Source organism: Microcaecilia unicolor, unplaced genomic scaffold, assembly GCF_901765095.1.
Source record: "Microcaecilia unicolor unplaced genomic scaffold, aMicUni1.1, whole genome shotgun sequence".
Taxonomy (NCBI): Eukaryota; Metazoa; Chordata; class Amphibia; order Gymnophiona; family Siphonopidae; genus Microcaecilia; species Microcaecilia unicolor.
The window spans coordinates 148255-220343 of NW_021963004.1; the positions used below are offsets into that span (position 1 = coordinate 148255).

General features: G+C 45.6%; 1 protein-coding gene across 1 annotated transcript; it reads left to right on the forward strand.

The window, feature by feature from the left end:
• Positions 1-3508: 3508 nt before the first annotated feature.
• Positions 3509-48607, forward strand: LOC115458710 (cytochrome c oxidase subunit 7A-related protein, mitochondrial-like). The gene is made up of 3 exons (XM_030188536.1): positions 3509-3655; positions 46921-47055; positions 48336-48607. Exons 1-3 carry the CDS (start codon positions 3584-3586, stop codon positions 48477-48479), a joined length of 351 nt encoding a protein of 116 aa, XP_030044396.1. The 5' UTR covers positions 3509-3583; the 3' UTR covers positions 48480-48607.
• Positions 48608-72089: the final 23482 nt, after the last annotated feature.

Below are 72089 nucleotides of genomic sequence, written 5' to 3' on the forward strand. Positions count from 1 at the left end.
AAACTGTGTTTCTGACTTTACTTGTTTTGGAGTGCTCTAGGTCCTGATGATCTGTACATCTGCTGTCTGGAATTTTGGAAAATAAAAATTAAATTTTGGATGTACGCTGTAGAAGTTGTTTACTTTTGCAATGTGATGGATGTCTGTTCTGGTGTGTGCATATGATAATCTTTGAATAACTGTCTATATTTATGGCTATGATTTCTGAACACGTGGTATAATTAAAGGACAAACTTTTAAATGCCCAGTTGGGTATATATGCTAATCTCAACTTTGTTAAATGTTTCAGACATATCCACCCATTTGTTGCCATGATATAACTGAATTCTATTATTCTGTCTCACTGTATTTTCAAATGTAAGCCACATTGAATCCGACTTTGCTTGGGATAATGTGTGATATAAATGTTTTTAAAAAATCCTTTATCCTCCACCTTTTAAGACACTACCTACCTGCTGGATAGTGATGGCGCAAGGGAAGCAAGTTTGGTCCAGTGAAGACTAACTCAAAATAACCTGTTCCTTAGCTGGGCCCTAGTATTACTATATTAAAAATGTGACCATACCATGCCTCTATGTTTATGTTCCACTAATAAGTTAAACAATTAACTGGATTTCTTGAAAGGATTATATAAACGTAGGATGAATGACTATGGACACAAACAAACACTTATTTATTCATAGCACTGAAACTGTACTAGTGTCTGCAATGAATTCATTCAAGAAAACAATTGCAACTGGCAAGAACATACTCGTACTACAATTCGACGTGTCTAGTGCCTTCGACATGGTGGATCATGGAATATTACTACACCTATTAGAATACTTCGGAATCGGAGGCCCAGTTCTCAAATGGTTCGAAGGATTCCTCACCACCAGATCCTACCAAGTAACACCGAACACCGATAGATCACCACCTTGGATACCGGAATGTGGAGTCTACTACTACTACTACTACTTAACATTTCTAGAGCGCTACTAGGGTTACGCAGCGCTGTACAATTTAACAAAGAGAGACAGTCCCTGCTCAAAGAGCTTACAATCTAATAGATAAGTGAACGGTCGGTCCGAAAGGGGCAGTCAAATTGGGGCAGTCTGGATTCACTGAACGGTAAGGGTTAGGTGCCGAACGCAGCATTGAAGAGGTGGGCTTTAAGCAAAGACTTGAAGACGGGCAGGGAGGGGGCTTGGCGTAAGGGTTCAGGAAGGTTGTTCCAAGCATAGGGTGTCCCTCAAGGATCCCCCCTTTCATCAAATATTTTCAACCTAATGATGATACCACTAGCCAAACTCCTAGCCAATCAAAACCTTAACCCCTACATATATGCTGACGATGTCACGATCCACATCCCGTTCAAAAGTGATTTAAACGAAATAACCAACGAGATCAACCAGAGCCTCCAAATCATGCACTCCTGGGCAGATTCATTCCAGTTAAAACTTAACGCTGAAAAAACTCAATGTCTAGTTCTCACTTCCCAATATAATACAAACAACTACCCCACCATAACCACACCATACTGCACACTTCCCATTTCAGAAAACCTGAAAATTCTTGGAGTCACTATTGATCGAAACCTCACACTTGATACTCACGTGAAGAATACAACGAAAAAAATGTTCTACTCGATGTGGAAACTCAAAAGAATAAAACCTTTTTTCCCAAGAAACATCTTCCGCACCCTAGTACAATCACTAGTGATAAGTCACTTGGACTACTGCAACGCCCTGTACGCAGGTTGTAAAGAACAGACCATTAAAAAACTCCAAACAGCCCGACTCATTTTTGGAAAAACTAAATACGAAAGTGCGAAGCCCCTAAGAGAGAAACTGCACTGGCTCCCAGTCAAGGAACGAATTGAGTTCAAGATCTGCACGACCGTACACAAAATCATTCACGCAGATGCCCCACTCTATATGTTAAACTTAGTGGACCTACCGCCCAGAAACGCCAAAAGATCAGCCCGCAAGTTGCTCCATTTGAACTTCCCCAGCTGTAAAGGAATTAAATACAAACAGGCATATGCTACTACCTTTGTGTACAAAAGCACACAGATATGGAACGCACTACCCATGGCCCTAAAAACCATGGACAACTTAACCAGCTTTCGCAAATCTTTGAAGACACATCTGTTCAACAAGACCTACAAAAGACATCCTTAACAAAACAAATCACTCCTTATACCACCCAAGTGCTTCAAAAAGCACTTCTCACTCGACCTTACCTAACACCTTTCCATCTAAATCCTCATCTACCTTCAGCTTATTATCGACTGTATTTAAGATCATGTAATGACTATATCATTATAACACTCTGTAAGCCACATTGAGCCTGCAAAAAGGTGGGATAATGTGGGGTACAAATGCAATAAATAATAATATCACAATTCCTCATGTACATCCACAAAACTAGTGTTTCTTTTATTATTGACCAGATAGAGATAAGAGTTTTCAGTTTTGGCACAGTATAAGTCATCACAAGAACAACATATAAGAAAACCAATGGACTGCATTAGGGGCTTGTAGCCTATTTATGTTTAAATAAAAGAAATCTGCATGAAACAAAATATTTATTTTTATTTTGACTTATAAAACCACTTGCCCCTGAAACATGTTCAAAACAGAATAATCCATTTTGTGTATCTAAAAGGTAAACTTCTACAAAACAGATGAAGATGTGATCCCATGTGCCCCAATGAAAGGACAGTTTAATTCTACTTCCATTTAATTTCAATAAATTCTACCATCTTTATAACACCAGGCTTCGCAAGGCAGATTATAATAACAGTCGAGATCAACCCATCAGGAAACAGGATATCCTCACTGAAATATACCCATCTGTATTGTATAGAAGAACAGTGAAGAAAAATGAGCCCAAACTGCAGACTTTATAATTGCTGTTTCTACCAGCTACAATAATTGTTGATGCAGCTTTAATGATATTCCATTGTTATTTATTTTCTTCTCCACCTTTTCAGGCACCGCCTATGGCCTATCCAACAGAAACAGCGTTAGCCTTGCTACAGATGGACCAACAATAAAGAACGGCAACGTAGATGCAGCTTGCAGCAGCTCACAGGCTTGTTTGCTTTGTTTTGAGTGATTGACAATGACGGCTGCGCGGGGGACTGGAAACCGAGATTAACCAAATTGGCTTCCTTGTTTACAGTGGACTACATAGACCCGCTTCCTTCCACTCCTGTCTATTAATGGCCCTGCAGCACGCTGAACTCCCCAGATCGCCCGTACTCTCTCGCGTTAAGCTATGTGCAACCCATCACGCTGCCCTTTCACAAATATGCCACATTTAATACTTTGAATTAGTTCTTTCAGCATGTCAAAACTACTCTTTGCAGTGTTTGTCGCGCTGAACTCCCCCCCCCCTTCCAGTATCGTTTCCAAAACAATAAAAAACCTGCACTTGCAATTTACCGCTTCAGGCAGTACAGAGGACAGCCCTCGCTACGTCATCTCGTTGCGCCTACCAGGCAGCGAGAGCCCAGGAGGAGGAGGTCTTTCCTTTTCTGCGTCCTCTGGGTGCCACTGCCAGGTGTTCGCTCCCGAGGTGCTCTTGAACTCTGGAAATGTACTATAAGTTCAGCGGCTTCGCGCAGAAACTGGTTGGGACTGTACCCGGTGCGGCTTACACCCCGCAGGTGAGGAGGTGGCTAGGGGGCGGTGGGAATGGCCACGAGGCTGTGACCTTCGCTGCTGGCTTTTCCCCTCTGCTTGGAGACCTGCAGCGTGTCCTCTGTAACCTCATATTGTGTTCTCATTGCAAGTAGTATACCATATATTTGCTCTAATTGTTAGATCTTAGTTCTGCGTTTAAAACAATTCATGTTATTTAGTTTTTAACTAATAGCCTCATAAGCCCAGGGTGCCATTTAGGTTTAGGACAGGGGTAGGCAACTCCTGTCCTCGAGAGCTGCAGGCAGGTCAGGTTTTCAGGATATCCACAATGAATAGGCAGGAGATAGATTTGCATACCATGGAGGCAGTGCTTGCAGATCTATCTCCTGCATAGTCATTGTGGATATCCTCAAAACCTGACCTGCCTGCAGCTCTCGAGGACCGGAGTTGCCTACCAGGGTTGCCAGCTGGGAAAAATTTTCCCAGCCCAAAACCAGCCGTAAACCCGCCCCAAAACCGCCCGCCCGCCCCAAAACCAGCCGTAAACCTGCCCCAACACCGCCCGCAGCCAACCCCCGCGTCACCGAACCCCGCCCCCTGTGTCACTAAACCCGCCTCCCGCGTCACTAACCCCGCCCCCGATGTCACCCCTGACGTCACCCCCGCCCCTGAAAGGCTTCTATTGGACCAAATTGGACCAATAGAAGCCCCGGCAGCGGGAAAACCGGCCAATCGGCGGCCGCAAACACCCACCCAATCCCGCACTGCGGCCGCTCGAAAACCCACCCAAATCCCCGCAAACCCACGCGATTCGAAAATTCCCCGCAGCCGTTCCCGAAAAGCCGCCCAATTCTGCGGCTTAACCGCAACCCTGCCGACAGTGTTGCCTACCCCTGATTTAGGACACCAACTGTGTGGCTATTATCATTGGCTCCACCCCCAGCCAAAACTACAGAGAAAAACTCAGGCTAAACACTCTAACTGAGAGAAAAGTCTGTAGTCAAAAAAGGCATATAGGGTGTATTTTACAATTAATTTTGAATCAAATACTAGAACTATGTCTGACTACAACCGCTGAAACTGTAAAGCTAGTTAGAAGATAAGAGGTCAAAAAGGTACCAAATATCAAAAAACGGACTTGAAAAAGTACTTCGCTAAATGGTACCCTGGGCTTATGAGGCTATTTGTTAAAAAACTAAATAACATTAATTAGTAACATATAGTAACATAGTAGATGACGGCACAAAAAGACCTGCACGGTCCATCCAGTCTGCCCAACAAGATAAGCTAACATGTGCTGCTTTTTGTGTATACCATACCTTGATTTGTACCTGTCCTTTTCAGGGCACAGACCGTATAGGTCTGCCCAGCACTATCCCCGCCTCCCAACCACCAGTCCCGCCTCCCACCACCGGCTCTGGCACAGACCGTATAAGTCTGCCCAGCACCATCTCCACCTCCCGCCACCGGTTCTGCCACCCAATCTTGGCTAAGCTCCTTAGGATCCATTCCTTCTGAACAGGATTCCTTTATGTTTATCCCACGCATGTTTGAATTCCGTTACCATTTTCGTTTCCACCACCTCCCGCGGGAGGGCATTCCAAGCATCCACTACTCTCTCCGTGAAAAAATACTTCCTGACATTTTTCTTGAGTCTGCCCCCCTTCAATCTCATTTTATGTCCTCTTGTTCTACCGCCTTCGCATCTCCGGAAAAGGTTCGTTTGCTGATTAATACCTTTCAAATATTTGAACGTCTGTATCATATCACCCCTGTTTCTCCTTTCCTCCAGAGTATACATGTTCAGGTCCGCAAGGCTCTCCTCATACGTCTTGTAACACAAATCCCATACCATTCTTGTAGCTTTTCTTTGCACCGCTTCAATTCTTTTTACATCCTTAACAAGATACGGCCTCCAAAACTGAACACAATACTCCAGGTGGGGCCTCACCAACGACTTATACAGGGGCATCAACACCCCCTTTCTTCTGCTGGTCACACCTCTCTCTATACAGCCTAACAACCTTCTAGCTACGGCCACCGCCTTGTCACACTGTTTTGTCGCCTTCAAATCCACAGATACTATCACCCCAAGATCCCTTTCCCCATCCGTACCTATCAGACTCTCCCCGCCTAACACATACGTCTCCCGTGGATTTCTACTCCCTAAGTGCATCACTTTGCATTTCTTCGCATTGAATTTTAATTGCCAAACCTTTGACCATTATTCTAGCTTCCGTAGGTCCTTTTTCATGTTTTCCACTCCCTCCGGGGTGTCCACTCTGTTACAGATCTTAGTATCATCCGCAAATAGGCAAACTTTACCTTCTAACCCTTCGGCAATGTCACTCACAAATATATTGAACAGAATCGGCCCCAGCACCGATCCTTGAGGCACTCCATTACTCACCTTTCCCTCCTCCGAGCGAGTTCCATTCACCACCACCCTCTGGCGTCTGTCCGTCAACCAGTTCCTAATCCAGTTCACCACTTCGGGTCCTATCTTCAGCCCATCCAGTTTATTTAACAGCCTTCTGTGGGGAACCGTGTCAAAAGCTTTGCTGAAATCTAAGTAGATTACGTCCATAGCTCGTCCCTGATTCAATTCTCTTGTTACCCAATCAAAGAACTCAATGAGATTCGTTTGGCACGATTTCCCTTTGGAAAACCATGTTGTCTTGGATCTTGCAACTTATTGACTTCCAGGAAATTCACTATCCTTTCCTTCAGCATCACTTCCATTACTTTTCCAATAATCGAAGTGAGGCTTACCGGCCTGTAGTTTCCAGCTTCTTCCCTATCACCACTTTTGTGAAGAGGGACCACATCTGCCGTTCTCCAATCCCTCGGAACATCTCCCGTCTGCAAGGATATATTAAACAAATCTTTAAGAGGACCCGCCAGAACCTCTCTTGAGCTCCCTCAATATCCTAGGGTGGATCCCATCCGGTCCCATGGCTTTGTCCACCTTTAGCTTTTCAAGTTGTTCATACACAGTCTCTTCCATGAACGGCGCTCTATCCACTTCAATCTCATTTGTACTTTTTCCAGTCCATCGCAATCCTTCTCCAGGATTTTCTTCTGTGAAAACAGAACAGAAGTATCTATTTAGCAAATTTGCTTTTTCTTCATCATTAACATTAATTGTTTTAAATGCAGAACTAAGATCTAACAATTAGAGCAAATATATGGTTTAGTTTCTGATTGGAATTGCTCTATGCAGTTATATTTTTGAAGTAGTATACCATGCTATACTTTGTATTGTTGTTCGAATATTTTTACTGCTCTAATTGCCTCTTACTCATGTTTGATCTATTCTTACTGTACACCGCCTTGAGTGAATTCCTTCAGAAAGGCGGTAAATAAATCCTAATAAATAAAATAACCTCGAGCTGTAGGTTGAAATCAGTAGAGAAAACGTCACTGGTCTTGTTGCTGGAGCCCATCCGTACGTACTTTTGGTATCTTCCCCTGTACTTGTTCTGTGCTGTAGCAAAGTTGAATTCTCGGAGATGGGGCAAAGCATGACTTCCCTTGTTCAGCTGTGGCTTGAGCGGAAGGAGAGAGGGTGCGATCTGAGGCTTAGCCCTGGATTATGTATAGAATGATAGATCTGAATTATATTTGTTCCATCTTTAGGCTTAATGGCATATTCAGACCCACCAAAACCCTTATTCACACCCTTGTTACTTCTCGCTTGGACTATTGCAATTTACTTCTCACTGGTCTTCCACTCAATCATCTTTCTCCTCTCCAATCTGTCCAGAATTCTGCAGCTTGACTTATTTTCCGTCAGAATCGTTATGCCCACACTAGCCCACTTCTCAAGTCACTTCACTGGCTCCCTGTCCGCTTCCGTATACAGTTAAACTTCCATATCATCAAGCTGATCAATCCATAGACTGGTGGGTTGTGTCCATCTACCAGCAGGTGGAGATAGAGAGCAAACTTTTGCCTCCCTATATGTGGTCATGTGCTGCCGGAAACTCCTCAGTATGTTCTCTATCTCAGCAGGTGGTGGTCACACACAGCAGCAGCTCTGGCTAGGCCTCCAAGCCTAATTTTTAGGTTTTGTTGAGTGCCTGGGGTTGAGGGCTCTTTTGAGCAAGTGCAAACCTGGTGGTGCCAGGTCCCTCCTTTTCTCCCCCCTCCCGCTGGCTCCGTTAAAAGAAAAAAAAAAATAAATTTTTGAACGTCCTTAAAGGCGTTTATTTCGACGTTTATTTAAACATTCATTGCAGCTACTCACTGGGACACCAGGTCGTTACAGCTCGGAGCGGAAAGCAGGTAATTTTTACCTTTTTATAGCGGGCAGGGGGTTCCCCGATTGATCTCCACGTGGCATATGGCGTCGGAGGGCGAGGGCGCAAAGAGTCGCTCCCCGGATCGCTTAGGCGCTTCAAGAGGGGATGCGGGGGTCTTAAAGTCTGATTCGCCCTTGTTGGGTGACAGTTTCGTGACCGATGAGTGTCCCGGTCCTTCCTCCGGCGTGGCGGTTTTTCCCGCCATAAACGCCCATCCCCCGCTGCTCGCCTCCGCCATCTTGGCCGGCCACGCGGCTCGGACGGCTTCTTCGTGGGCCGCCCTTGAGGGAGACATTAATGCCATGGACGCCCTTAATTTGGGCGACGGCACCAAAGCGGCTAAAGTTAAGCGCCGTTTTTCCCGCACGGCTCCTTCGCGGAGTGTCGCGCCGGACGCCATTTTGGATGCGCAGCATGTCTCTCCCCCGCTCTTGCGAGCGCCGGTTGAGGGTGCGTCTAGGGCTGTAGCCCAGACTGCGGAAGTGCACAGTCTGGGGGGTTTCTCCCCCGAGTTTGTTTTGCTGCTGCATCAGGCTTTTCTTATGCAAAACGCTGCCCCTGCTCCCTCTTTTGGTAAAGAGGTTGAGGTCCCCGGAGGTAAACGCTCTCGGGTTGATTCCCAGGCCTTGGAGGACCTTGTCTCCTCCGATGTAGATGAGGGCAGCGTATCTGAGTTCTCCCAACGGTCCTTTGCGGATTCCTTGGAGGAGACGGATCCCCGCTCGGTTGGAGCGGATGACCCCTCTGCAGCGTGGCTTTTTAGCTCAGAGGATTTGCCCAACCTGTTAGTGCAGGCCATGGGCATTTTGAAGATTTCCTCTCCGGAGGACGTCTCTCCCTCAGCCCCTGTTGGCTCTGCCATTATGCTGGGGACGAAACGCCCGCCTAGAACCTTCCACGTGCATGATGCCATGCACACCTTAATTTCGGCTCAATGGGATGTCCCGGAAGCGAGCCTCAAAGTGGCTAGGGCTTTGTCCCGCCTCTATCCTTTGCCTGAAAGTGAACGTGAGGCCTATCTGTGGCCTACCGTGGATTCTTTAATCACTGCGGTGACTAAGAAAACGGCTTTGCCGGTGGAAGGTGGCACGGCCCTAAAGGACGCCCAAGACAGAAGATTGGAGGCGGCCTTAAGGTCGTCCTTTGAGGCGACTGCTTTAAGTTTGCAGGCCTCGGCTTGCGGTTCCTATGTGGCCAGGGCGTGCCTGACTATGGTGCAGCGGGCTTCCCCCTCGGATCATTCCTTGAGGGCTGATTGGCCGGCCCTGGAATCGGGCTTAGCCTATTTGGCAGACTTGCTGTATGATGTCTTGAGAGCCTCAGCTAAAGGCATGGCTCAGACAGTCTCTGCGCGGCGGTGGCTTTGGCTGAAACATTGGTCTGCTGACCACGCCTCTAAATCCCGCCTGGCTAGATTGCCTTTTAAAGGCAAGCTGCTCTTTGGGGTCGAGCTGGACAAAATCGTGACCGATCTCGGCACGTCTAAGGGCAAGAAGTTACCAGAGGTCAGGGCTCGGGCTAGTACTCGCCCTGGTACCTCCAGAGGACGGTTTCAAGAAGCCCGTCGGTACCGCCCGGGCAGGTCGGGCTCCTCTGCCCCCTCTTCCTTCAAGAGGAATTTCTCCCCCAAGCAGCATTACTTTCGCAGAGACCGCCGTCCCGGAGGTGCTCCCTCCAGTCCTCCCCCAGGGTCTCGTACCCAATGACGGGGCCTTGGTCCACGCCCCAGTGCAGATGGGAGGACGGCTGTTTTCGTTTATGGGCGAGTGGACCACAATAACTTCAGACGCTTGGGCGCTGGAAGTCATCAGAGACGGCTACAAGCTAGAGTTCTGCCGACCCTTAAAAGACGGGTTTCTACTCTCTCCCTGCAAGTCTCCGGTCAAAGCTGTGGTAGTGCAGCAGACCTTGAACATTCTGATCCGCCTGGGGGCGGTCGTTCCGGTGCCAGAAAATCAGCTTGGCAAGGGATGTTACTCCTTTTTCTTTGTGATACCAAAGAAAGGAGGTTCTGTACGGCCTAGCCTCGACCTCAAAGGGGTCAATTGGGCCTTGAAAGTTCGGCACTTTCGAATGGAGACCCTCCGCTTTGTTATAGCGGCAGTGAAGGCAGGAGAGTTCCTGGCATCCTTGGCCATCAAGGAAGCGTACTTGCATATTCCCATCTGGCCTCCTCATCAACGCTTTCTGCGTTTTGCAGTAATGGGCCGACACTTCCAGTTCAGAGCCCTCCCGTTCGGGTTGGCTACTGCTCCGCGGACCTTCTCCAAAGTAATGGTGGTCTTCGCGGCCTTCCTGAGGAAGGAAGGAGTTCAAGTCCATCCTTATCTGGACGACTGGTTGATCCAAGCCCCCTCTTATGCAGAGTGCGGCAAAGCTGTGAACCGGGTGGTTGCTCTTTTGAGCTCCCTGGGATGGATCATCAACTGGGAGTAAAGCCAGCTGCGCCCGACTCAGTCCCTGGAGTATCTGGGAGTTCGATTCGACACCCAAGTGGGCAGAGTGTTCCTGCCAGACAATCGGATTGTCAAGTTTCAGGCTCAGGTGGACTAGTTCCTAGTAGCCTCTCCTATTCGGGCTTGGGACTACGTGCAGCTGTTGGGCTCTATGACGGCCACGATGGAAGTAGTGCCCTGGGCCAGGGCTCATATGAGACCACTACAACAATCTCTACTGCTGCGCTGGACTCCGATGTCGGAGGATTAGGCTGTGCGCCTTCCCTTGGACCCAGCAGTGCGCAAGGCGCTGAGCTGGTGGACGCAGACAGACAAGTTGTCTGCAGGAATGCCTCTGGTGACCCCGGAGTGGATTGTCGTCACGACAGACGCCTCTTTGATGGGCTGGGGAGCCCACTGCTTGGGAAGGACAGCGCAGGGGCTCTGGTCTCCTGCAGAGGCAAGTGGTCTATCAACCTCCTGGAACTCAGAGCCATTCGGTTGGTGTTGTTGGAGTTCATCCCGGTACTGGTGTTGAAGCCTGTACGGGTCCTGTCGGACATTGCCACGGCTGTGGCCTATGTCAACCGCCAGGGAGGTACCAAGAGCGCCCCTCTAGCCAAGGAGGCTATGAATCTCTGCCAGTGGGCGGAAGCGAACCTGGAGCAGCTTTCAGCGGCCCACATTGCCGGAGTCATGAATGTCAAGGCGGACTTTCTCAGTCGCCATACCTTGGAGCCCGGAGAGTGGCAGCTATCTGCTCAGGCGTTCTTGGACATCATGAAGCGCTGGGGCCAGCCGAGCCTAGATCTGATGGTGTCATCGGCCAATTGCCAAGTGCCGCGCTTTTTCAGCAGAGGACGGGACCCTCGATCTCTGGGAGTAGATGCTCTTCTCCAACAGTGGCCGACACAAGAGCTTCTCTATGTGTTCCCGCCCTGGCCCATATTGGGCAGGGTGCTAGACCGGGTGGCAAAGCATCCCGGCAGGGTAATCCTGGTGGGTCCGGATTGGCCCAGACGTCCCTGGTATGCGGACTTGATCAGGCTCTCAGTCGACGATCCTCTGCGGCTGCCAGTGGAGCAGGGCCTGTTACATCAGGGTCCCGTGGTGATGGAGGATCCCTCCCCCTTTGGTCTTACGGCCTGGCTATTGAGCGGCAGCGTCTGAGAAAGAAGGGCTTCTCAGACAAGGTCATCGCCACTATGCTGAGAGCGAGGAAGCGCTCTACTTCTACTGCTTACGCCAGGGTTTGGCGTATATTTGCAGCGTGGTGTGAAGCAGGCTCACTTTCTCCCTTCACTGCTCCAATTTCTTCAGTGTTGGCGTTCCTGCAAGAAGGTCTGGAGAAAGGCCTGTCGCTCAGTTCCCTTAAAGTCCAGGTAGCGGCTCTGGCTTGCTTCAGGGGCCGCCTGAAGGGTGCTTCCCTGGCTTCGCAGCCAGATGTGGTGCGCTTTCTCAAGGGAGTTAATCACCTGCGCCCTCCTCTGCACTCAGTGGTGCCTGCGTGGAATCTCAACCTGGTGCTAAGAGCATTGCAGAAGCCGCCTTTTGATCCCTTGTCGAGGGCATCTCTGAAAGACCTGACGTTGAAAGCAGTCGTTTTGGTGGCTATCACTTCAGCCAGAAGAGTTTCCGAGCTCCAGGCACTCTCATGTCGAGAGTTTTTTCTGCAGTTCACTGAGGCAGGAGTGACTATTCGCACAGTGCCTTCCTTCCTGCCCAAGATGGTTTTTCGCTTCCATGTGATTCAGCAGCTCTGTCTCCCTTCCTTTCGTAGGGAGGTCTACCCAGAGGAATACTCTGCTCTCAATTTTCTGGATGTGAGACGAGTCATCATCAGATACTTGGAAGTGACCAAGGATTTCCGGAAATCGGATCATCTGTTTGTCCTGTTTACAGGTCCTCGTAAGGGTCTGCAGGCTTCTAAGCCTACAGTGGCAAGATGGGCAAGGAAGCCATTGCAGCGGCTTAGGTGGCCGCGGGGAAGACCCATACCTTTGCCAGGCATTACCGCTTGACTGTGGCTGCTCGGGCGGAGGCCCGGTTTGGAGCTTCAGTGTTGCGGTCAGGGATTTCTATGTCCCGCCCTGGGTGAGTACTGCTTCGGTACATCCCACCAGTCTATGGATTGATCAGCTTGATGATATGGAAGGTAAAATTATGTATCATACCTGATAATTTTCTTTCCATTAATCATAGCTGATCAATCCATAGCCCCTCCCAGATATCTGTACTGTTTATATTCTGGTTGAATTTTAGGTTCAAGTTTAGCCTTCAGTTACTTCATGAGGACTTCGTGTTCAAGTTCTCCTTTCACTTGGATTCTTCAAGAGTTGAGACGAGTTTGTGTTACAGTGAGCTGCTGCATTCCTCTCCCCTCCGTTTTACGGGGCTGGATTGAGATTTAAATTCTGCCGGCACTCCCTCCCGCTTCGTGCGGCTGTAGGGCAGCTTTGTACCCCTCCCGCTTCGGCGGTGTTAGGGTCAGTCAGCTCCTCCCGCGGTTGCGGTTGCAGGATAAGCCAGATCCCCCCGCATCGGCGGGTGTGGTGTCCCTCCCCCGCTCCGCGGGGATGAGCTGGACGGATTCCCCTCCCCCACTTGTGTGGGGATGAGCTGGGTTAATTCCCCTCCCCCGTTTCGGCGGTGGTGAGCTGGGCAGAGTGTCCCTTCGTGGGTGTAATTCTCTAAGTGCTGAGTCCTGCGGATGGAGCTTTGATATCGACATACTGAGGAGTTTCCGGCAGCACATGACCACATATAGGGAGGCAAAAGTTTGCTCTCTATCTCCACCTGCTGGTAGATGGACACAACCCACCAGTCTATGGATTGATCAGCTATGATTAATGGAAAGAAAATTATCAGGTATGATACATAATTTTACCTTCTCTTACTGACCTTTAAATGCATCCACTCTATGACCCCTCATTACCTCTCCTCTTTCATTTCTCCCTACATTCCTCCCCGTGAACTCCGCTCTCTGAGCAAGTCTCTCTTGTCGTCCCCCTTCTCCTCCACCGCTAACTCCAGACTTCGCTCCTTTTATCTTGCTGCACCTTATGCCTGGAACCGCCTTCCCAAGCCCATACGTCTAGCTCCATCTCTACCTGTTTTTAAATCTATGCCGAAGGCTCACCTTGTCACTGCTGCCTTTGGCTCCTAGCCACTACCCATTTGTCCTCCTCCCTGTTCCTCTTTACCCTGTAATTCCCTTGCCCTTAATGTCTTGTCTGTCTGTTTTACCTAGATTATAAGTTCTTTGAGCAGGGACTGTCTCTGTGTCAATTGTTCAGCGCTGCGTTCGTCTGGTAGCACTATATAAATGCTAGTAGTAGTAGGTAGTCATTATTTTTTATTTATTTTGTTGAACTTGTATCCCATATTTTCCCACCTTTTTGCAGGCTCAATGTGGCTTACATAGTATCATAAGTGGTGTTAGCCGATTCCGATATGAACAGTTACAGATAGTATTATGGTAGAATGAATTACATGTGTGGTAAATACAATTGGGGCTTAATGAGGGAGAGAGAGAGTTAGGATATGTCCATTACGGTCTTTGGTTACGTTTTCAGGGTGTATGGTCTTTACTGGTACCTCTTGAAGGACGCGATAATTTTATTTATCTCTTTCTGTAATATATAACACTTCAAAATATTGTTTTTAGCGGAAGGATTTTCACTTACCTAGAAACATGACAGCAGGTAAAGGTCAAAGGGCCCATCCAGTCTGCTCATCCTTCATAACCACTCTCTTCCTTTTCCTAAGGGATCCTACGTGCCTGTACTACTACTACTACTACTTATCACTTCTAGCGCTACAAGGTATACGCAATGCTGTACACCATACATGAAAAGACAGTCCCTGCTCAAAGAGCTCACAATCTAAATAGGACAGGCAGAACAACTAAGAGGTAAGGGAATTAAAGAGGTGGGGATAAAAGGGTACAGGGCAAGTGAGTAGTGATTAGGAGTCAAAAGCAGCGTTAAAGAGGTGGGCTTTTAGCCTGGATTTGAAAACGGCCAAAGACGAGGCTAGACGTACAAGCTCGGGAAGTCTATTCCAGGCGTGAGGTGCAGCGAGATAAAAGGAACGGAGTCTGGAATTAGCAGTAGAGGAGAAGGGGACAGAGAAGAGAGATTTATCCGCAGAACGGAGTACCCGAGGGGGGGCGTAGGGAGAGACGAGTGGAGAGGTACTGGGGAGCGGTAGAGTGAATGCACTTATAAGTCAGTAAGAGAAGTTTGAATTGAATGCGGAAACGGATAGGGAGCCAGTGAAGTGACTTGAGGAGAGGGCTAATGTGAGCATAGCGACTCTGGCGGAAAATGAGTTGCGCAGCAGAGTTTTGGACTGATTGAAGAGGAGAGAGATGGCTAAGTGGGAGGCCAGAGAGAAGCAGGTTGCAATAATCTAGGCGAGAGGTGATAGAGTGTGGATAAGGGTTCTGGTAGAGTGCTCAGAAAGGAAGGGACGGATTTTGCTGATGTTATAGAGAAAGGAACAACAGGTTTTGGCAATCTGCTGAATGTGAGCAGAGAAGGAGAGGGAGGAGTCGAAGGTGACCCCAAGGTTACGAACTGATGAGACAGGGAGAATGAGAGTGCCATCCACTGAAATAGAGAAAGGGGGGAGAGGAGAGGTGGGTTTAGGGGGAAAGATGAGAAGCTCGGTTTTGGCCATGTTAAGTTTCAGATGACGTTGAGCCATCCTGTCCCACACTTTCTTAAATTCTGACACTGTCCTCCTTGTAAGCTAAACTTAAATTCTCCTTACAAAGCTAATGTGACTTTGTTTTTAATTGAGTGCACTCTAAAAACATATCAATTTGGCTTTTTGTTCTGTATAGTGCATACATATGCCCCCTAATTCTGTAAACTTGCATGTGCAAGTTATAGAATAGTAATTCCTAATGGCTCACTATTAATAGATACTAATCTGACAACAGTTAACCTGAAATTCTTTAATATTATAATAGAAATCAAACAAAATAAAACATGGAAAAGAAAATAAGATGATACCTTTTTTATTGGACATAACTTAATACATTTCTTGATTAGCTTTTGAAGGTTGCCCTTCTTCATCAGATCGGAAATAAGCAAATGTGGTAGCAGATAGTGTATATAAGTGAAACATCCAAGCATTACTTTGACAGGATGGGAGGGTTGGGGGTGGGCAGGAGGTATGCATGGGGACATCAAAGGATTTCATTGATATTCTAACAGGATGGGTGTGGGTAGGTGAGAGGAGGGTGATAAACAGAGAAATACAATTTTATGGTTTATAATGGGTTAGAAAACCCAGATCCTTGTTAAGTCCTGTCTGTTGGGTGTCAAAATATTCAATCATTCTGACTTCAAAGGTCTTACGTTCCTGTATTGTTTTAAAGTTACCTTTCAGGATTCTAACTATGAAACCACTGGTGCAGTGTCCTGGTCTTGTGAAATGCTGGCCCACCGGAGTGGGAACCTGACTGAATATTTTGACACCTAGTCCTAGTATTTTTGGAAAGAGTAAACAAGCAATTCATGTCTACCCGTTCCACTCCACTCATTATTTTATAGATCTCTATTATATCTCCCCAAAGCCATCTTTTCTCCACGCTGAAGAGCCCTAGCCTTTCCTTATAGGGAAGGCGTCCCATCCCCTTTATCATTTTCATTGCCCTTCTCTGTACCTTTTCTAATTACACTATATCTTTTTTTGAGATGCGCTGACCAGAATTTTGAGGTGCGGTCACACCGTGGAGCAATACAGAGGCATTTTAACATTGTTTTCCATTCCTTTCCTTTCCTAATAATACCTAACATTCTGTTTGCTTTCTTAGCTGCCGCTGCACACTGAAAAGAGGGTTTAAACTAGAGAGCTGCACGGGAACGGGGTTTGTGGGAATCCCGCAGGGACGGAAGCAGTTCTGCGGGGTTCCCGTGGGGACGGAAGCAGTTCTGCAGGGTTCCCGCGGGGACGGAAGCAGGTCCTGCGGGGTTCCCGCGGGGACGGAAGCAGGTACTGCGGGGTTCCCGTGGAAGTGTAAGCTGCACTGCATCAGCCTCTCATCTACCGAGTACCCTGAGTGCTGTCTCCTCCTCCTCCTTGCTTTAACAGCACAAATGTGGAAAGTCTTCCGTTAAGGAGGTGGTAGAGACACAAATGATGATGGAATTCAAAAAGACTTGGGATGAACACAGAGGATCTCTAATTAAAAAAATGGAAGTTATAAAAAAATCCTAACCTTAAATGGCTGCATGTGTGTGGATTTGTCAAGTGATGCTTAGATGGCGACTCTGGCTGTGATTAACTGGGGCCGATACCAGGCAGACTTGTATGGTCTGTGTCTAATATATGGCAGTCTGATTTAGGATGGGCTAGAAAGGGCTTAAATAGCAACTTCAGTGGCTGGAACATAAGGACAGTGCTGGTCAGATTTTTACGGTCTGTGTCCCTCAAGTGAGAAGACGAATAGACTGGAGTGGGCTTCATCGAGAACTCCAGCAGTTGGAACATAAGTATAGGGCCAGATAGACTTCTATGGTCTGTGTTCCAGAAAAACGAAAGGAAGTATATAATATCACACTCGTTGATTTAATCATGAATTGATAATGAGTGTGACTATTGGGCAGACTGGATGGACCGTTCAGGTCTTTATTTGCTGTCACTTACTATGTTACAATTAATCGTCTTTGCTCCCGGGCTGATGCGCAGACCTTAGGTCTGACACCTGACCTACTGGCTCATGCATGTGGTGACCTCTCAGCACACAGTGCCAGAAATCAGAGACAAATCTTACATGTGCACACCAGAGTGTTCTAAGTTTCAGCTTCCATTCCTTCCTTGCTTACAGTAATGTGGCTCAAATCCGGAGAGAGACTGAGGGAGCTGACCAGAATTTCTTTTATGTGCCATTACATTCTTGTGGGGATGGGTTAAATTCTTGTGGGGATGGGTTGTGATGGGTTAAATTTTTGCAGGGATGGGTGAGATTCTAGCAGGGATGGGTGGGGATGGGTAAGATTTCTGTCCCTGTGCAACTCTCTAGTTAAACGTATCTTTAGCGATGACACCTAGATCCCTTTCCTGGTCAGTGACTCCTAGTGTGGAACCTTGCATTACATAGCTATAGTTCGGATTCCTCTTCCCCACATACATCACTTTGCACTTGATTACATTAAACATCATCTACCATTTGGATACCCAGAGGCATATTTTCAAAGCACTTAGCCTTCCAAAGTTCCATAGAAACCTATGGAAATTTGGAAGGCTAAGTGCTTTGAAAATATGCCTCCCAGTCTCATAAGGTCCTCTTGTAATTATTCACAATCCTCTTGCGATTTTACAACTTTGAATAACTTTGTGTCATCAGCAAATTTAATTACCTCACTAGTTATTCACATCTGTAGATCATTTATAAATATGTTAAAAAGCAGCAGCCCCAGCGGAACCCACTATCAACCCTTCTCCATTGAGAATACTGACCATTTAACCTTACTCTCTTCTCTGTTTTCTATCTTTTAACTAGTTTTTAATCCACAATAGAACACTACCTCCTATGACTCCAATTTCCTCTGGAGTCTTTCATAAGGTACTTTGTCAAATGTCTTTTGAAAATCCAGATACACAATATCGACTGGCTCACCTTTATCCACATGTTTGTTCACCCCTTCAAAGAAATGTAATAGATTGGTGAGGCAAGATTTCCCTTTGCTAAATCCATGTTGGCTTTGTCTCATTAATCCATGCTTTTGAATATGCTCTGTAATGTTGTTCTTTATAATTGTCTCTACCATTTTGGCTGGCATCGATGTTCTACTCGCCAATCTATTAATTTCCAGGTTCACCTCTGCTGCCTTAAAAAAAAAAAATTGGCGTTACATTAGCTGCCCTCCAATCTTCCGGTTCCGTGCTCGATTTTAAAGATAAACTACATATTACTAACAGTAGTTCTGCAAGTTCATTTTTCAATTTTATCAGTACCCTGGGATGAATGCTATCCAGAGTAGGCGATTTGCAACTCTTCAGTTTATCAAATTGCACCATTACATCTTCCATGTTTATAGACATTTCATTTCGTCATTAGCAAAACAGCAAGCAAGCACACAAAATAAATACCACTAGGATTATGCCAAAGACATAACTAAGAATTACACGAAATAGAAATCTGCATATATCTTCTGATACAGTACTGAGAATTATACTTCAGAAGAAAATACCAAAAGCCAAATATATCTCTGCTAATAAACCATGCTCATGACCTAACAATGAACCCGGTTCTCACCATAACAAGACACTTGCTTCTTAGTCGTATCTCTGGCAGAGGCAGGATTTCTTCCTTCAGCTCCAGTTGTTTACCTGGCGAACTTACTAGTGCATCTTGTCAATATGGAGAGATGACAGTTATAGCTCAGGCAGTCCAGGTCGCTGGTCCATAGCTTAAGGTGAACAGCTGTAATTGGCTGTCTCATTGCTAGATGATTACCAGTAACCTGGATGGAAAGGTGCAGGATCTCCCCTAGGCAACTAAAACTGCCTGTTCCCCACAGTGCACAAGTTTGTCCCATTACTGAGGTCAGACTACCTGGCCTTAGGCTTCTTTCCCATTTTTTTTATAGAGAGTGACTATTCACTCTTGTTTAGTCCTGCAGAATAACTTTGCTGTCCAAAGTCTTATTGAATAGATCCACTGGTGAACCAGCCAAAAACTTTTTTGAGCTCTGTTAGTACCCTGTGATACATTTTTCCCAGCCCTGTAGGAGGAAGTTCTATAGATCCACGCCAGTTCTATAAAGGTCACTTAGTGCTAAGCAATCTCCTTAGAATAGTTCATACTGAGAATTCCCGTGCGCAACTTGGGCTAGAGAACTTAGGCCTGCTGAAACCTTGTGTAAATGCTGGCGTACAACGAATGACAGTACACTGTGCTGAAGTTTGGGGGATGTCTCTGAACCATCTACGCCCCTCCCCTGGCCACGCCCCTTTTGGGGTTGTGTTTGAGACAATTTAAGCATGCACTGGTATGGAATAATACATTGTGCCAATTGAAGTGGAGGAGTGGCCTAGTGGTTAGGGTGGTGGACTTTGGTCCTGGGGAACTGAGGAACTGTGTTCGATTCCCACTTCAGGCACAGGCAGCTCCTTGTGACTCTGGGCAAGTCACTTAACCCTCCATTGCCCCATGTAAGCCGCATTGAGCCTGCCATGAGTGGGAAAGCGCAGGGTACAAATGTAACAAAAATAAAATAGATACTATTGGAGATTCTACATGGAATGTTGCTACTATTGGAGATTCTACATGGAATGTTGCTAATGTTGCTATTCCACTAGCAACATTCCATGTAGAAGGCTGCGCAGGCTATACGTGCAGGACGTCAGACTCGCAGAAGCCTGCGCGGCCACATTGGTGATCTGCAAGGGCCGACTTCTACATGGAATGTTGCTAGTGGAATAGCAACATTCCATGTAGAATCTCAAATAGTAGCAACAGTGGAGGAGTGGCCTAGTGGTTAGGGTGGTGGACTTTGGTCCTGAGGAACTGAGTTCAATTCCCACTTCAGGCACAGGCAGCTCCTTGTGACTCTGAGCAAGTCACTTAACCCTCCATTGCCCCATGTAAGCCGCATTGAGCCTGCCATGAGTGGGAAAGCGCAGGGTACAAATGTAACAAAAAAAAAAAAAAAACATCAATAATTAACAGCTCATTAATTAGTTTGCATGTGGATCTGGGATCCGCACCCAAATTTGGAAGACCTTTTATATAATCCGGGCTATAGTGTGTTCTTCTTTGTTTTTACTAGTTTAGTAAGGAGTCTTCCTTTTGTTAAACAATGTGTCATCTACCCTTCACTACCAGCTCAGTCCTTTTGAAATAGCTTCTTTAGGATTTATGTGTTTTTTTCCTTGTTGTCTTCCACATCTTCTTCCGTTTCTCCTATTTCTGTATCTGAAAAGGTTTATGTTGCTTTTACTACCATAAACCTACCATTGCTTTTGACTCGTAACCACTTGTAACCACCTACCCTCCTCTCTTCCTTCCCGTTCACATTAATTGATTTGATTTGCTTACTTTATTTATTTTTTGTCTATTAGATTGTAAGCTCTTTGTGTAGGGACTGTCTTTCTTCTATGTTTGTGCAGCGCTGCGTACGCCTTGTAGCGCTATAGAAATGCTAAATAGTAGTAGTAGTCTCTTGTAACCAGAGCTAATATTGTGATGTCATAATGCCTCAGTCCACCAATAAGAGCCAACCTCATCAGTGAGGTCACAATGGCTTGATTGTCCTATACTTGGCTCACTTTTATTACATAGCTCTTTGAGCAGGGACTGTCTTTCTTCTATGTTTGTGCAGCGCTGCGTACGCCTTGTAGCGCAATAGAAATGCTAAATAGTAGTAGTAGTAGCTATTGACGTCACCTGCTTGGTCGTCTTCTTCCCTGCTTTTTTCAGCTTTTCCAGTTATTTCTTGTCTTTCCCTTTTTAAAATACTTTGTAGTTTTTGAATGCTAATCATTTTCCCTTTCCCAGTTGACTCCAGTTGAAAATCATTCGCCTTTCTGTATTTCTGTGTGTGTGTATATATGTCTGTTTGTCTATTTTTAAACTTTTCATAAAATGGGTGGCTCTTCAATAGTTCCTTTTAGTTTACTCCGTTGCTCTGTTCTTCTGCTTCAAGAACATTGTGTGTGCTTATTTCTCAGTCTCTGTGCTTTTTCTACTTGTGCACTGTAGGGAAAGATAGCAATTTTAGTTGCCTAGGGGAAATCTTGCACCTTTTCCATCTAGGTTATTGGTAATTATCTAGCACCGAGACAGCAGAGAGAGTTTTATGTTCATAAAAATTTATTATAAAAATTACGACTATGATAAATGCAAGAATGAGGCAGTTATGTTTTAATAGTTGCTATCTTATTTTCCTAGCAAACAATTATTTCTGTATCAAGGCTAATATAAATTCCTTTTGAAAAAAGTTACACTGTTAAATCACCAGGTCATTCTTGCACTTCACGGTACTAAAGTAATATCCCAGATAGCCCCAAAATGCCAAAAGAGAATTAAGCTGCAGCCTTATAACCTGGGGAGGCAGAGAAAGATGCCAAACTTTAGTGCAGGCCCTCAGGTAACCTAAGAGCAAAATTGACTTCTCTACGGAAACAATTGCAGGCTCTGTGGGTGGATAAAATGTCATGAGATACAACTCACAAACCGATTGATTTTTGAAGAAGCGAATAAAGCCAGTAAACTTCTGGCATATCAACTCAAAGCTGAAAAATTACAGGCACATGTGTGCACACTAAAAGATTGACCAGGAGGGGATTGTTAGGGACTCTTCCAAATTACATCAATATTTTCTTCAGTTTTACCAACTGCTATATACGTCGGAAGTAACAGATCCGAACAGAACCTCCCAGTACTTGGAGATTGCCTGCCTTCCTAAATTGAGCCCTGAACAAGCCACCCACCTTGATCAAAGCATACAATTACAGGAAGTAAAGGAGGTGATTGCCTCTCAAGGCTGGCAAAGTGCCAGGGTTAGATGGGCTCTCGGCTAAATTCTATAAAACAATATTTGGAGGATACCTACTTCCCATCATGGTCAATATTTTTAACTCTATGTTGCAGGGAGAAAAGCTGACCCCCATCTATGTTGAAGGCAGAAGTTAAACAGTACTACCATCCCATTTCTCTATTGAATCTGGATTTCAAGATTTTGGCCAAAGTCCTTGCAAAGCAGTTGAATAGTATGATAGATCTATTGTGGGATAGGATCAGGCAAGGTTCATTCCAGGTAGATAATGTGTGGCACCCTTGACTTAATATGGAATGTTAAAAGCTATAAGACACCCAACGGCTATCCTAACCATAGATGTGGAAAAAGTATTTGACAGGGTGGAGTGAGGATTTATGTTTTAGGTTTAAATCACTTTGATTTGGGCTCCAACTTTAGACATTGGATCTCAGCTCTTTACTCATCCCCTATAGCTAGGATTACAGTGAATGGAGGTTATTCCAATGCATTTGGCCTACATAGGGGCACTTGTCAAGAATGTCCACTGTCCCCACTCCTCTTTGCCCTCGTAGTTGAACCTCTGGCAGCTACAATCCACTTAATGCAAATTTGGGGCATTTGACTAGAAGGTGAAGAATTTAAAATATTGTTTGCAGATGATATTTCATTAACAGAGGGTGACCCTCGTTCCTCACTACCATATATCCTCCAAGAGTTGCAAATGTATGGCTCCCTCTCAGGGTTCAAAATGAATGCCTCAAAGTCAAAACTACTGAGTGTAACTTCAGATCAGACTGTGGTTTTAGACCTTAAGTCCACCCTACCTTTTGTATGGTTGAAATCCCACATCCAATACATAGGAGTAAAACAACATGGGATGTTTCTTCCCTGGAGAAACCACTAGACCACCAGGGAGGAAGCATCCCATGTTGTCCCTGCCCCCTTTAGAAGGTAGGCCCAGGGAGGTGGAGCTAGTGGCGAGGTGATGTTTTCGGTTCTGACCGGAACCCAAATTTCGAATTGGTTTTGTGCCGAATCCAAAACCAAATTCGGTTATGCCCCTATATAAAATTCTGGTGAGACCTCATTTAAAATATTGTGTATAATTCTAGATACTGCACCTTCAAAAAGATACAAACAAAATGGAGACGGTCCAGAGGGTGGCTGCTAAAATGATCAGTGGTCTTTGTCGTAAAGCATATGGGGACAGACTTGAAGATCTCAATATGTATATTTTGAAAGAAAGGCAGGAGAGGGAAGATATGATAGAGACATTTAAATACCTATGTGGCATAAATACAGAAAGGCAAGTCTCTTTCAATTGAAGGGAAGCTGTAGAATGAAGGGACATAGGATGAAGGTGAAAGGGAATAGACTGAAAAGTAACTTGAGGAAATACGCCATGGAATTCACTTCCGGTGGAAGTGGTGGAGACAAACAGTATTTGAATTCAAGAGAGCTTGGGACAAGTACATAGGATATTTAAGGGAATGATAGGGAGAGTAGATGGCATGGATGGGCAGATTGGATATGGTCTTTATTTGCCTACATTTTTCAGTGCTTCTATGTAATGTCATCCATAACAGATCCACTGTGCTAGAGTTCTCCTTGAGCACAAGAGAAGCCGTTGGCTTCTCCTGAGCATGTGTCATTCTTCTGCACAAGTAGAGATTCCTCCTCCCTCCCTCTGTACTCTATATCAGTTGCAGCTCTCCTTGGAGCAGTGTTTTTGTGTTCAAACCCTCCCGCCTTCCTCTCCCCCCCCCCAAAAAAAAAACAAAAAAAAAACAAGATGCTCAACTTTAGGATTCCTGGTGGCACAACCCTTAGTCTACATCCCATATCTGGTTCTGCTGTTGTGGCTCCAACCTCATGCTCTTTACTAGCTGTAGCATGGCAGCTATAGCCTCTGCAACAGAAATCTTGGGGGATGCTTCAGAAGGTCACAGTGCATTCAGCTCCTCTCCTGCCCTACTGACTGCAGTCTCTCCTTTGCAGGCAGGAGGAGCAGCAGCCCAAGGCTCTGTTATTGAACTTCTACTCTACCCCCAGGCTGTCCAGATATATGGTAGTTTCCAAGAGGCAGTCATTGCACCACTCACAATCGATTGCAATTACCACGACTCTGCCCACGCAATTGCAAAAGCACAAAATAATCAGCTGCTCCAGCATACCCCTTTTAGCACCAAACACGGATTTCAAGAGCCGCAGTGGCCGTTGGCTGAGAGATGCAATTTCTTCAGCTGGCCTCTGTATGGGACAGTCTCTCCCGCTGCGGGTGGCGGTGCTTTCTTCCAGAGCACAGTTGACTTCCTTTCCCGAGTCCCATCTGGCTTCCGTGGCTGCCCTTTGCAGTTCAGCCACTTGGTCGTCTGTCCTGCCATGGATGGCTTTTGCAGATCGCCCAGTTGATCTGCTGTCCTTCCCTTACCAGACTTTGCAGTCTTGGCATGGCAGTGCTAAGCATTCCAGATTTGACGTGGCAGCACATGTAACCGCAGCCGGTGGATCATTGCTCCAGACTGCTGAGGTTGTAGTACCCAGCCCCACTTGAGGACTGCTTTGGTACATCCCGAGGCCCGCCCTTTGTTCTGGGTTGAGTATTTTCTTCTAGTTGCCTCAGTTTCATTATATTCCTTCATTTGATTTTTGGCTTTAAAAAAAAAAGGGCAAAACATAAAGGAAATCTTCTGTTACCCTCCCGCAGGAGCGGTTGAGGAGCTTACACAGGCTTTATGCAGGCAGGAGAGGACTTCCTCTGCTTTGGTATCTACAATACTGAAGTTAAGGTGACTGCACATGACCACATCTAGTAAACCTCTGAAGTTCTCTCCATCTCCACCTGTTGGTAGAGGGACATGACCCACAAATCTCTGGATTGATCTGTTGGGACTAATGGAAAGAAAATGATCAGATAAGGACTAATTTTACTTCCTTTGCTCAATACTTCAGAAGGTTATGTACAATGCATTCAGCATCTCAGTCTCAGGGACTCCCTTTATGCATACTCTTCATGATGATCTCTCCAGTTCTGCAAAAGAATGGGGTGGCACCCAACTCATCCTGACTGTGTCTCGATGGCCTAGATCAGGGGTAGGCAACTCCGGTCCTCGAGAGCTGCAGGCAGGTCAGGTTTTCAGGATATCCACAATGAATATGCAGGAGATAGATTTGCAAGCACTGCCTCCATGGTATGCAAATCTATCTCCTGCATGTTCATTGTGGATATCCTGAAAACCTGACCTGCCTGCGGCTCTCAAGGACCGGAGTTGCCTACCCCTGGCCTAGATAGATCTGGTTGCCCTCTCCTTTGTTCTCTACTGCTTGACCATCCAGTCCTCCTGGGCCACATGCCAACCCTGCTGTCACAGAATCAGATACTTCCTTCACCCTGACCTCAACAGACTCTTTACCACCTGGAGGGTGAGTGGCCAAATGTACTATCCTAAACTGCCTCCCATTTTCTCAAGAAATATGCACATCATAGCAGCCAGGAAATCCACCACCAGAAGATGCCACCACTTGAAATGATGCTGCTTGTCAACTGGGCAAACTTGGCTAACACAGACCCTTACACGAGACCTTGCCTCAGGTCTGTGACTTATCTCCTGCATCTCTCTCATTCTGGACTCAAGACTACCTCTATTCATGCCCATCTTGCTGCTATCACAGTCCATCATGACCCAGTAAACAAACCCATATGTTTGTTTTGTGCTTTCATGAGGGATGTTGCTAATCTCAAATACCCCCCCCCCCCCACTTCAACTACCAACGACCAGCACTAGCTTGAGACCTCAACCTTGTCCTTGCTCAACTCATGACACTAACCTTCAAGTCTCTTGGCCTAGTCACCCTCAAACATCTAACTTGGAATACTGTCATCTTGATTGCATTCACTTCTGCCCGGCATGTTAGCGAACTCCAGGCATTAGTCACTTACCCACCGCAAACAGAGTTCTCCTTACCCACTCCAGATTCCTTAACAAGTAGTGTCCAGACTTTCATCTCAACTAATCTATCATCCTCCTCTCCTTTTCCTGGCACTGTATGCATCAAAGGTAGAGCAGACACTCCACATCTTGGACTGCAGAAAGACCTTCCTCTTCTGCCTGAGAACAGAAGATAAATGCCGTACCTCTCAATTTTTTTGTCACCCTTAACCTGGACAATCCGGGCTTGCCAGCTTCCAAAACCACTATCACCAGAAGGAATGAAAAATATATTTATTTATTTTTTCAGTCCCTCTGGAGACTTCTCTTTCTTGCACCATTAGAGACTTCCCCCAGACTGGAGTGAGCGAATTCTTCAGAGAGGGAGATATGTTTTAATGTGTTTTCCGTTGAGATTAGCTTTGGCTATATCATGAAAACCAAAATACGAAAGTGCAAAACCCTTACATGAGAAACTGCACTGGCTCCCACTCAAAGAACGTATCACCTTCAAAGTATGCACCTTAGTCCACAAAATCATTCACGGTGAAGCCCCTGCATACATGACTGATTTAATAGACCTGCCACCCAGAAACGCTAAAAGAACATCCCGAACTTTCCTCAACCTCCACTTCCCTAACTGCAAAGGGATAAAATACAAAGTACTGCATGCATCAACCTTCTCCTATATGAGCACGCAACTCTAGAATACACTACCACGTAACCTGAAAACGATCTATGAATTAACCGACTTCCGCAAACGATTGAAGACTTATCTCTTCGAGAAAATCTACTGCAAGGATCAAAACACATGAAGCCCATACACACCAACAGAAATGAATCAATACAGTCTCCTTGAATTCTCTCACCCCGCATTTCCACCACAATTAATACACCACCCACAAAAAAAATTGTTATACCCTAAGGTTATCTGCTATTGTTCTATCGCCCCATCTTTTCCCCATTGTATCATTCCATTGTTCTACGCCCCAAAGATGTTCTGACTTGACTCTGTCTCTCATAACTCTTCACAATGTAACCATAATTGTACTGTAACATATTGTACTTCCATCACTCACAATGTATTGTAAGCCACACTGAGCCCGCAAATAGGTGGGAAAATGTGGGATACAAATGCAATAAATAAAATAAATAAATGCAGACTATAAATTTAAATAAACTGTATATATATTTTAAAAAGGGACTGCTGCTTTAATCAGCGCCTTCCTTTTACAGAAGCAGAGGTTTATTTCATACTGAAATGAAATAATAAAATTCTGAATCATTGTGCACCTGCTTTAGTAATTTGTCAGAGTGTAAGAGACACAGTATACCATTTTCGAACAGATGGGATTTTATGTGCTATAAAAGTTTGAAGCCCTCTCCCTCCCCTGTCCCAAGCTCAAACTGTCCTTTTCCAGCACATGAATCCCCTGTGTGCAGGAGATTCATATTAGCCATAACTTGAAGCAGAATTTTAATAAAAATAATCTCTTTATGTCCCTTCACTCTTAAACTTTTTATGCAGTATAATTCTTATGTTCAGATGATATGCTAAGGTTACCATGTAGTTTATTTTTAAGATTGCTTCCTTTTTTAACAACTTGATTTCCTCCTTTATTCTCCAACTAGATGAGATGGTTTTTCTCTATGCTTATTTAGTGGGCCTGCCTAAGAATGTGCAAGCTGAAACTAAGGCTGTTAAGGTACCAAACTATAGATGGATTTGGACCACTTTTTCTCCGAGGACAAGCAGGACATCACAGTTGGGTGACGTCACTCTGGTGGATCCTCTTCTACTTCTATCCCTCTGCCTGTCGGCGTACCTCAGGGTTCTGTTCTTGGTCCCCTCCTCTTTTCTATCTACACTTCTTCCCTTGGTTCATTAATCTCATCCCATGGCTTTTCCTACCATCTCTATGCTGATGACTCCCAAATCTACCTTTCTACCCCTGATATCTCACCTTGCATCCAAACCAAAGTTTCAGCATGCTTGTCTGACATTGCTGTCTGGATGTCTCAACGCCACCTGAAATTAAACATGACCAAAACCGAGCTTCTCATTTTCCCCCCAAACCCACCTCCCCACTCCCCCCGTTTTCTATTTCTGTTGATGGCTCTCTCATTCTCCCTGTCTCCTCAGCTCGAAACCTTGGGGTCATCTTTGACTCTTCTCTCTCCTTCTCTGCTCATATCCAGCAGATCACCAAGACCTGTTGTTTCTTTCTTTACAACATCCGTAAAATCCGCCCCTTTCTTTCCGAGCACTCTACCAAAACCCCTATCCACACCCTTGTCACCTCTCGTTTAGACTACTGCAATCTGCTTCTTGCTGGCCTCCCACTTAGTCACCTCTCCCCTCTCCAGTCGGTTCAAAACTCTGCTGCCCGTCTCATCTTCCGCCAGGGTCGCTTTACTCATACTACCCCTCTCCTCAAGACCCTTCACTGGCTCCCTATCCGTTTTCGCATCCTGTTCAAACTTCTTCTACTAACCTATAAATGTATTCACTCTGCTGCTCCCCAGTATCTCTCCACACTCGTCCTTCCCTACACCCCTTCCCGTGCACTCCGCTCCATGGATAAATCCTTCTTATCTGTTCCCTTCTCCACTACTGCCAACTCCAGACTTCGCGCCTTCTGTCTCACTGCACCCTACGCCTGGAATAAACTTCCTGAGCCCCTACGTCTTGCCCCATCCTTGGCCACCTTTAAATCTAGACTGAAAGCCCACCTCTTTAACATTGCTTTTGACTCGTAACCATTTGTAACCACTCGCCTCCACCTACCCTCCTCTCTTCCTTCCCATTCTCATTAATTGATTTGATTTGCTTACTTTATTTATTTTTTGTCTATTAGATTGTAAGCTCTTTGAGCAGGGACTGTCTTTCTTCTATGTTTGTGCAGCGCTGCGTATGCCTTGTAGCGCTATAGAAATGCTAAATAGTAGTAGTAGTAGTAACACTGGCGCGGATACTGCTCAGTGTTCTAAAACTTCTAGAAGCCTTTGGTGGCACCAACCGTGCATGTGCGTTCCTTCCTGCTCACTTCAGTCGCACTGGACCAGCAGCCTTCGTATTTCCACAGAGCTGAGAGGATGGTTTTCAGTGCAAATTTTTTCCCCCCTTTTGCAACCTCCATCAAAAGCATGTTCAGCATACATTCTGTGATGTAGAGGTTAAATTGTGGCAGGGGCTTTCCCCTTCCTCTCAGCCCCCTTTCCAGTCCCTCTGTAAAAGGGTGAAGAGGTGGGGGAAGGGGAGCTGGAGAGTTATGAAAAAAGGGTACGGGGTGGGAGAGGGACTAGCATCATGGGGAAAAACGTAGATGTTTGTTAAGGGACGGACTGGGAGAGGGGACACAAGCCTGGGGTGAGACATATGGAAAGAAATGGATTGTGTTTGGGATGTGGAACTTGAAGTTAGGGGTGAGAGATTGTTAAGGTGGGGTGAAAGAATCAAATGAGGTAGGGTGGTCAAAGTAGAATGAAAAAAAGCTTGAAAAGGGTGAGAAAAGGAGGGTTAAAATAGAGAAAAAGAAATGACAGAAGGGCAAGAGACTAGGAGAGGAGAAGCACACATGTTTGCTGCAAAGAACACACAAAATAAGACCCAGATAAGGAGCCCTGCACTTTCCAAAAAGCGCGGGGCATTAACGCAACTATGATCAGAGTTAATAGCATGTAGATTTGAGCATGGTGTTGGGAGGATTGTGCATGAGCATGACCTATTAATAGGAAATATTAAAAGCTGCACTATATTTTTGGAATTAAGGCCATAAAAACTTTTGTAACCATACAAGCTATTTTAAAATGAAGACGTGACTCCACTTTAAGCCAGTGTAGTTTGTTCAAAAGTGGAGTTGCTTCATGAAACTTTCCTGGTATTGAAATTCTGTGGCTACAACTTGTGTATAACACTGCTATCAAGATTATTGCTGGTGCTGGTAAATATAACCATGACACCCCTCGTCTAAAAGAGGCACACTGTTTACCTGCCAGCTACAACATTCAATTTGAGATTCTTACTAGAGACTTGCACGGGAACGGGGTTTGCAGGAATCCAGCGGAACCCGCGGGATTCCCGCAGGGATGGAAGCAGTTCTGCAGGGATCCCGTGGGGATGGAAGCAGTTCCTGTGGGGTTCCCGTGGAAGTGTATGCTGCACTTGCGCCAGCCTCTCACCTACCGAGTACCAAGTTCTTTGAGTGCTGTCTCCTCCTCCTCCTCCTTGCTTTAACAGCACAGATGGCTGCATGTTTGTGGATGTGTCGTGTGACGCTTACATGGTGACTCTGGCTGTGATGAACTAGGGCCAATACCGGGAGACCTGTACGGTCTGTGTCTCATATATGGCAATCTGGTTTTGGATGGGCTGGAAAGGGTTTAGACAGCAACTTTAGTGGCTGGAACATGAGGACAGTGCTGGACAGACTTTCACGGTCTGTGTCCAGCAAATGTGAAGATAAATAGGCTGGTGTGGGCTTCAAGGTCAACTCCAGCAGTTGGAACATAAGGATAGGGCCAGGCGGACTTCTATGGTCTATGTCCCAGAAACGCCACAGAAAGACCATAATCACGTATATAATATCACAGTCATGTTGATTTAATCATGAATTGATAATGATTGTGACTATTGGGCAGACTGGATGGACTGTTCCGGTTTTTATCTGCTATCATTTACTATGTTACTATTAATCCTCTCTGCTCCCGGACTGATGCGCAGACCTCAGCTCTGACATAGGCATGAGCATCAGATGTCACCTGACCTAGTGGCGCGTGCATGTGGTGATCTCTTAGCACACAGTGCAGTGAATCAGAGAAGTCTTGCATGTGCGCACCAGAGTGTTCCAACTTCCGTTCCTTCCTTGCCTGCAGTGCTGCGGCTCAAACCCAGAGACTGAGAGAGCTGACAGGAATTTTTTTTAATGTACCATTAAATTCTTATGGGTGAGGACAGGTTAAATTCTTGCAGGGACGGGCGGGGAAGAGTAAGATTCCCCACGGGGACGGGCGGGGATGGGTTGGATTCCAGTGGGGACGGGTTGGATTTCTGTCCCCGTGCAACTCTCTAATTCTTACCCTGCTCCTTGGAACTTTTTGTAACGGTCTCCCACACTGATGCTCCGATTTGCTAATTTCATCTCATCCTGCTACACATCTTTGTTTCCAGAATGAGAACAGGGTGGTTAGTCCCTCTGCCCTCCTAAATATGAGACCTGATTGCACTGATCACTCAGTTTTTTATTTCTGGCAGCATCTCTTTGGAACTGTTTGCTGGTTTACTTGAGAGCAGCCACTATTTAAGGTTTAAGAAAGGTATAAAGACTTTTTTTTTTCTCCCTGGCTTTTGAGAACAGAATTTAGTTCACCTCCCTTGTTTGAATGATGAGTGGTTGATTGGACAGATGGCTCAGGTGCTCATGTCGCAACCTTTTTTTATATTCTTTTGCTAGGCTTTTCGTTTGCCACCTTCCCCTTCCCTCATTTTGTTTTCGTTTTTTTTTAAATTCTCTCTCTAGTGAGCTGTTGTAAAGTACTTTGAGCCCTCATAGGTATATCAAATAAAAACATAAGGATAGCCATACTGGGTCAGATGAATGGTCATCTAGCCCAGTATCCTGCTTCCAAGAGTGGCCAATCCAGGTCACAAGTACCTGGCAGAATCCCAAAGAGCAACTTTCCATGCTACCAATCCCAGGACAAGACAGTGGCTTCCCCCATCTCAATAACAGATTATGGACTTTTCCTCCAGGAACTTGTCCAAACCTTTTTTTTTTTAAGCCCAGATACGCTAACCGCAGCTATCACATCCTCCGGCAGTGAGTTCCAGACCTTAACTATTGGTTGAGTGAAAAAATATTTCCTCCTATTTCAGGATACAGGAGTGGAGGAGTAGCCTAGTGGTTAGTGCAGTGGACTTTGATCCTGGGGAACTGAGTTCGATTCCCACTGCAGCTCCTTGTGACTCTGGGCAAGTCACTTAATCATCCATTGCCCCTGGTACAAAAAAAGTACCTGCATATATGTAAACCACTTTGAATGTAGTTGCAAAAACCTCAGAAAGGCGGTATATCAAGTCCCATTTCTCTTTCAAAGGTAATAAAATATCAGTTCTAACAGATTTCGGTGCGTTGACTTGCTCCATCCCAACTCCAAATGACCAGGATGAATTGCCTTTCTGTTTAAATGTTGTCATGTGAAATGCAGCTGAACTGGTTGGTCTGTGTGTATCGATTTGGTCACAGCTTGGCACCTTTATTCAGGCACTCTGAGGAGAGCCTGGGCACCCGGATTCCATTATAGAATACTTGGGTAACCGGGTATTCCATAGCATCCCCAGATCAATCCAGAGACTTGTGGGTTATGCCCCTCCTCTAGCAGGTTAGATAGAGAGAACTCAGAAATTTGCTACAATAGAGCATGTGCAGCCAGCCTCACTTCAGTATTCTCTCTGTCTAGCAGGTAGAAGGGAGCATAAAGTGCAGCTCTGTGGCCTGAGGCTCCTATCCCGTTCCCTCGGGTGTGTTGAGCTTTCTCTGGGGTTGGTGCTGGAGCACATTCTGGGATACACCTGGTGGTGCCAGGTCCCTACCCTTCTCCCCCTGTCAGCCTACTTAAATTCTGTTGAGGATTTTGGCTGTATTCCTCTTCTGTCTCTTGAAAAAAAAAAAAAAAAGAACCAGATGGAACGATTCTCCAGTCCAGCCTCATTTTGGCTAGCTTAGTGCTTGGAACAATTCTCCGTTCAGCTTAATTGGAACGTGAGCAGGGCTGGGACTGCGGAGAAGGTAAGGCTTTTGGGGCTACTTCCGTTCCTTTGGAGTCCGTTAAGCGCGGCTCGCGCTGCGGGGCACGGTGGCACGTTGCTTCCCAGCGAGTTTTGTTCCGCGACGGTAGTGAGTCATAGTGCGGATCAGGGGATCGCGTGTTGGGCACCACGGCGCCAAAAGGGATCGTTTCTCGCTTGGCGGGAAAGTCTGTGACTGGAACGGTTGATCCGCCGGCACCATTTTCTCGCTAGCACCGCGGTCTCAGGATGCGGCGGCGGGATCTGCTGGGGCTCCCTCCGACAGAGAAGACTCATTTTCTCTCCCGGAAAAGGCTATTATGGGGGGCATTTTCCCGGGAGTTTGTACTCTTTTGCTCAAAGCGTTTTTATTGCGCTCTGAGGGAGCGGGGCAGGAGGCGGCCATTTTCGAGGCTCTGCTGCCTCGGGCTCTGAGTTCGTACAGAAGCCGCCTAAGACGGCCCGGTTGGGTTTAAGGGGCCGGTAGAGTGGAGGAGTAGCATAATGGTTAGTGCCGCAGGCTTTGAACCTGGCTGTCTGGGTTCGTTTCCCTCTGCTGCTCCTTCTGTCCGTGGGCAAGTCTCTTAGCCCTCCATAATAACCCTGGGACAACATGTGGATTCGGGTATTTTTTTTTTTTTGTTACATTTGTACCCCGCGCTTTCCTACTCATGGCAGGCTCAATGCGGCTTACATGGGGCAATGGAGGGTTAAGTGACTTGCCCAGAGTCACAAGGAGTTGCCTGTGCCTGAAGTGGGAATCAAACTCAGTTCCTCAGTTCCCCAGGACCAAAGTCCACCACCCTAACCACTAGGCCACTACCAAACATTTAAGTGCCCGCAGTTATACAGCTATAGAGCTTGTGTAAGTGCAGGAACGTGCAGAACATCCAGTACTGTGTAAGTAATACAAGTTAGTGATTGATGCAATAGACACAGTCGTTTTTGTTTAACAGATCTAAATAATAGAAATTGATGTACTCAAATTATGAAGGAGATATTAATATTTAATGAGAAGGGCATATTCAAAAAGCATGGATTAATGAGACAAAGCCAACATGGATTTAGTGAAGGGAAATCTTGCCTCACCAATCTATTACATTTATTTGAAGGGGTGAACGAACATGTGAATATAGGTGAGCCGGTTGATATTGTGTATCTGGATTTTCAGAAGGCGTTTGGCAAAGTACCTCATGAAAGACTCTAGAGGAAATTGGAGAGTCATGGGATAGGAGATAGTGTTCTATTGTGGATTAAAAACTGGTTTAAGGGTAGAAAACAGATAGTAGGTCAGTATTCTCATACATAAGTACATAGTACATAAGTAGTGCCATACTGGGAAAGACCAAAGGTCCATCTAGCCCAGCATCCTGTCACCGACAGTGGCCAATCCAGGTCAAGGGCACCTGGCACGCTCCCTAAACGTAAAAACATTCCAGACAAGTTATACCTAAAAATGCGGAATTTTTCCAAGTCCATTTAATAGCGGTCTATGGACTTGTCCTTTAGGAATCTATCTAACCCCTTTTTAAACTCCGTCAAGCTAACCGCCCGTACCACGTTCTCCGGCAACGAATTCCAGAGTCTAATTACACGTTGGGTGAAGAAAAATTTCCTCCGATTCGTTTTAAATTTACCACACTGTAGCTTCAACTCATGCCCTCTAGTCCTAGTATTTTTGGATAGCGTGAACAGTCGCTTCACATCCACCCGATCCATTCCACTCATTATTTTATACACTTCTATCATATCTCCCCTCAGCCGTCTCTTCTCCAAGCTGAAAAGCCCTAGCCTTCTCAGCCTCTCTTCATAGGAAAGTCGTCCCATCCCCACTATCATTTTCGTCGCCCTTCGCTGTACCTTTTCCAATTCTACTATATCTTTTTTGAGATACGGAGACCAGTACTGAACACAATACTCCAGGTGCGGTCGCACCATGGAGCGATACAACGGCATTATAACATCCGCACACCTGGACTCCATACCCTTCCTAATAACACCCAACATTCTATTCGCTTTCCTAGCCGCAGCAGCACACTGAGCAGAAGGTTTCAGCGTATCATCGACGACGACACCCAGATCCCTTTCTTGATCCGTAACTCCTAACGTGGAACCTTGCAAGACGTAGCTATAATTCGGGTTCCTCTTACCCACATGCATCACTTTGCACTTGTCAACATTGAACTTCATCTGCCACTTGCACGCCCATTCTCCCAGTCTCGCAAGGTCCTCCTGTAATCGTTCACATTCCTCCTGCGACTTGACGACCCTGAATAATTTTGTGTCATCGGCGAATTTAATTACCTCACTAGTTATTCCCATCTCTAGGTCATTTATAAATACATTAAAAAGCAACGGACCCAGCACAGACCCCTGCGGGACCCCACTAACTACCCTCCTCCACTGAGAATACTGGCCACGCAATCCTACTCTCTGCTTCCTATCTTTCAACCAGTTCTTAATCCATAATAGTACCCTACCTCCGATTCCATGACTCTGCAATTTCTTCAGGAGTCTTTCGTGCGGCACTTTGTCAAACGCCTTCTGAAAATCCAGATATACAATATCAACCGGCTCACCATTGTCCACATGTTTGCTTACCCCCTCAAAAAAATGCATTAGATTGGTGAGGCAAGACTTCCCTTCACTAAATCCGTGCTGACTTTGTCTCATCAGTCCATGTTTTTGTATATGCTCTGCAATTTTATTCTTAATAATAGCCTCCACCATCTTGCCCGGCACCGACGTCAGACTCACCGGTCTATAATTTCCCGGATCTCCTCTGGAACCCTTCTTAAAAATCGGAGTAACATTGGCTACCCTCCAGTCTTCCGGTATTACACTCGATTTTAGGGACAGATTGCATATTTCTAACAGTAGCTCCGCAAGTTCATTTTTTAGTTCTATTAATACTCTGGGATGAATACCATCAGGTCCCGGTGATTTACTACTCTTCAGCTTGCTGAACTGACCCATTACATCCTCCAAGGTTACAGAGAATTTGTTTAGTTTCTCTGACTCCCCCGCTTCAAATATTCTTTCCGGCACCGGTGTCCCCCCCAAATCCTCCTCGGTGAAGACCGAAGCAAAGAATTCATTTAATTTCTCCGCTACGGCTTTGTCCTCCTTGATCGCCCCTTTAACACCATTTTCGTCCAGCGGCCCAACCGACTCTTTGGCCGGTTTCCTGCTTTTAATGTATCTAAAAAAATTTTACTATGTATTTTTGCTTCCAACGCTAATTTCTTCTCAAAGTCCTTTTTTGCCCTCCTTATCTCCGCTTTGCATTTGGCTTGGCATTCCTTATGATCTATCCTGTTACTTTCAGTTGGTTCTCTTCTCCACTTTCTGAAGGATTGTTTTTTGGCTCTAATGATTTCCTTTATCTTACTGTTTAGCCACGCCGGCTGACGTTTAGTCTTTTTTCCCTTTTTTCTAATACGTGGAATATATTTGTCCTGAACCTCCAGGATGGTGTTTTTAAACAGCATCCACGCCTGATGCAAGTTTTTTACTCTGCGAGCTGCTCCTTTCAGTCTTTTTTTCACCATTTTTCTCATTTTGTCGTAATCACCTTTTCTATAGTTAAACGCTAGCGTACTTGATTTCCTAGTTTCACTTCCTTCAATGCCAATATCAAAACCGATCATATTATGATCACTGTTATCAAGCGGCCCTCGTATCGTTACCCCCTGCACTAGATCATGAGCACCACTAAGGACTAAGTCTAGTATTTTTCCTTCTCTTGTCGGCTCCTGAACTAGCTGTTCCATGAAGCTGTCCTTGATTTCATCAAGAAATCTTATGTCCCTTGCGTGTACAGATGTTACATTAACCCAGTCTATATGCGGGTAATTGAAATCCCCAATGGAGAAGGGTAGATAGTGGGGTTCCCCAGGGGTCTGTACTGGGACCTCTGCTTTTTAACATATTTATAAATGATTTAGAGATGGGACTAACTAGTGAGGTAATTAAATTTGCCGCTGACACAAAGTTATTCAAAGTCATTAAATCGCGGGAGGATTGTGAAAAATTACAAGAGGACCTTATGAGATTGGGAGACTGGGTATCCAAATGGCAGATGATGTTTAATGTGAGCAAGTGCAAAGCGATGCATGTGGGAAAGAGGAACCTGAACCATAGCTACATGATGCAAGGTTCTAAATTAGGAGTCACCAACCAAGAAAGGGATCTCGACATCATTGTTGGTGATACGTTGAAATGCTCTGCTCAGTGTGCTATGGCAGCCTAGAGAGCAAATAGAATGTTAGGTATTATTAGGAAAGGAATGGAAAAAAAAAGTGAGGATGTTATTTATTTATTTTAGCGCATTTATATCCCACATATTCCCACAAGCGCAGGCACAATGTGGTTTACAACAGTGCATGAAACAGTACAATAGGAAATGTAAAACATAGGATGACAGAATAGACAGAGAAAACATTGAAGGGGTAAAATGTTCAGCAGGAGCCAGTGGATCAGAGTCCCCCCCGCCAACCAACAGCAGGAGAGTCAAATGCCTTTAAATCGGTCCATGGTGCGACCGCACCTCGAATATTGTGTTCAGTTCTGGTCGCTGCATCTCAAAAAGATATAGTGGAATTAGGAAAGGTACAGAGAAGGGCAACGAAAATGATAAAGGGGATGGAATGACTTCCCTATGAGGAAAGGCTGAAGCATCTAGGGCTCTTCAGCTTGGAAAAGAGAAGGCTGAGGGGAGATATGTTAGGGGTCTATAAAATAATGAGTGGAGTGGAACGGGTAGATATGAATCGTTTGTTTACTCTTTCCAAAGATACTAGGACTACGGGGACCCAATGAAGCTACAAAGTAGTACATTTAAAACTAATTTGAGAAAATTTGTCTTTACTCAACGTGTAATTAAACTCTGGAATTCGTTGCCAGAGAATGTGGTAAAGGGTCTGGACGGCTTCCTGAAGGGAAAGTCCATAGACCATTATTATATTGACTTGGGAAAATCCACTGCTTATTTTTGGGATAAGTATCATAAAACGTATTGAACTTTTTCAGGCTCTTGCCAGGTATTTGTGACCTGGATTGGCCACTGTTTGGAAACAGGATACTGGGATTGATGGACCTTTGGTCTGTCCCAGTGTGGTAATACTTATGCACTTATTATTAGTGCAGTTGTGCTAGCTAGTATGTACATGTTTTTATTTTTATGTATTAGAGTTTTTTATGTAATTTTATTTCTCCGAGGACAAGCAGGCTGCTTGTTCTCACGACTGGGTGACGTCCGCGGCAGCCCCCACCAACCGGAAAAGCTTCGCGGGACGGTCGGCACGCAGGGCACGCCCACCGCGCATGCGCGGCCGTCTTCCCGCCCGTGCGCGACCGCTCCCGCCAGTTCCTTTTTTTCCGCGTCTGGAGAGAGTCGTGCCTTTGCCGCTCTCTCTGTTTCAGCCGCCGGAAAGCCGATCGCGTTTACGCGGATCGTTTTTTCTATTTAGTTTTTGTACACCGCGTCCTCCGGTTTTTCTTTCTTGAAAAAAAAAAAAAAACAACGTGTGGAGCACGCGCTCCCTTTTCCCCTCGTTTCTAGCGGGGACGCCGCGTTGCGGCCTAGTGGCCGCACGGTCGTTTTCCTTTTTCGAGGTGTGATTTCCGCCACCATCGATGACTTTAACTTCGCCGACGCGATTTTTCCGTCGATGTCCTCGAAGGTCCCGAGTGGATTTAAAAAGTGTGGTCGGTGCGGCCGGCCAATCTCGCAGACCGACACCCACGCTTGGTGCCTCCAGTGCCTCGGGCCGGAGCACAATCTCAAGTCATGTCCCCTGTGTCTCGGTCTCCGGAAACGGACTCAGGTTGCGAGGCAAGTTCTGCGGGACCGTCTTTTTGGAACTTGTGCCGGCCCCTCGACGTCGACCTCGACGGCATCGGTATCGACGCCCGGTCCTTCGGTACCGGTATCGATGCCCGAGACATCGGCACCGATGGCATCGACCCCAGGAGAACAGGTCCCGTCGGCCCGCCGGTCCTCCGGTGAGGGTAGAGGTGAGAGGCCGCGTGGGCAGTCGGCCCCGGTCACTCCCTCAGCCCGTGGCCCACGGGACCGAACCCTGTCTGACCCGGTTCCTCGTGACCGAGGGGGATCGTCCTCCTCCTCCTCCATACCTCCCGGCGCCGGTGACGTGCATCGCAAGAAGAATAAGAAGCGTCGTCACCGGTCGCCCTCGATGCATCCGGACATCGGAGAGGAGGCGACGCCGAAGCGTCCACGTCGAGAGGAGAGGTCCCCGTCGGTTGTGGAGGTACCGACGCGACAGGGTCCCGGCACTTCAGTGCCGTCTCCTGGCCCCCACCAGATTCTGGCACCGACACCCCTACCGGCCCCACCGCCTTTCCCGGCAGCGGGCCTGGACGAGTGCCTCAGAGCCATCCTTCCAGGGATCCTGGAAGGGCTGATGCGCCAGGCTGTGCCGGCGCCGGGGGTGCTTGCGCCCTCGGCGCCGATGACTGTGGCGCCAGCGAGCTCTAGCCCGGCGCCGGGGCCGTCGACACCGCCGCCGCTTGCGGCGCCGGTCTCGACCGCCACGCAGGTGGAGTCCCCGTCGACGTCGATGGAGGGAGCTTCGTCCCCGCCGGCGCGGGAGTCCACCACTCGACGACACCGAGGCCTCGGTGCCTCGACGTCGAGCCGGGCCCGGTTCAGGACTCAGCTACATGAGCTTATGTCCGATACCGAGGATGAGGCCTCGTGGGGGGAAGAGGAGGACCCTAGATATTTCTCCTCAGAGGAGTCTACGGGCCTTCCCTCGGATCCCACGCCTTCACCGGAGAGGAAGCTCTCACCTCCTGAGAGTCTCTCCTTTGCCTCCTTTGTGCGGGATATGTCTATCAGCATTCCCTTCCCCGTGGTCTCTGTGGAAGAGCCGAGGGCCGAGATGCTCGAGGTCCTCGACTATCCATCACCACCTAGAGAGTCCTCCACGGTACCGCTGCACAATGTCCTCAAGGAGACACTGCTTCGGAACTGGATGCGACCGTTAACTAATCCCACCATTCCCAAGAAAGCAGAGTCCCAGTACAGGATCCACTCTGACCCAGAGTTAATGCGGCCACAATTGCCCCATGACTCGGCGGTCGTGGATTCTGCTCTCAAGAGGGCACGGAGTTCGAGGGATACCGCCTCGGCGCCCCCGGGGCGGGAGTCTCGCACTCTGGACTCGTTTGGGAGGAAGGCCTACCAATCCTCCATGCTCGTGACCCGCATCCAGTCATACCAGCTCTATATGAGCATCCACATGCGGAACATTGTGAAGCAACTGGCGGACCTGGTCGATAAGCTCCCGCCGGAGCAGTCCAGGCCTTATCAGGAGGTGGTCAGGCAGCTGAAGGCGTGCAGAAAGTTCCTGTCCAGGGGTATCTATGACACCTGTGACGTGGCATCTCGTGCTGCGGCCCAAGGTATAGTGATGCGCAGGCTCTCATGGCTGCGTGCCTCTGACCTGGACAACCGCACCCAGCAGAGACTGGCCGACGTCCCTTGCCGGGGGGATAACATTTTTGGTGAGAAGGTCGAGCAGCTGGTGGACCAACTGCATCAGCGGGAAACCGCCCTCGACAAGCTCTCCCTCCGGGCACCTTCAGCATCCACCTCAGCAGGTGGACGTTTTTCCCGGGCCTCGTCAGGCTGCACCCTATTCTTTTGCAAAGCGTAGGTACAACCAGCCGGCCCGAAGGCCTCGTCAGGCACAGGGACAGACCCAGCGCGCTCGTTCTCGTCAACAGCGTGCGCCTAAGCAGCCCCCTGTGCCTCCACAGCATAAGCCGGGGACGGGCTTTTGACTGGATCCACGGGAACATAGCCGCCCTCAAAGTGTCCGTACCGGACGATCTGCCGGTCGGGGGGAGGTTAAAATTTTTTCACCAAAGGTGGCCTCTCATAACCTCCGACCAGTGGGTTCTCCAAATAGTGCGGTGCGGATACGCCCTGAATTTGGCCTCCCTGCCACCAAATTGTCCTCCGGGAGCTCAATCCTTCAGCTCCCATCACAGGCAGGTACTTGCAGAGGAACTCTCCGCCCTTCTCAGCGCCAATGCGGTCGAGCCCGTACCACCCGGGCAGGAAGGGCAGGGATTCTATTCCAGGTACTTCCTTGTGGAAAAGAAAACAGGGGGGATGCGTCCCATCCTAGACCTGAGAGGCCTGAACAAATTCCTGGTCAAAGAAAAGTTCAGGATGCTTTCCTTGGGCACCCTTCTGCCAATGATTCAGAAAAACGATTGGCTATGTTCCCTGGATTTAAAGGACGCATATACTCACATCCCGATACTGCCAGCTCACAGTCAGTATCTCAGATTCCGCCTGGGCGCACGGCACTTTCAGTATTGTGTGCTGCCCTTTGGGCTCGCCTCCGCCCCACGAGTGTTTACAAAGTGCCTCGTGGTGGTAGCGGCGTACCTTCGCAAGCTGGGAATGCACGTGTTCCCATATCTCGACGATTGGCTGGTCAAGAACACCTCGGAGGCAGGAGCCCTCCGGTCCATGAAGTGCACTACTCAACTCCTGGAGCTGCTGGGGTTTGTGATAAATTACCCAAAGTCCCATCTCCAGCCAACTCAGTCTCTGGAATTCATAGGAGCTCTGCTGAATACCCAGACGGCTCAGGCCTTCCTTCCCGAAGCGAGGGCCAACAATCTCCTGTCCCTGGCTTCCCAGACCAGAGCGTCTCAGCAGGTCACAGCTCAGCAGATGTTGAGACTTCTGGGTCATATGGCCTCCACAGTTCATGTGACTCCCATGGCTCGTCTTCACATGAGATCTGCTCAATGGACCCTAGCTTCCCAGTGGTTTCAGGCCACCGGGAATCTAGAAGATGTCATCCGCCTCTCCACCAGTTGCCGCACTTCACTGCTCTGGTGGACCATCCGGACCAATTTGACCCTGGGACATCCATTCCAAATTCCGCAGCCCACGAAAGTGCTGACGACGGATGCATCTCGCCTGGGGTGGGGAGCTCATGTCGATGGGCTTCACACCCAGGGTCTGTGGTCCCTCCAGGAAAAGGATCTGCAGATCAACCTCCTGGAGCTCCGAGCGATCTGGAACGCACTGAAGGCTTTCAGAGATCGGCTGTCCTGCCAAATTATCCAAATTCGGACAGACAATCAGGTTGCAATGTATTACACCAACAAGCAGGGGGGCACCGGATCTCGCCCCTTGTGTCAGGAAGCCATGGGCATGTGGCGCTGGGCTTGCCAGTTCGGCATGCTCCTTCAAGCCACGTACCTGGCAGGTGTAAACAACAGTCTGGCCGACAGACTGAGCAGAGTCATGCAACCGCACGAGTGGTCGCTCCATTCCAGAGTGGTACGCAAGATCTTCCGAGAGTGGGGCACCCCCTCGGTGGACCTTTTCGCCTCTCAGACCCACCACAAGCTGCCTCTGTTCTGTTCCAGACTTCGGGCGCACGGCAGACTGGCGTCGGATGCCTTTCTCCTCCATTGGGGGACCGGCCTCCTGTATGCTTATCCTCCCATACCTTTGGTGGGGAAGACCTTACTGAAGCTCAAGCAAGACCACGGCACCATGATTCTGATCGCGCCCTTTTGGCCCCGTCAGATCTGGTTCCCTCTTCTTCTGGAATTGTCCTCAGAAGAACCGTGGAGATTGGAGTGTTTTCCGACTCTCATCTCGCAGAACGACGGAGCGTTGCTGCACCCCAACCTTCAGTCCCTGGCTCTCACAGCCTGGATGTTGAGGGCGTAGACTTCACTGCGTTGGGTCTGTCTGAGGGTGTCTCCCGTGTCTTGCTTGCCTCTAGGAAGGATTCCACTAAAAAGAGTTACTTTTTCAAGTGGAGGAGGTTTGTCGTTTGGTGTGAGAGCAAGGCCCTAGAACCTCGTTCTTGCCCTGCACAGAACCTGCTTGAATACCTTCTGCACTTATCGGAGTCTGGCCTCAAGACCAACTCAGTAAGGAATCACCTTAGTGCGATTAGTGCTTATCATTATCGTGTGGAAGGTAAAGCCATCTCTGCAGAGCCTTTAGTCGTTCGATTCATGAGAGGCTTGTTTTTGTCAAAGCCCCCTATCAAGCCTCCTACAGTGTCATGGGATCTCAACGTCGTCCTCACCCAGCTGATGAAACCTCCTTTTGAGCCACTGAATACCTGCCATCTGAAGTATTTGACCTGGAAGGTCATTTTCTTGGTGGCAGTTACTTCAGCTCGTAGGGTCAGTGAGCTTCAAGCCCTAGTAGCTCATGCTCCATATACCAAATTTCATCACAACAGAGTAGTGCTCCGCACCCACCCAAAGTTCCTGCCGAAGGTGGTGTCGGAGTTCCATCTTAACCAGTCAATTGTCTTGCCAACATTCTTCCCCAGGCCGCATACCCGCCCTGCTGAACGTCAGTTGCACACATTGGACTGCAAGAGAGCATTGGCCTTCTACTTGGAGCGGACACAGCCCCACAGACAGTCCGCCCAATTGTTTATTTCTTTCGACCCTAACAGGCTAGGGGTCGCTGTCGGGAAACGCACCATCTCTAATTGGCTAGCAGATTGCATTTCCTTCACTTACGCCCAGGCTGGGCTGGCTCTTGAGGGTCATGTCACGGCTCATAGTGTTAGAGCCATGGCAGCGTCGGTGGCCCACTTGAAGTCAGCCACTATTGAAGAGATTTGCAAGGCTGCGACGTGGTCATCTGTCCACACATTCACATCACATTACTGCCTCCAGCAGGATACCTGACGCGACAGTCGGTTCGGGCAGTCGGTGCTGCAGAATCTGTTTGGGGTGTAAATCCAACTCCACCCTCCAGGACCCGCATTTATTCTGGTCAGGCTGCACTCTCAGTTAGTTGTTCTTCGTAGGTCAATTTCTGTTGTATCCTCGCCGTTGCGAGGTTCAATTGACCTGGGTTCTTGTTTTGAGTGAGCCTGAGAGCTAGGGATACCCCAGTCGTGAGAACAAGCAGCCTGCTTGTCCTCGGAGAAAGTGAATGATACATACCTGTAGCAGGTGTTCTCCGAGGACAGCAGGCTGATTGTTCTCACCTACCCTCCCTCCTCCCCTTTGGAGTTGCGTTTTCTTCATTTTTGCTAGTCATTCAACTGGCGGGAGCGGTTGCGCACGGGCGGGAAGACGGCCGCGCATGCGCGGTGGGCGTGCCCTGCGTGCCGACCGTCCCGCGAAGCTTTTCCGGTTGGTGGGGGCTGCCGCGGACGTCACCCAGTCGTGAGAACAATCAGCCTGCTGTCCTCGGAGAACACCTGCTACAGGTATGTATCATTCACTGTATGTAAGAATTAATCTAATATGTATAAGTGGGAGCCCCACCCCCTGTGTTACATGGATATTTGCGGAATAGCGCTTAGGCGCCCTGCTGGCACTTTTGTGGATAAAGTTCTCGCATTCTAGATATTTACACACGCAAGGAACATGTCAATTTAGGCGCATAGATTATAGAATTTCCCTTTAAACCTTTATTTGCCTGCATGTAACTAAAAGGGAAGTGTACCAAAAATGTAACAGTGTGGTGCCCTGAAAGTTAGAATTGTGCAGTGCCACGTTCTTTCTCCCAAGTGAATAGCATTCCCAGGTTTGCTCTTTATAATGACACGTTGAATATCGCATCACTTTTTAGAATTTTTTTTTCTACCCCAGAGAGAGGTACAGGATGTTAATAGATGCTAGTTGGGTTTTTTTTTTTCACTTAAGTACTTACATTGCTTTAATTTCAGTCTCAGGATAGAGTGCATATAAAAAAGTTCTTATGACTGACAGAAGAAAATACAATAGCATTTGTTATTGATAAAGGAGCTTTGATCTAGGCTGCTGTCATCCAGACAGCACTTCCTTTGTTACCTGAAAGGAAAGCAAGATGATGAATTTGTGAGCTGGTATTTTGTATGGCATTCCTATTATTCAGATATAAGCGTTCTCCTGTGATGAAGCGGTACATCCACTCCTAAAAGCTAAGATCCAGTGCTTTGCCTAAAAATCAAGTGTCCCTCCTGTTTGCACCGCTCTGCCCGTCAGGGATGCACTGGAATTATTCAAGGTACCTATTGGAGTGGGCCGTTTGACTGACAGAGAGGCATCCAGAGATGATTGAATAGCGGCGGCATTTACATGGTTTTCTGATGGCCGACATTTTCCATTCGCCTTTTAGTTTAATTCCAAAGTTTCCTTTCCATGTTTGTCTCACGGGGTTTTATTTGTAGACCCTCATATAACGCAGATGTTAAAGAGTTCGATATCCGACCACATTATATGCGAATCCGCATTATATCAGGTCTCCCATCTAATATGCAATTATCAAAAGCCCTTGACCATGAGATAAGTGATCCTGAGTTACTTTGAACAGCACTTCTTAACTTACAGATCAGGAAACTAACAATATTTTATATAATTAGCATAATCTTTATTAATGTCAAAAATATAAACACAATACTTTTATGCTTCTATAAATACACATCACAAATCTCATATAAAACTAAATAATAATCATTCATACTACACTCATACATTCATTACCCATAAAACCTGAAACCAGAGAGCCAAAACGGCGCCAGTCTGTCAAATCATCCCGTGGCAACACTTCATAATGTCCAAACCTTTAATATTTCAGCAGCGTCTCAATGCTGCCCCATTCTGAGAATAATGGTTTCTCCACGGAGCACCGACTGAACTCCAGCCGTCTGAAGTCTCGTAATTAGTCCTACAGGGCTCTTCACATCCAGTGATTTCAACTCTTAATCCCACTCAAGATCTTTGTTATTTCTCTTATATATCCGCTTATTCCAAGCCAACTTCAGTTTATTTCATTTTTCACTCGTATTACTACTACTACTTAACATTTCTAGAGCGCTACTAGGGTTACGCAGCGCTGTACAAAATAAACAAAGAAGGACGGTCCCTGCTCAAAGGAGCTTACAATCTAAAGAACGAAATGTCAAGTTGGGCAGTCTAGATTTCCTGGGTAGAGGTGTAGAGGTTACAATCTAAAGAACGAAATGTCAAGTTGGGCAGTCTAGATTTCCTGGGTAGAGGTTAGGTGCCGAAGGCGACGTTGAAGAGGTGGGCTTTAAGCAGAGATTTGAAGATGGGCAGGGAGGGGGCCTGGCGTATGGGCTCGGGGAGTTTGTTCCACGCGTGGGGTGAAGCGAGGCAGAAAGGGCGGAGCCTGGAGTGGGCGGTGGTGGAGAAGGGTACTGAAAGGAGGGATTTGTCAAGAGAGCGGAGGTTACGGGTAGGAACGTAAGGGGAGATGAGGGTTGAGAGGTAAGGAGGGGCTGCAGATCGAGTACATTTGTAGGTTAGTAGCAGAAGCTTGAATTGAATGTGGTACCTGATCGGAAGCCAATGAATATCGGAAGCCAATATTCAGCTTTGAACAGCATTATATGAGATGTACAGTGTATTTCTTGTGCTATCATTGTTGCTTTTTATTTATTATATTTTTTTAAAAATTCCTTTGTGCTGTACTTCTACTCTTGATGTAGTGATGCGATGCCTACTTGCAGCTCCAAGTGCTTGCAAAGCTTTATTTTACTTTCACGATTGTGTCCTGCCAAACTGAGATGATTTATTCTTACTCAGAAATGAAATAAAAATGGGAGGTTTTTTTTTTAACCGAGGTGTTGACACAGGCAGTTGCCATTGATTTTAAACAATTGTCATAAGCTGCCCATTTTGTTCCCCCTCCCTTTTTTTTGTCTCCATGCATAGTAGAAAAGCCATTTTGCTGATGATTTCTTGCGTGAGTGTCATAATTTGGAGCCATGCCTTCCTCTCTGTACTCATGCAAATTTTCATGGCCTTACTAAATTAGTAAGCATAAGAAGGGTGGTCTAGGAGTTCTGCTGGACCAAAATGGAGAAAGAAATATAGTTTGCCATGATCTGGGACTTCTAACTAGGGAATGGAATAACTTGTTTAAAAAAATTTTTTTTTAAAGAGAGAAAAAAGCCTTGTGGAAGTGAGGAAAGGCAGTTCAAAATAGTTATGTATCTGTCTGGGAAGCACTGATTATTTTTATTACTTTGCGTGGGATAAACATAAAGGAATCCTGTTCAGAAGGAATGTATCCTTGGGAGCTTAGCCGAGTTTAGGTGGCAGAGCCGGTGGTGGGAGGCGGGGATAGTGCTGGGCAGACTTATACGGTCTGTGCCAGAGCTGGTGGTGGGAGGCGGGGCTAGTGCTGGGCAGACTTATACAGTCTGTGCCCTGAAGAGGACAGGTACAAATAAAAAATAGCACATATGAATTTATCTTGTTGGGCAGACTGGATGGACCGTGGCGGTCTTTTTCTGCCGTCATCTACTATGTTACTATGTTTTTCTCCCTCCTTTTGACTCAGGGATTAAGAGCTGGGGTGGTCTCTGAGACTCCAGCTATGATTTTTGGCACACCAACTAAACTGGCATCGGAATCGGTAGCATCCGCTGAATACCTGGGCCAAAACAAAGTACTGGAATTACAGAAATTCTTTCAGGTAAGAATGAGAGAGAGAACATCTAAAAACAGACAGGCCCGTTTGTAAGCCAGTGACCTTTTTTAATAGTTGCGGTATGTCGTTCTGTGCAGGAGCAGACTTATTAGAAAAAGATTTATTGCAATGTATGTCAGGAAAAGGTTAGAATGTCAGACTACACCATTACAGATAATGGTGCGATGTAAGCTTAAGTTACTCTTATTCTGGGAGCTTCTCAACATTGATTGCCTAGAGGAGATAGAATTTGGCCATTGGTTGATTGCATTTTATTTTTATTGCACTGAATAAGTGATTCTTAAACAGTGAGCAAGATCTTCTCTCCCCAAAAGGAGGTTAGAAAATAGTTCTGGGGAGTGGAGGTGTTGTTAAAGATATGTCTCATGTAAACATAATAAATTTGTTATGAAATAATTAATCCACATGCTTCCAGGGTCCAAAAATGGTCCTTCACAGGATACAGAAAATGTAATAAAGCTCAAGTTTTAGTTTTGTTTAAACTTTAAAAGCATGACACCAGTTTTTAGATATTCATTTCTTATAGAAAACCAGAAACAGCAAAGGACATCTTCAAAAAAAAGTGGCCTAGTGGTTAGGGTGGTGGACTTTGGTCCTGAGGAACCGAGTTCAATTCCCACTTCAGGCACAGGCAGCTCCTTGTGACTCTGGGCAAGTCACTTAACCCTCCATTGCCTCATGTAAGCCGCATTGAGCCTGCCATGAGTGGGAAAGCGCAGGGTACAAATGTAACAAAAATAAAATAGATACTATTGGAGATTCTACATGGAATGTTGCTATTCCACTAGCAACATTCCATGTAGAAGGCTGCGCAGGCTTCTGTTTCTGTGAGTCTGACGTCCTGCACGTATGTGCAGGACGTCAGACTCACAGAAGCAGAAGCCTGCGCAGCCACATTGCTTATCTGCAAGGGCCAACTTCTACATGGAATGTTGCTAGTGGAATCTCAAATAGTAGCAATAGTGGAGGAGTGGCCTACTGGTTAGGGTGGTGGACTTTGGTCCTGGGGAACTGAGGAACTGAGTTCAATTCCCACTTCAGGCACAGGCAGCTCCTTGTGACTCTGGGCAAGTCACTTAACCCTCCATTGCCCCATGTAAGCCGCATTGAGCCTGCCATGAGTGGGAAAGCGCGGGGTACAAATGTAACCAAAAAAAAAAAATGCAAGCTTCAAAGTCTTGTTAGCCAGCAGGTCAGTTGGGTGTATTTAAGGAAGGAAACACAGCATGTCCTTAGTTCTCGTTATCTTTTTTTCCTCCCCGTAGAAGTCTGACGGTGTGCCAGTACATCTGAAGCGTGGTCTTCCTGATCGACTACTGTACCGCACGACTATGGCTTTAACGATAGGAGGGACAATCTATTGTCTGGTAGCTCTCTACATGGCCTCGCAACCAAAAAACAAGAATTGAATGGAGTTGGCAGGACTGAAAGCACATGTGTTGCATTACAGAGATCTCCTGTGTAATTATGTTTTCTTTGTTCCAATTCCGTGTTCAGATGTGACATAATTAATATTAAAGATTAATGTGTCCTGATATCTTGGCAGTAGTTTTAATGGCTTTAACGCTTTAGATCTTGGTTTCCTCAATGATCGTTTTTTGTTTCTGCTACAATATATAAAACCTTGTTGGTTGGCAGCTTTCTCTCCATTTGGATTTTCTCTATATCCTCCTTGACCTTAAACATCTTTATACTGCAAGGATACGAGCAACAAGCTCCAGCTGACTATTTTGTTTCTGTCCCAAACTTTCCTTTAGATTGAGAGCCAAATTGGTTTATAATCTTACAGTAAATAAAATATATAATAGAGTGATCAATAAAAAAAATGTCTTTCATTGGAGGATCATTAAAGCTTACCAAGCCTGTGAGTGGAAACAGAACAAAAATATGCTCATTTTTCATATCCATAGATTTTCTTAGTGTGTGTCTCCTTCTAAACCAGAATAGATTTTTATATGGATTGATAATCTCCTGTTCCCTGGTGTTTGTGTGTAGCACTGTCACAGATTATGTGGTAAAAATATCACTTTTGTTTTTGAACCAGAAGTACCAAAGATGTTTTATTTTACAAGGTAAAGATTCTGTATACACAGGATTATATATTAGTATCAGGTTTTTTTTTTGAAGATATCAAATAATGCATTTTATTATATTTGTGCCTAATGGGCACAGCTGTCGGCTGCAAAATCTTTGTGCTTTGGTTAGACCTCGGTGTTAATTGAGCTGTAAGGCCATCAGTTAAAATCATCCTATGCTTCCTTTTAAATTTGGTACTACTGTTTCTGAACATAATAATTAGGATCCCATCTGCATGGGATCCTGCTGTTATGGAACTGGATCGTTCGGCAACCTGCATGCAGTCACCACCTTCTGGGAAAATTGTTTGCTCATTTGGGTACCTCATCTGGAAAGTGCTGGTGGTATTACTGCCCAGTTACTGCTGGGTTAACAGGCACCCTGAGACGCAGTAACTGGATCAGAATAACACAGTAACAGAGGGGAGTGTAGAATTCACTGCCTCAGACTTCCTGCTGTATCTGTAAACAGCCCAGCCCTTACCATCTCTGCCTTGGCGTGCTTCTTCCTTTTTTTCGACACAGTGATAATGGGATAGTGTCCTTGTCTTTGACCTTGACTTGTAAAATTAGCAATGCTGATATATTATTTGGAAAATCATACAAATGGTGTCAGTAACTGTGCCCAATTTAATTTTTCAACCTTTCTAAGGTGCAAAGAAAAAAAAATGCCCTGCTGAAAATTAGCTTTGGACAGCGTCTGCAGAAGTGAAGCAGATGTGTCCAGAGCAAAATGCCACTGCCCTGGCTACTGATTCTGTATCAGATTTATGTTTTTGTTTGTCCTGTATGCTCTTGAAAATTTATATTTTTAAATCAAAATATTTTTTTATTGCAGAATAAATACAGCAATAAAATGTGATGACGTAAGTTCTGTTCATTGTGTTCTTATCTTTAATGTTACTCAGGGCACAACTTACACATATCCTTGCTGGTATTACCCAAAAGAAATATTGTAAGCAATGATGCATATTTGACTATGAATTCAAGGTGTTTCTGTTGACAGGCAGGTGTGCAAGTGGGGTGATGCTATGATGGTGCTAGGGCAGAACAGTTCTCCCAGAGCTCAGAACAACGTGTAAAACGTTACGGTCCTTTCCTGTTGATAGTGCCCAGTCTTGTCTTTTTTTTTTTTTTCCTGTTCTGCCAAACAGATGCAAAAACAAAAGTTGTCCTATTAACGAGGAGCTTCTCCCGTGCTGTTCTTTGTCCTCTTTTCAGTCTTGCCTTTGGTGTGGTAGAGAGATGAAAACTTCGAACCACACTCCTGGTGCCTCGCTTGCCTCAACACAGATCAGGCTGAACTTAAGCAGAGTGGAATGATGTCTCTCAGCTCAGAAGTATCTTGGCTAGCTCTGTGAAGCAGAGAAAAACTCACTTGCACAGAAAGAAGAGTGAAGAAAACTTCTGCAGAAAGACATCAGCTGACTGCTTTAGATGCTGCCTCTACCTCCATGCACTTTTAGCTTTCAAGAGCCCAGCCACAAAGGTGCGCTGCCAGGCATCGTGCAAACTGGTGCAATCCTGTCAGATTTGTAAAGGCCTAAGTTCAAGGCACTGGAGAAACACTGGCACCCCAATACAGATGACCCTCAAGGTGTGCAGTCTCTAAGCACAAGTTTTTCTTGTTGTCTGCAAAATCGAAAATGCTTTGACAAGTCCACGGCACTGGCCTGAGTTCTTTGCCTTCAACACAAAGATATCGGCACTCTCCTAGTGCAGTTTGTGATAACTCCCTTCCAGCATAGATCTCATTGTATTCTGAGCTGTCCAGCACAGAACCACCACTGACATCCTGTTCTCTAATCTTATTATAGATGTCCAAGTTGTCCTCTCCTGCACAGGTGTCTTAAGACCAATCTGTAGTGGAGTCTACTTTGGTTCTGGTCACAATAGCTGATGAGTTTTTATCTATCAATTTCTCTGTGTCTACAAAGCCACCAGTCTTTTTTCTTCAGAATTTTGTCAAACCACTGAAAAGATCTTCCATCAATCCAGTATCAGGAAAAGGAACAGTGCAAGCAACTCCATCCTTGGAAGTTACTCCTGCGCAAAGAAAACTTACTTCATCCAGTAGTTTCTGTACCGCAAGTTCCAAATCCCAAGAAATTTATTGGGATTTATTAACCACCTTTATGAAGAGATTTGCCCAAGGTGTGGTATACAGTAGGTATAGTTTAACATCAAACTTTGTTAGCATAACAATCAAACATATAAACGGCGAGTGACCGTACTCGCTCGCAAATGCGCAGTAGAGACTTCCCTCTCTGCCCCGCCCCTGCTTCAATACGTGATGATAGGGGCGGGACAGAGAGAGGGAAGTCTCTACTGGCATGCTGCAGACGTCGGAACCGCTCCCCCTCCCTCCATCTGGCCCGAGCACTGTGAACTTACATCAGCACGCAGCAGCAGGCACATCAGCAAAGCTGCCGTCGGGCTTCCTTCTCTGCCTTTGTCCCGCCCTCGCCGACGTTACATCACACAAGGGCGGGACACAGGCAGAGAAGGAAGCCTGCCCCGACGGCAGCTTTGCTGATGTGCCTGCTGCTGCGTGCTGATGTAAGTTCACAGTGCTGCTCGGGCCGGGTGGAGGGGCGGCGGCGGCAGCGACTCCGGGGGGGGCGGGGGGCTCAGAACCCCCCCCCCCCAATTCCAAATTAGCCCGTTTTCACGGGCTCAACGGCTAGTAGTAAAATGAACAAGTATAAACATAAATACAATGAAAGAGGAAAACTTGAAAACAGCGAATTGAAACCTTTTATAATAGGACTACTGTGAAAGAGGATCTGAAATATACATATTTAACAGCACAGAAACTCAAATAACATATAATATGATGTAAGCATAATAGTGATGGACTATCTAATAAACACACAATAGGAACATTCAAATAACATTGCTATGATAATGCTTTTCTACCACACAGCTTACCATGGATTCTCTGCCTCTCTTCCCTGTATTCAGAGCTCTTAACATAGTACGCTCTGATCGTGGGGAGAGATGAGGGATCCATAACTAAAGCATCACACACACATGGCTATTTCTCCTTTGGAAATAATTATTGTACTATAGAGAAAATTTAAAAATCTAAGCATTAAAATGACATCATTCTCCATTACATCAAGTTTGTGCTCTAAAGACTAGTTTGTGTATTCTTTTTTTTCCTTTTCAATATATCTGAAGTGTTCTACTTTTGCTTATGTTGTAATGAATGAATGCATTATTACTCGCCTCGCCAGGATGAGCAGGTAGACGCAGAAATGATAAAAGAAATCAGAGACGCAAAGAAAATGGACAATGTGATAATAATGGGTGACTTCAATTATCCAAATGTGGACTGGGTAAATGTAACATTGGGACACGCTAGAGAGGTACAATTCCTTGATGAAATCAAGGACAGCTTTATGGAGCAGCTGGTGCAGGAGGTGACGAGAGAAGGAAAAATTCTAGACTTGGTCCTTAGTGGAGCGCATGAACGGGGGGGGGGGGGGGGGGGTATGTTATGTAAAAACACTAAAGTGATCATCTACGCCTTAAAAATAATGCACGACTTAACAGTCTTCCGGAAGTTACTAAAGACCAACCAGTTCAAGAAGACATACCATAATGAACCATCATAAATGACCTACATCAGAACTCTATCAAAACCAAATAAAGCTGAATTCTTTACACCTGATTACATCAATCAATTTGTCACCAGTGTACATTAACGCATTACCCCTTTATCTCTTATGCCTGAAATGAACTGTTTATCCAACTTATTTTATAATTGACCTTAACATTTATGAACTTTAATGTAACAATACTTTGCATTTCTCATTCCGGAAATGGCATTGGCCATTACGGCATAATGTAAGCCACATTGAGCCTGCAAAAAGGTGGGAAAATGTGGGATACAAATGCAACAAATAAATAAATCTATGCTTATGAAAATCTAAGAAAGCAGAATAGAGTTGTGAGAGTACACTGCCTGTCAAAAGAAAAAGGCTTGAACAAAGAGCTGTATTTTTAACATCTTCTTAAATTGCTGAAAACAAGCACTTATATGCAGCTGGCCAGGTAAAGCATTCCACATAAGGGTTCCTGCAATTGGAGATGCTGATGCTCTTGTAGTAGCATAATGCACAGAGGACACTAATCGTAGATCTAAACATTTAGTAAAATCAGATCTTTTTTAATTTTTATTTATTTATTAGATTTCAAATTTTATTACACGTAAAACATGCAAATAGTAATACATTGTATACCTTGATCAGTAATCTAAACAATTATATTATTAATAGTTTGCAAATACACAAATTCACCAAGTAAGAACAGGTTATACAATTAATTAGACCACAACTATAACTTCCAAGGGAGGTGTGATTTAGATTATAGGAGATCTCAAGAAAAAGGAAATAATCGTTTATGGCCTGGCCTTCCTTACCCTTACTACTATTGATAATCAGATAACATCAAGTATTCTGCAGGTGTAATGGCTAATGTTTTCATCGCTAAGAACGCTTTAAGAGACGGCTGAGGGGAGATATGATAGAAGTGTATAAAATAATGAGTGGAATGGATCGGGTGGATGTGAAGCGACTGTTCACGCTATCCAAAAATACTAGGACTAGAGGGCATGAGTTGAAGCTACAGTGTGGTAAATTTAAAACGAATCGGAGAAAATTTTTCTTCACCCAACGTGTAATTAGACTCTGGAATTCGTTGCCGGAGAACGTGGTACGGGCGGTTAGCTTGACGGAGTTTAAAAAGGGGTTAGATAGATTCCTAAAGGACAAGTCCATAGACCGCTATTAAATGGACTTGGAAAAATTCCGCATTTTTAGGTATAACTTGTCTGGAATGTTTTTACGTTTAGGGAGCGTGCCAGGTGCCCTTGACCTGGATTGGCCACTGTCGGTGACAGGATGCTGGGCTAGATGGACCTTTGGTCTTTCCCAGTATGGCACTACTTATGTACTAGATGTTCCGGTTCAAAAAATATATATTTTACTCCCATATATTTAACCAGACATTTACATGGGTAAGCAAGTAAATATGTTGCCCCCAAAGCTCGGGTCTCTTCTCTATATGAAAGAAATATCTTTCTCCTATCCTGAGTTGTCTTACAAACATCCGGGTATATCTACAATCTTTGACCACAAAAAGTTTTTAAGGCATTTTTGAAATATAACTTCAGTACAGCATTCAAATCCTGTTCAAAAACAAATGATATCAAAAGAGTCCTGCGCTGTTCAATTTCAGATGTAAAATCAGATCTTAACAACTTCCCAGAAGAGGACAAAGTGATAACTGTTCCAAAATACCATGGCATTGTGGCATAAACTACTTGATAAGAACAGGGCTTGATACTGCACTCTATATTTCATAGGCAGACAATGAAGTTGCCTCAATGCTGAGCTAATATCAATATTTGGAAATTCTAGCAACCAGCCTGGCTTCATTCTGCACAATTTGCAATACTTTTACCTGGAATTCCCAAATAAAGAGAGGTGCAATCATCTATCTTTGACAAGACCATAGGTTGAATCACATTTCTAAAATCAACCAAACATAACGTAGGTTTCAATCGAAACAACAACCGCAATTGATGGAACTGTATGCACTATCTGTTCTTGCATCTTAAGTTGAGCATCTAAAATCACACCCAATAGCTTTATCTCCTCCTGCCAGGCACATCAGTTTCACCCACACAAGTTGTCTTGGGCCAACAATCATCCATCACCCTCCCCATAATAAAAATGTCTGTTTTTATCTACATTCAAAGCAAGCTTATTAGATGTCATCCGTTTACAGATCTTTCTCATAACACATCAGTTGCACAGACAGATCCTTTCCCCACTCTGTTACTGGGAAAAAGAACTGGATGTCATCTGCATACAGCTGATACTCCACACCTAAGGATCCCAACGCATCACCCAAAGGGGCCATGTACACGTTAAGAGCACCAACAAGGCAGAGCCTTGTGGCAGCCCTCTTAGCACAGAGATAGGTTTAGAAACCCTTCTTCCACTTTGAACATACAATACATGTCCCGATACGTAAGAGGCAAACCATTTATACACTTTACCCCCTATACCCAGCTGTTATAGCCCCATCAACAGAATCAAAGGCAGATGAAACATCTTATGAAACCAAACAAAAACACTGGATTTCTATCCATTCCTCTCCTTAAAGCCTCTACTGTAGAAATTAAAAAAGACTATGAGCCTTTCTGAACCCATATTGAAACTCATTCAAACAATTATTCTCCTCTACTAAAGCTTTAAGTTGTTGTAAAACAGCTTTTTCAATCACTTTCCTGACAAAATGAACCACAGAAATAGGTCTTTAACTTCCCATGCTCCCTGGGTCTAATTTTGTATTTTTTTTAATCAATGGTTTCAATATAGCTTGCTTTCATACAGCCGGAAGCTCACCCTGTGTGAGAGACTTATTTACAATACATGTCAACGATAATGTAATCTAATTAGGCAATGACGAATGACTCCATGGATCAGACAAAGACCGAGTTGGAGTAATTGCAGAGACAACTTTTCTTCACCATCTCTTGGACCTCCTCAAACTCGTCCATTTCAACTGCAAAACTTGCAATTCCTGCTCTTGCTCCTGATATTCACAAACGCTTAACTTCTCCTTAAGATAGCTATCTTATTCATCAAAAAATCTGCATTAGCCAAAGGATCAGACCCACTCTTCTCACAATTATCCTTATATCCATTAACAAAATACTTCACTGTGTGATACAATTCCTCTGGTCTATTCAAAGCCTCCTGAACTCACTTTCTATAATAGTCATTTCTTATCCGCTCACAGAGATTGAGATATTCAAACAGACATAATTTTATCACTACCATAATCCTCCAAATCACATAATTTTCTCTCAGCTTGTCTTAACTCCGCAAATGAACCTTTTCCGGAGGTGCAAAGGCGGTAGAACGAGAGGACATGAAATGAGATTGAAGGGGGGGCAGACTCAAGAAAAATGTCAGGAAGTATTTTTTCACGGAGAGAGTAGTGGATGCTTGGAATGCCCTCCCGCGGGAGGTGGTGGAATTGAAAACGGTAACGGAATTCAAACACGCGTGGGATAAACATAAAGGAATCCTGTTCAGAAGGAATGGATCCTAAGGAGCTTAGCCGAGATTGGGTGGCAGAGCCGGTGGCGGGAGGCGGGGATAGTGCTGGGCAGACTTATACGGTCTGTGCCCTGAAGAGCACAGGTACAAATCAAAGTAGGGTATACACAAAAAGTAGCACATATGAGTTTATCTTGTTGGGCAGACTGGATGGACCATGCAGGTCTTTTTCTGCCATCATTTACTATGTTACTATGTTAACTCTCTCCTAAATGGTTCAGTCCTCCAAAGACACAGTCTATGACCAATTCCTCTGCACCACCTTCCTCATATTCAAAGCATCGCAAAAAGTCCTGTTCCACTTCTCAACAGCATCACTAACAGTAATCCCATCATCAAAACACAAGGAAGGTAACCATCGGTCAGCCAGAGCCTTAAATTCAAACTGCGATCAAACATTTAAAACCCCAGAACTAGACCGATAACACCTGTTTTAACAAATCGAAAAGCAGAAGATGTTAGAAAATGGTCTGACCATGCAACTTCCCAAACAACTGGTGACTTGATACAAAGCCTCCAACAATCCTGGGGATACAAAAAGTAGGTCTAAAACATAACCTGTCTTCATTAACAACCTTATCTCAGCTGCAATGCTGATACGGCACAAAAGGAAACATGCTCCCTTCTCAAAGAAAATTCTTCTAATGGATCAAAAAGAATATTTAAAATCTCACACAACACAAACATTCTCAAAATCGCTACACCATTGAAACAAAAAAAATCTAATAAAGTAGAAAAATCCAGTGGACAATAAACACACAATCACTCTGGCATTCTTCAACACCAAACACTTACCAAAACTATCCATCCCTGCATAAAACACGTTAAACCCCAAACATTCCCTAAAATATAACACCCCCTCCTCACTTTCGAAACCGACAAACTCGCTCCCATTTAATTCCCACAGGACTACACTGTTGTACCACAACCAAATCAGACCTTAACAACCAAGACTCAGTCACACATAAAATATTATACTTATCTTCCGTCAACAGGTCATAAATCAACACAGCCTTATTTTTAACAGACCTAGCATTGATGGCCAACATTTAAAACTTTCATATTTACAGTAGAAGCCCCATCCATATCCACGGACACACCAGAACAATCCCGCTTTACAGTTCCTAATAAAGGACAACAAATCATATCTTTCTCTCCCCTCCACCACTTCAATCCCACCCATAATTCACCACCCAACCTACATAAACCACCCCTCCCTCAGCACCTGAAAAATCCCCCAAACCCCTCCAAAGTCTGCCCAGAGGAGTGCTCAGCTCCATCGGTGCGACAAAGGAGGTGCTTGCCTCATGGTGCGTTACGCTTCCAGCACCAACCCGGCCGCCTTCACCACGTGACCAAGAATGATGTCACTGAAGAGGCGTGGCCAGCAATGGTCCAGACCAGGCCCGGCAGCGATGTTCCAGCTGAAGGGGGTTCCCAGCAAGGTGTTTCATGGAACCAGCACAAGCAGCACTGCACAAACCTCGTATCTGTCTGTACCTTATCTTTACTGCAGTTGTGCTGAGGTATGGTCAAGTAAGTGCATTGTACATAAAGCTGGCAGGATTAGGAGAAGGTTCTGGGTTTATAGTGAATTGAGAACTGTTGCAGTATTACAGGTCTTGACAAATTTTCTTTGGTTTTATTTATTTATTTATTACATTTGTACCCCGCGCTTTCCCGCTCATGGCAGGCTCAATGCGGCTTACATAGTAACAAGAGAATGCAATTTGTAGTATCAGAATCAACAAAGGAGGTATGTGGTAGGACAAATGAGCAAGGGTAAATGGGATAAAAGAGGTATGAGAGAAAGGATAGGGATAGGTAAGGAAGTGGAGCGATAAAGAAGAGGTAGGGGAAGAGCATGGAGGGTAAGAAGGTTGGTAGGAGGTAATTTCTGAGTCATTGTTGTTAATGATTAGATGAACCGGTAAATGGATGTGTTGATTACGTTTGCTTATGGTAGGTCAAGTCGTTCGGGTAAATCTGTTTTAGGAGCTGGTGGTTGATAATTATACTCTCAGGAGATGGGAGGGTGGCAATATCCTGAGATCTGCCACAATTCCTTTAGGGCCTAATTTACTAAGGCTGTTTTCCGATTCCTTTTCCAAGGGTGGGGGGAGAGAAGCTTAACAAAGCAGGCTCTTAATGTTCTCCTCCCAACAGCCTGCTCTTCCTGTTTAAATATGTTTGAATGGATACAGTATGAGACAGTTAATGGTTAGGAAATAGACCTATAAAGAAATGTTATAGGTTATGTTGGGAATAATTAAAGATAAGGAATATTATTAGGTTGGACTCAGGTTCAGATTTTGAATGACTCAAGTGCTGAATTGCTGGGACAGGAGTTGAATAAAATAAAATTATGGGGAACTAATATGATATAATAGATGTAAAGTGTTACTGTTGAATAAAGTGACTGCTATTGTTGCTTTGAAGTATTTCTCGCTGGTTGTGGAAATTGTTGGGAGGGTTAAAAGAAATGGGAAAAAAAATGATGTGTTCAATGAAGGTGTATGTTAATGCTAAATCAAATTTTCATTATAGGGATTCTGATGGGAGAATTACAGTATAGCTGAGCAGGTTGCCACTCTCGACAGATCCGGAGTGGCCTGACTCATGCTGATTGAAACAGATAGGTAAACAGAATCCGGTTTAAATCCGGTTGCCACCTCTGGGGGGTTACTGGAGGAGCTCTGTTTGAAAGTGATAATGTAGCTTAAATGAATGCAGTTAACGTAATAATGTGCTCGCATCGTAGGAGTTAAGAAAGGTTGAGAATTATTAGGAAAGATGATGAAACATGAAATAATATAGGTTGAAAAATGTGCATAATGTTGTGTGGGGATGCTGTTGGTCCAAGAGAAGGATGAACAGAGAATGTTAGATTGGGATTAGCTGATAGAGTGAGCCCAGGTAGAGAGTCCCTGGGGGGGAGTGACTGAGAGGTGGGGACAGTGGCGTTCTTAGGGGGGCGGACACCCGGGGCGGTGCCCCGCCCCCCCCCCGATGCAGCGCGGACCCCCCCCGGTGAAAGACCCCCCTGCAAAAGAGCCCCCCCAGGGTGCATGCCGCTGGGGGGGGTGCCGCAGCGCACGCCTGCTGCGAGTTTACTAACTTTGCTCGTTCTCTGCAGCTCCCTCTGCCCCGGAACAGGAAGTAACCTGTTCTGGGGCAGAGGGAGCTGCAGCGAATGAGAGAAGTTAGCGAACTCTCGCAGCAGGCGCGCGCCGCGGCAACCCCCAGCGGCGTGCACCCGGGGCGGACCGCCCCCACGGCCCCCCCTTGGTACGCAACTGGGTGGGGATAGTGCTGGGCAGACTTATACGGTCCGTGCCAGAGCCAGTGGTGGGAGGCGGGGCTGGTGGTTGGGAGGTGGAGATAGTGCTGGCCAGACTTATACGGTCTGTGCCCTGAAGAGGACAGGTACAAATAAAAAGTAGCACATATGAATTTATCTTGTTGGGCAGACTGGATGGACCGTGCAGGTCTTTTTCTGCCATCATCTACTATGTTACTATGTATTGGAGCCCAAGTCTCAAAGTGGGAGTGACTTGTTGCTGGCTTAGTGATTTTATGCAGATCTTTTCTTGTTGCATAGTAACATAGGAACCATTTTACTAAGCTGCGGTAGGTGCTAACACACGCCTAACAGCTTAAAATGGTGTACCATGGAATACTGAAGTCCAAACAAGAGAGAGACAAACAATCCCATGAGAGCCAACAAGGAACAAAACACAGGATGGGAAAGACTAGAGCAATGTTTCAAGGATGAAACGAAGTCTTTATTTACAAATCAATCAGGTGTGGTCACAAAACAGTTGCTGGAGCATAAGACTCAGGGGTCCTTTTACTAAGGTGCGCTGAAAAATAGCCTGAGCTAGTGTAGGCGTGTGTTTTGGACACGCGCAGATCCATTTTTCAGCGCACCTGTAATGCCTTTTTTTGGGGGGCCGAAAATGAACATGCGGCAAAATGAAAATTGACACGCCTCCATTTTGGGTTTGAGACCTTACTGCCACCCATTCACTTAGTGGTAAGGTCTCGCGCATTAACTGGGCAGTAATGGTCTTCGCACGTACAATGCCTTTTACTGCCCAGTTAGCGCCACACGTCAGAAAATAAAAATTATTTTCTGGCGCTTGTAGTGGACGCGTGTAAAAAATGAAATTACCGTCCAGGCCATGCGGTAGCCGGATGGTAATTCCAAATTGACGCATGTTGGGCGCACATAGGCACCTGCATGGCTTAGTAAAAGGGCCCCTCAGATTCCACATGGTCCGTGTTTCGGCCGGAGCCTTCATCAGGGGCCAAACTGATGGCAAAGGTAAAGCAACAAGACTAATACTTTCCTTGTGATGCCAATGAAAGCTAGTACACGCTGGAAAAAAACTACTAACGCAGTGCTCCTTCACAAAAGGTCGGTAAGAGCGTAGAATATGACCAGAGTGCAAACTGCTTTTGTTATACCACAGAAAGGCAGTATATCAAATCCACGACCCTAATTAACAGTAGATAAAAGACCAGCATGGCACATCTAGTCTGCCCAGGGAAGATGGCCTAGGTTGCACCTACTGTGCCATACAGGTTACTTCCCTCCACCCCCAAACTCTGCGCAGATTAGCCCCTCTGTGCTTTTGTTTAGGGTTACACCCCCTCTATGCCTTTTTAAATTTTTTTGTGAAGAGGACATTATAATGCCTTTGTATCGCTCCATGGTGCGACCACACCTCGAATATTGTGTTTAATTCTGGTCACCGCATGTCAGAAAAGATGTAGTGGAATTAGAAAAGGTACAGAGAAGGGCGACAAAAATAATAAAGGGGATGGGATGACTTCCCTATGAGGAAAGGCTAAAGCAGCTACGGCTCTTCAGCTTGGAGAAAAGACGGCTGAGGGGAGATATGATAGAGGTCTATAAAATAATGAGTGGAGTTGAACGGGTAGACGTGAATCGCTTGTTTACTCTTTCCAAAAATACTAAGACTAGGGGGCATACAATGAAGCTACAAAATAGTACATTTAAAACGAATCGGAGAAAATATTTCTTCACTCAACATGTAATTAAACTCAAATTCGTTGCCAGAGAATGTAGTAAAAGCAGTTAAGTTAGCTTGATTTAAAAAAAGGTTTGGATGGCTTCCTAAAGGAAAAGTCCATAGACCATGATTAAAATGACTTAGGGAAAAGCCATTGCTTATTTCTAGAATAAACAGCATAAAATATATTGTACTGTTTTGGGATCTTGCCAGGTACTTGTGACCTGGATTGGCCGCTGTTGGAAAGAGAATGCCGGGCTTGATGGATCTTGGGTCTGTCCCAGTATGGCAATACTTACGTACTTATGGAAATGCTCTATTAAGTTTGATGCCATTCTTTCATTCTATAGGGATCCTTGGTGCATTGTCTGTGCTTCTCCCATGCCTTATGGAATTTTGTCATTGTTTTTCTTCCCACCAGCTTCACCTTTTAAGTTTAGCTCATTTATTTTATTTATTTATTAGGATTTATTTACCGCATTTTTGAAGGAATTCACGCAAGGCGGTGTACAGTAAGAATAGATCAAACATGAGCAACAGGCAATTGCCAAGACCTGTCGTTTCTTTCTTTACAACATCCGTAAAATCCGCCCCTTTCTTTCCGAGCACTCTACCAAAACCCTCATCCACACCCTTGTCACCTCTCGTTTAGACTACTGCAATCTGCTTCTTGCTGGCCTCCCACTTAGTCACCTCTCCCCTCTCCAGTCGGTTCAAAACTCTGCTGCCCGTCTTGTCTTCCGCCAGGGTCGCTTTACTCATACTACCCCTCTCCTCAAGACCCTTCACTGGCTCCCTATCCGTTTTCGCATCCAGTTCAAACTTCTTCTACTAACCTATAAATGTACTCACTCTGCTGCTCCCCAGTATCTCTCCACACTCGTCCTTCCCTACACCCCTTCCCGTGCACTCCGTTCCATGGATAAATCCTTATCTGTTCCCTTCTCCGCTACTGCCAACTCCAGACTTCGCGCCTTCTGTCTCGCTGCGCCCTATGCCTGGAATAGACTTCCTGAGCCCCTACGTCTTGCCCCATCCTTGGCCACCTTTAAATCTAGACTGAAAGCCCACCTCTTTAACATTGCTTTTGACTCGTAACCACTCGCCTCCACCTACCCTCCTCTCCTCCTTCCTGTACACATTAATTGATTTGATTTGCTTACTTTATTTTTTGTCTATTAGATTGTAAGCTCTTTGAGCAGGGACTGTCTTTCTTCTATGTTTGTGCAGCGCTGCGTATGCCTTGTAGCGCTATAGAAATGCTAAATAGTAGTAGTAGTAGTAGTACAGCAGTACAAATATTCAAGTAACATTGCAGCTTCATTTCCTGTCCATTTAGTTCTAGAGCTTTCCTGATTTTTAAAAAGGTATATTTGTTCATTAATAACGTTCACGTATGGCTGTCCCTCCTCTCATCCAGGGTATACATCAGTGGTATAGCTATGTGGGGCCATGGGGGCCTGGGCCCCCCAAAAGTCGCCCTGGGCCCCTGTACAGTGGCGGCAGTGGGTAGGGAGTGACAGGGCAGCAAGACGACGGAGGGGGGGTTGGCGACGGATCAAAATGTGCCCCCCCCACCTTGGGCTTTGGCCCCCTCCCACCTCAAGCTCTGGCTACGCCCATGGTATACATACAGTACATCTATTCTCATACATCTTCAGGCACATAGACCCTGTACCATTTTAGTCACTTTCCTTGGTTGGTTTTTATTAAACTTCTTAAAAACCCTGTCTGTTTATTTTTTAAATTGATTTAAATAATATTTAAGACAAGCTTTGGCCTTATTTTCAATGAGCTGGCTTGTAACAGTATTAGAGTACAATTTGTTTGAAATTTAATAACACCACTCAGTTTCTAAAATACCTCGGGGAAGTATAAGCTAGTAGCTGAACAAACCATTAAGAATTTAAATTCATTCAGAAATGTTAAAAATTCATATTTATGTGCTCCACTACACAAACTTTTTTTTTCAAGATAATTGCACTGTGCAATCAGGAAAAGTGGAAACCTGCTTTAGAATTTATAAGTGAAAATGTATTATTTTTAAACTAATGTAAACAGATTTGTTTTCTGTTTCTTAAATTTATATAATGACTTTTCTACATGATACAAGTTTTCAAAACTTTGAGCTTTAGGTATTAACTCTTGAAAATGTGGTTTAGTACCTGTTTTTTTGTGAAATTTAGAGCTCCTGGGTTATCTGCATCCTGCAGATAAATTTTGGAAGACATTCAGGCTTATTTTCGAAAGAGAAGGACGCCCATCTTTCGACACAAATCGGGAGATGGGCATCCTCCTCTCAGGGTCGCCCAAATCGGCATAATCGAAAGCCGATTTTGGGTATCCCCAACTGCTTCCCGTCGCGGGGATGACCAAAGTTCCTGGGGGCGTGTTGGAGGTGTGGCGAAGGCGGGACTGGGGCATGCCTAATAGATGGGCATCCTCGAGCGATAATGGAAATAAGAAGGGCATCCCTGACGAGCACGTGGCCGACTTTACTTGGTCCATTTTTTCTTACGACCAAGCCTCAAAAAGGTGCCCGAACTGACCAGATGACCACCGGAGGGAATCGGGGATGACCTCCCCTTACTCCCCCAGTAGTGACTAACCCCCTCCCACCCTGAAAAAAACAACGTTAAAAACTTTTTTTTGCCAGCCTCAAATATCATACTCAGGTCCATCGCAGCAGTATGCAGGACCCTGGGGGGGGGGGGGGGGTCTGTGTGTGTCAGCGGAGGCATAGCGAAGGCGTGGACATCCTTTCAAACATTTTGGATGGCCTGAACTGCCCCCCCCCCCCACAGGGACGGCCAAAGGAGTGGCGTGGAGGAGTGGCCTAGTGGTTAGAGCACCTGTCTTGCAATCCAGAGGTGGCTAGTTCAAATCCCACTGCTGCTACTTGTGATCCAAATAAATAAATAAAGGGGGTGTCAGAAGCATAGCAAAGGCTTGGACGTCCTTCTCACAGAAACATCCACATTTTGAATGTCCTCAACTGCCCGTTGCCGGGACGGAGGCATAGCGAAGGCGCCTAACACTTGGACGTCCTTCACCCAAACTAAAAAAAAAAAACCATCCCTGACAAGCACTTGGACGTTTTCACTTGTACTTTTTTAAGGTTGTAGACGGCTATTATACACGCAGCTTGTCTGCATGTATGAAGCCGTCTTTGGCATGCGCAACGCAGCCACGCATAATGCTTGACTGCTCTACACTGGCTTCCCCTCCTTAGGAAGGAAATCGTGTGTAAATGAGCTAACAGTGAGCAGCTCATTTGCATGCAATTTCCTTCATTCATGCATGCCCGTTCCTTTCCGAAGCGCTAAGGGATCGGTAAGGGGAAGGGCTTTTTCCGTTCAGTTAGTGCATCAGTTAGTTCACTGCAGTGCCCCCTAGGGTGCCCGGTTGGTGTCCTGGCATGTGAGGGGGACCAGTGCACTACGAATGCTGGCTCCTCCCATGACCAAATGAGTTGGATTTGTTCGTTTTTGAGATGGCTGTCCTCGGTTTCCATTATGGCTGAAAACCGGGGACGACCATCTCAACATTTATGTCGACCATCTCTAAGGTCGACCTAAATGTTGAGATCTGGGCGGCCCCGACCGTATTAGCGAAACGAAAGATGGCCGCCCATCTTGTTTCGATAATATAGGTTTCCCCGCCCCTTCGCGGGGACGTCCTGCGAGGACGCCCTCAGGAAAACTTGGGTGCCCCATTTGATTATGCCCTTCATTGTGTGCACGTTACCATGGTTGGAAATGTAATACATTCCTGGCTGCATCAATGTACAAAAATTTGTTTTTTTTAAATTTTTTATTTATCATTTTCACATTATTACAAGCATTACTACTTGGATAAGAAAAACAGTTAGAAAATCTTCAAGTTAACAAAAATCCAGGAAACCATTACACAACTTGCATTAGACCACCAATTCGGGGCTAAGAGCCGTTAACTTAGGAGAAAGTATATTCAATAAAACAGATTTCAAGATGCAATAAAGCGTTAGCAGATTATTATAACCCCCCAAATCATATCATATTGCCCTTTATTTAAATCTTGAAGCTAAACAAGACGGTTTAAAGTCAACAAGTACTATAGTAATTTTTTCTGAGAAATAAATTGTTTTAAATGTTCAGGATTAAAGAAAACATATTTCGTCCCCAAATATTTTATGTTGCATTTACACGGATAATTCAAGTGGAATGAGGCTCCTAAAGACAGAGTTTCTGGTTGAAGTGCTAGGAAATCCTTCCTCCTAGATTGGGTTAATTTAGTAACATCTGAGAATACCCAGATTTTCCCTCCATAGAATGGAGTTTGTATATTCTTCAAAGCCATTTTCCTGACGAGTTCTAAATCTTGGAGAAATACAAATGAAACCAACAAAGTCTGTCGCTCAAGTTCATCAGACAACGACGTCTCCAACAATTCAGAAGCATTCAATTCTGGTTGTTCCAACCTTTGCCCAGTTTTCTTTGTAGGAAGGTAATAAATTTTAGTTACTGGAGGTATACTTTCCAAAGAAAATTTAAAATTTTCCAGCAAATATCTTTTAAAGATCTCTAAAGGAGTATATATTAAAGTCCGTGGAAAATTTAAAAAGCGTAAATTTAACCTCCTATTAAAGTTTTCAAAATACTCCAATTTATTATGGATCAACATATTGTCTTGTATCAATTTAACTGAGGTTTCTTTTAATTTAGAGTTTTCATTTGACAAAATCTTAATCTTTTCAGAGACCTCCTCTTTCATAGAGGCAAATGCAATAGATAAATCCTTCACATTACTCACTAATGGTTCGATTTTACTCGTTGAAATCATCACCGTCTGCAAAGATTCCCATATTGCTTCAAGAGTCACCGCCGGCGAGGAGATCTGAGAAGTTCCTGATCTCTGTGCCTTCTTACTCTCAGCCGTCGTTGTTATATAGGCCTCGGCTGGAACTTCTAGATGTGGGCCCAATTGTAGCTCTCCTTTCCGGTCACCAAGGTTGGGGGCTACACCTCCACTCTCGGTTGCAGCCGGTTGCGGTGGTGGTGGGCGAGCCGGGGGGACAGCGAAACGTCCTGCACCAAGAACTCAGCTTCTCCTCAGGCCACGAGTTCAGCGGGGCTTCCCGGCATCATCATAGGGGTTCTCGCGAGGAATCCCTCAATGGTAGGCTGTGTTGGAGTGGAAGTCAAAGCCGGATGGGCTCCGGTCTTCAAAACACCTTTCCTCTTGGTATGAGGCATCACAGAAAGCTTGAAGTAAAGAAACTTAATAAGAAAAATGCACCAGGAGGTTAGTGTTTGAACACAGCAATACCCGAGGTTCACAAGCGGTTCGATGTTGCTGCCGCCATCTTGTTCCGTCCCACAAAAATTTGTTTTAAGAAGACCCTACGTTGCTTGGCAGCAGCAGGACTGAATAAGGGTCCCTGGACTGCCTTGTGTAATCTCAAACCCCTGATAGTGAAGTGATGACTTAATGGACCCATTCCTTTATTGACTGCCTGACTCCCCTCGGTTGTACTACCAGACTATTGCTAGGGGGTCAGGTGGTACCTAGTGCAGGATTGAGTGGGGATTGCTCCTGCCCTTTACATTCCCTGGCCCTTTCAAATGTGTAGGGGTTCCAGGTGGGATAGAAGATGGGCATGTCCTCAGCTTTTGGGTGACACAAAATCCAGGGCTTCTTAGAACAATTATACCATGAGTTGGGGCTAGAGGGGCATAGGATATACTGCTAGAGAAAGAAGTGAAATATGGCAAATATTCCCACCTCCACCAGCCATACCTCACAAGCCCCTCCAAGGACCATGAGGGTACCTTAAGTCTTGCTGCCGTCATCCAAGATAGAGGCCTTTATTTTTTCCAAGCCTCTAAAAATGGTTGCATTTCAGAAGTATAGTTAGTTTTTTGTTTTTTTTTTTTTTCTTTTTTTGGCATAAAAGTGGTGCAATGAAGCCTTTTTCATATACTCATTTTTGGTCATTTTGTCATTGAAGAATTGTTTTACTATGAATTTGCATCAAAGCAGTTCATTAATCTCAAATTTAAACAAACTATAGCAAAGTGAAAGTCAATTACTGTGAAGTATACTTTTGCAATATGATTTCACAAAAGTGCATGTGAAAAATAATCAAGTCTGTGTTTTCCCTATCCCTTAGCCCCCACAGGGAGGGGAAACACCGCAGCTTCATAGGCTGTAAAAAATAAGAGAGAAAACTTAGACTCAGTGGTTGGCGCAACCAGTACAATCTTTATTGGTATCTCACAGAGCCAATATACAAAATAATTGTTTTCTCTCTGGAGCAGGTTGTCAGACAGCAAAGCCAAATGCAATCACTATATAACAAAAAAACTGCTCAGCTATCACTGTCCCAGACATCACATATATAGCCATTAGTAAGTTTCGTTTCTCCCATCATGTGATTTTCCCTAAACTAGAATCATTAGGTAGCCTATACATATATGGATATTCCTATATTATGTCACTCTCTCCTGATGTGGGTTCACGTGGACAGTCGGTGGTCATTAGCTAATTAGCTATCAGTTCTGCGTGCATAGCGTGTAGTTAGCCACAGGGCATAGAACAATACCCTTGTATTATCCCACATGCGTGGGATAAGCATAAAGGAATCCTGTGCCGAAGGAATGGATCCTCAGGAGCTTAGTCAAGATCGGGAGGCAGGGCTGGAGGTTGGGAGGCGGGGATAGGGCTGGGCAGACTTATACGGTCTGTGCCAGAGCCGGTGGTTGGGAGGAGGGGCGGGTGGTTGGGAGGCGGGGATAGTGCTGGGCAGACTTGTACGGTCTGTGCCAGAGCCGGTGGTGGGCAGCGGGACTGGTGGTTGGGAGGCAGGGATAGTGCTGGACAGACTTGTACGGTCTGTGCCAGAGCCGGTGGCTGGGAGGAGGGGCTGGTGGTTGGGAGGCGGGGATAGTGCTGGGCAGACTTATACGGTCTGTACCCTGAAGAGCACAGGTACAAATCAAAGTAGGGTATACACAAAAAGCAGCAAATATGAGTTATCTTGTTGGGCAGACTGGATGGACCGTGCAGGTCTTTTTCTGCCGTCATCTACTATGTTACTATGTTACTATGTTTTGTGTCCTCTCTCCATCTCTCTCCCCACAAATGAAACATTTCTGGACATCTTAGGCTCACTATGTCCTCAGCCTGTCATTCAGCAAGTCCCAAGGTTACATCCACCTTATATGAAAAGCATACTCAGCTGCAGCCAAATGTGCATCTGTGAAGTGTCTGTTCTCAGCTCCTGAGAAAGCACTGATTGTTACACAAGATGCTGAGTTAGTAGGCTAACATGTGAGAACCAAACCGAGCAATGTCAGGCCTCTACAGCAGGCCTAGGCCTTAGTAACAGACCAAGCATAGGAAGGAATATACAAGTCTATCTGCAGTTTGGTGCTTTTTTCATTCCTGGGCATTTTGCATTATTCTCATGAAGTCGTGTCATAGTAACATAGTAGACGATGGCAGACAAAGACTTGACTGGTCCATCCAGAATGCCCAACAAGATAAAAACTCATAGCAAAAGGTATGATGCGATACTACGTGTGCATACTTTGATCTTGATTTGTCCTTACCATTTTCAGGGCACAGACGGTAGAAATCCGCCTAGCACTGGCCTTGTTGTCATCGAAGCCCCACTCCAGCCCATCCAAATCTGTCCAGCCACCACCTCCCACGGGAGGGCATTCCAGGTATCTACCACTCTCTCCATCAGTCAGCCCCCCCTGCAACCTCAATTCATGTCCTCTAGTTCTGCCGCCTTCAGTCTCTGGAAAAGGTTTGTTTGTACATTAATACCTTTCAAATATTTGAATGTCGGTATCATATGACACCTGTCTCTTTTCCTCCAGGATATATACACCTTCAGGTCATCACGTCTTTCCGCTTACATCTTGTGGAGCATTCCAAGCATCCACTACTCTCTCCGTGAAAAAATACTTCCTGACAAATACTTGGATGTGCTCTGTAATTTTGTTTTTGATAATAGCCTCTACCATTTTCCCTGGCACCGACGTCAGACTCACCGGTCTATAATTTCCCGGATCTCCCCTGGAACCTTTTCAAAAAATCGGCGTTACATTGGCCACCCTCCAGTCTCCCAGAACCACGCTCGATTTTAAGGATAAATTGCATATCACTAACAGTAGCTCCGCAAGCTCATTTTTTAGTTCTATCAGTACTCTAGGACTCTTTTTCCTCCTATGTATCTAAAACCTTAATCTTTACATCACGCTTCAAGCCACTTATTGAACTCCTCTGGTTTACGTAGTCTTTCCTTTCCCTTTCTATATTTAGGGATGACTTCAGAAACAGCTACAGTACGATCCAAAGACTTGATTCCCTCGCAAAGCTTCTGGAATCATCTCTGTGCTCCAAAATTGCTGTTGTTGGCCAGGTCACTTGTCCCCAAGAAGATTGCAATATCACTATTAGAATCCTTACTTCTCTGACTACCTTCAGTACCTTCTAGTTGCAGAGGATCCTGGAAGGCTTTTCACTAGATTGGGACCCTTGAATTGTGTTCCCAAGTTCATGCCTCTTATAATGAAGTCTCCTAGTAATAAGAATTTTCTGCTTTGAGCCAGGGACGTAGCCAGACACACAATTTTGGATGGGCCTGGGCCCAAGATGGGTGGGCAGAAGAACTCTGCCTTGGCCAACAAGTGATTTGGTCTCTCCCTCGCTCACCTGCATGCCATATGGTCTCTCAAATATCCCCCTCCCCTGCATACCTTGTAAATAGCAGATTTTCACCGGCAGCGAGCAGCAGCTAATACACACTTGCTCATGTTGGCCCCACAGCCTTCCCTCTGATGCAACCTCCTGTTTCCGCATAGGTGGGAATACATCATAGGGAAGGCTGTGAGGCCAGTGCAAGCAGTATGTATCAGTCGCTGCTCACTGCAGGCTAAGATCTGCTACTTAAAAGGTATCCAGGCAGGACAGTTGTTGGGAGTTTTCGGCTAGTGGGGCTTGGGGATCCCTGCCAGCCACATCATAGGTATGTTGCTACTGGGTGGGCCTGAGCCCAAAGTGGATGGGCCTAGGCCCACCCAGGCCCACCCTTGGCTACGCCACTGTGTTGAGCTGATTTGTTATTCTTTTGAGGGCGTCCTTTGGATTGAGTCATATACCTTGACTGTGGATCTCGGTACTTCTTTTCTCAACATCATAATGCTGTATTGCAGCAAAGGATTTCTATAGGGACAAAGGTTGGGAGGGTGAATGACTATAATTCAGCAGGAGGACGAAATATAGCAAATTATAGGAGGAAGCAAATCTACTAGTGAGAGGAAAAGAAGCTATTTTTTCTTTTTCATTTTTTTCTCCTGTACAGGATAGATGGAGGTAAAGTCAATAAATGTTCTAGGAAGAAATTAAGAGAGGGACACACAGGTAAGTGAGAAGTGAGAAGTTTAGAATCTATGAATCACTACTACTATTTAGCATTTATATAGCGCTACAAGGCATACGCAGCGCTGCACAAACATAGAAGAAAGACAGTCCCTGCTCAAAGAGCTTACAATCTAATAGACAAAAAATAAAGTAAGCAAATCAAATCAATTAATGTGTACAGGAAGGAAGAGAGGAGGGTAGGTGGAGGCGAGTGGTTACAAGTGGTTACGAGTCAAAAGCAATGTTAGAGGTGGGCTTTCAGTCTAGATTTAAAGGTGGCCAAGGATGGGGCAAGACGTAGGGGCTCAGGAAGTTTATTCCAGGCGTAGGGTGCAGCGAGACAGAAGGCGCGAAGTCTGGAGTTGGCAGTAGTGGAGAAGGGAACAGATAAGAAGGATTTATCCACGGAGCGGAGTGCACGGGAAGGGGTGTAGGGAAGGACGAGTGTGGAGAGATACTGGGGAGCAGCAGAGTGAGTACATTTATAGGTTAGTAGAAGAAGTTTGAACAGGATACGAAAACGGATAGGGAGCCAGTGAAGCGACTTGAGGAGAGGGGTAGTATGAGTAAAGCGACCCTTGCGGAAGACGAGACAGGCAGCAGAGTTTTGAACCGATTGGAGAGGAGAGAGGTGACTAAGTGGGAGGCCAGCAAGAAGCAGATTGCAGTAGTCTAAACGAGAAGTGACAAGGGTGTGGATGAGGGTTTTGGTAGAGTGCTCAGAAAGAAAGGGGTGGATTTTACGAATCAAGCCAAAACACGAAAATCTGAAAATATATAAATTTAGAAAAGCTTAGCTTTCAGGCTTGCAGTGCTTCTCAGGAATTCCTAACTCTCCAGGAAACAGCCCCTCCCTGGTGGTCCTTTTACTAAGGTGTGCTGAAAAATGGCCTGTGCTGTTATAGGCGCATGTATCGGACACGCGCAGGTCCATTTTTCAGTGCACCTGCAAAAAAAGGGCTTTTTTGGCCAAAAATGGATGTGCAGCAAAATAAAAATTGGTGCGTGTCCATTTTGGGCCTGAGACCTTACCACCACTCATTCACTTAGCGGTAAGGTGTCACGCATAAACTGGGCGGTAATTGTCAGCGTTTATACAATGCCAATTACTGCCCAGTTAGCGCTGTTCGCCGGAAAATTTCCAGCATACCTACTGGACACACATACAAAATGAAATTACCACCTGGGCCATGTGGAAGTTCCAAATTGGCGCACATTGGGTGCTCGTAGGTGCCTACACGGCTTAGTAAAAGGGCCCCTTAATGACACAGACTCACTAGACACCAGGTACAACGGGTGCCAAATTAAATTAAACCTCAGTCAACCCTGCAGTAGGAAGAAGATTCAAACAC

Bases quoted from the DNA above. Each gene is read 5' to 3' on its own strand.
- LOC115458710 (XM_030188536.1), top strand. From the start codon at position 3,584: ATGTACTATAAGTTCAGCGGCTTCGCGCAGAAACTGGTTGGGACTGTA. The intron at 3,656-46,920 runs GTGAGGAGGTGG...CTTTTGACTCAG, and splicing joins GTGCGGCTTACACCCCGCAG to GGATTAAGAGCTGGGGTGGT. The intron at 47,056-48,335 runs GTAAGAATGAGA...TCCTCCCCGTAG, and splicing joins AATTACAGAAATTCTTTCAG to AAGTCTGACGGTGTGCCAGT.